At 45.1% G+C, this 72,089-nt stretch overlaps 1 protein-coding gene across 1 annotated transcript; it reads right to left on the bottom strand.

Annotated features, from left to right (window-relative positions):
• Positions 1-29,786: 29,786 nt before the first annotated feature.
• On the bottom strand, positions 29,787-57,043 carry LOC128688580 (uncharacterized). Its single transcript, XM_053776456.2, has 7 exons — positions 56,329-57,043; positions 44,928-45,156; positions 42,636-42,769; positions 34,816-34,986; positions 34,460-34,594; positions 31,708-31,896; positions 29,787-30,618 (listed from the first exon to the last, which is right to left on the bottom strand). Exons 1-7 carry the CDS (start codon positions 56,536-56,538, stop codon positions 30,325-30,327), a joined length of 1,362 nt encoding a protein of 453 aa, XP_053632431.1. The 5' UTR covers positions 56,539-57,043; the 3' UTR covers positions 29,787-30,324.
• Between the last annotated feature and the right edge of the window lie 15,046 nt (positions 57,044-72,089).

The raw sequence follows: 72,089 nt of genomic DNA, 5'->3' as shown, positions 1-72,089 counted from the left end.
GACTGAGTGACTGAATACCTTATACTCTTCCTCGTTTCCCACCGTTCTCTGCATTGGACTGAAGACACTGGGTGGTGAAACGTTTCCGGAAGATACCCAAATACTGCACCAGTCTCATTCATCAGTTACAACTTGTGTGACCTATCATACACGTATATCAGAAGTATTGTACATCGACAAGTGTGCAGAAAAGATAAATGGGTGAAAGTAAAGACACTTGTGCAACATCTGGTTATCTTTATTGTAGACGTTTCGCCATCCAGTGGCTTTATGGGTAATGACTTTTATTTACAAGGCATTTAGTACACCTGGGACTTTCGTCTCTGAAGGGCGAAATGTCGTCTAAATAAATACCATAAACCGTTTATACTACAACTTGCACAGCGAGCGTGAGAAAAACAACGCACTAAGGAACTACTATTTTGTAACCTCAGTTTTGCACACAGAAATCACTCCCTACGAAAGTAAAAGACTGGGCAGGCGATGCAAAATGCCCCCAATAAAAAGTAGGGGCGCCATTGGTACACTAAGAGAAAACACCATAAGTGTCCAGCCTCCCATCAAGCATTAGGGGAATTACCAATAAACCCCTGGCTGCCTTCAAGAGAGAGCTGGACAGATACCTAAAGTCAGTGCCGGATCAGCCGGGCTGTGGCTCGTACGTTGGACTGCGTGCGGCCAGCAGTAACAGCCTAGTTGATCAGGCCCTGATCCATCGGGAGGCCTGGTCATGGACCGGACCGCGGGGGCGTTGGTCCCCGGAATAACCTCCAGGTAACCAGCCAGACGTAAACCGCCCATTTCTTATAGGTAAATGGTTCAGACAATTGACAAGTTGAATTAGACAGATGTGTAACACACGGGTATCTTTATTGAGGGACTGATTACCTCAAACTCCCGTTCTTAATCATTCTTCTTCGTTTTGGACTGATGAAGCCACTGCGTGGCGAAACGTTTCCTTAATAAAGATACCCAAGTGTTTAGCTCATCATCCATTTCTTACTTTGCAATTGCCGGTTAAATCTACACAAATATATGGCAAGTTACATTACCTAACCTAGAAAATAAAATTTTTACTGAGAGGCCTAGAACAGGCAGAAGTAAAAGGACTAACGCGAGCAAAATTGCCCGTCCAGTTTAGAGGACTTTATCATGGAGACATTTATTTTGGAAGGGGACAGTGTGTGTGGAGGCATCAATGAGGGTGGTCTGCATTGTGATGCTCTCCTGGCTGCCTGCTTGTGTATGTAGCCGCTGTACTGAGGCGTACACTGCATCTACCATCACAAACACCTTAGCTACGGAAGAGGTCCTCTCAAGAAGCTTGCTTTTGGTACTGGCGAAGAGCTTTTGTTTCAGGGAATTGGAACTACCCTTCCCCTTCGTTGAACTGCACCTGATTTTCTAACATTGCCAATTAGGATCATACAGCATTTGGCAGGGTCCACAGCTCAATTAAATACAGTTAATAACGCAGTGACAGCTTTATGTAGTGACTGAGAATCCAGAGTACATGGGAGAAATATATTAACACAAAATTAGCACAACAGTTGTGCTGATATCATCACTGCACTCTCCCACGTGACACCTTGTTAGTTCCAGTGCAACAAGATACATCACTGTCGCTGTTTCACTGTTGTAATTCTGCACAACACATCACTACCTCTCACTGTCTCAATTCTAAGCCACTTCATGCTAGTTATTGCTTCACTGTATCCCACACCAACCATTGCTAATTATCACCGTCGCAGTTTCACGAAATTCATAAGTTATCACTGTCACAACATCACATCTCAAGTTATCACTGTCACAACATCACATCTCAAGTTATTACTGTCACAACATCACATCTCAAATTATCACTACTGCAATTTCACTACATGCTTCAATCTTGTTCCTAGGAGAAAGGAAAGTTACACAGGCTATTTGTGACCTGACGTGACTAGGTTGAGGCATTGGCTTATGCCGGTGGGAGACTTGGACTTGCCTCGCATGGGCCAGTAGGTTTGCTGCAGTGTTCCTTCTTTCTTATGTTCTTATTTTCTGGTAATTGAGCATTCCTAGCCACGCAGTTGACTGGGTACGTGACGCCGACGTACAGTACAGGACACACATCTTTGCACCAATCAACTGGCGCAAGGCAGACGTGGTGACGTGTACTTAGCTCTGTGAAGATCTGTTTGTGTGCTCTCTGTGAATCTGAACCAGGATGCCCTCTCTTGAGCAACTTTACCAGCAGCTGAAAGAAGAGCTCAGAGTTGCTAAGCTGGAGATACGGCGATTAACGGAGGAGAACAAGAGGATTCGTAGTAATCCTCCTGTTGTGAGTCCCCAGGTTAAGAGGGGAGCTTGGTCAGTGGCCGGGCAACATGGAACCAAGCTGAAGATCAAGAAAACGGTTGGAGAGGCAGAAACAACGAGAAACCAGAAGACTACCATGGAAACTTCCAACTCATTCTCGGTGCTACCTGACGAATGTGAGTGTTCTACTGGGAATGCCACAACGAGCACAAAGGAAGCATTGGCAGACGTGAGTGAGACATCCCTAGAAACCCCAACGAAGACCATCGAGAACATCTTGACGAATTCTACAAGTGGTGTAATGCTACCTGGCGAATGTGAGTCGACTACTCGGAGCATCACGACAGACGACGCCAAGGAAGGTAAAAACATTGTTGTTGTTGGGGATAGCCAGATTAGGTACATGGATAGGGCATTCTGCTTGAAGGATAGGAGTAGGAGGCAGAGAGTGTTTTTTCCTGGGGCTGGGATGAAGGATATTGTTAGCCGTCTGGATGACATCATGAGAGGTAATGGGAGCAATCCCATTATCTGTCTCAGTGCTGGAGGCAACGATGTTGGCAGACGTAGGAGTGAGGACCTGATTAGCAGGTATAGGTCAGCTATAGAGATAATTAGGAGGAAGGGTGGGAAACCTGTCATATGTGGCATTTTGCCAAGGAGAGAAGTTGGAAATGAATGGTTGTCCAGAGCAATTGGTGTCAATTGCTGGCTGGACAAATACTGTAAGGAAAATGCGGTAACATTCATTGACAACTGGGACCTCTTCTATGGCAGAAATGACATGTATGCCAGGGACGGGGTTCACTTATCTAGGTGTGGGGTGGGAGCACTGGCCAACGCAGTGGAGGGAGCTGTTAGGTCTTTAAACTAGGAATAGTTAGTGGTATGGGTTTTTGCGGGAAAACTGTGAAGTCGCAGGGTAGTAATATGAGTACTAGGAGAACTAGTAATAGGCAAAATGAGGTGGATATTGGAAAGCCAGTGGCACTAATTGACAAGGACAGTAATAGGTTTAGTGGAATAACAGAAAGGAGCAGGAAGGGTAAAGAGAGAGGAGGGTCTTTAAATATTTATTACACAAATAGTCGCAGTGCTAGGAATAAGATGGACGAGTTGAGACTAGTTGCTAGTGCAGGTAACATAGATGTATTTGCCATTACTGAGACGTGGTTTAATTCAAAAAGTCGGGACATGCCTGCAGAATGTCACATCCAGGGTTTTAAATTGTTCCAAGTAGATAGAAGTGTCGGAAAGGGGGGTGGGGTGGCATTGTATGTCAGAGATCGCTTGAACTGTTGCATAAAAACGGGTATTAAGTCTGAAGTAACACATACAGAGTCTGTTTGGATAGAATTTTCAGAGGGGCATGAAAAATTAATTTTAGGTGTGATATACCGTCCCCCAAATTTAGATAGGGACCAGGGGAGACTACTATGGGAGGAAATTGTTAGGGCCACAAGGCACGATAATGTAGTAATTCTAGGAGACTTTAACTTTAGTCATATTGATTGGAATTTCTTGACTGGGAATTTAGAATCATACGACTTCTTAGAAGTAGTTCAGGATTGTTTTTTGAAGCAGTTTGTGACAGAACCTACAAGGGGTAATAACCTGCTTGACCTAGTTCTGGCAAACAACGAATCCCTTGTTAATAATTTAGAAGTTTCAGAGGAACTGGGTGCTAGCGACCACAAATCAATTACATTTAGCATTGAATGGAAGTATGATAGTAGGGATAACTCAGTAACAGTCCCAGATTTTCGCTTAGCAGATTACGATGGGCTTAGAGAACACTTATCATCTGTTGACTGGGGTAACGAAGAGAGCTATCAATATGACAGTTTTCTGAACACAATACATGCTGCTCAAAGAACGTTTATCCCTTATAAAGAAATTAGATCAAATAGAAATGACCCAAAATGGATGAATAATAGGCTGAAATATCTACTAGGGCATAAGAAAGGAATTTATAGGCGTATCAAAAGAGGCGAGGGTCATCTTATGAATCAGTATATTGACATTAAGAGGGACATTAAAAAGGGGATAAGAAAAGCTAAAAGGGACTATGAAATTAAAGTTGCTAGGGATTCTAAAACTAACCAAAAAAGTTTTTTCCAGGTCTATAGAACAAAAGTTAGAGATAAGATAGGTCCCCTTAAAAATAACTATGGGCATCTTGTTAGGTAAGACACATATGCAACAGTTAGGTATCTTTATTATGAAACGTTTCGCCTACACAGTAGGCTTCTTCAGTCAAGTACAGAAAAATTGATAGAAGCAGAAGATACTTGAAGACGATGTAATCAGTCCATCACCCTTAAAGTTTTGAGGTGGTCAGTCCCTCAGTCTGGAGAAGAGCATTGTTCCATAGTATGAAACAATATGGAGAAGAAGTGACAGGATGGAGCTTTTATAGCGCCAGGAGGTGAGACGTAGGCCACTAGGAGAGGTAAGAACTCAGATGTTGAAAGGTTAGGTCCCTCTCAAACCCAGCCCCTCTCACTAGTGGAAGTTGTTGAAGTTGATTGCAGGTCTGTACCAAGATACCCTTGTGTTGCAGTGTATGACAGATTGAACATTAAAATGGTATAAAATACCTGTCGGTATTTTATGGGCATCTTACTGACAAAGAGAATGAAATGTGCTCCATTTTAAATAATTATTTTCTCTCGGTTTTTACACAGGAAGACACTAATAATATTCCGGTAATTAATTTTTATAGTGGGCCAGAAGAAGATAAATTATGTAACATCACAGTCACTAGTGAAATGGTTGTGAAGCAGATAGACCGACTGAAGCAAAATAAGTCACCGGGTCCTGATGAGGTTTTTTCAAGGGTTCTTAAGGAATGCAAAATGGAAGTCTGTGAACCATTAACTAATATTTTTAATTTATCTCTTCAAACAGGTGTAGTGTCTGATATGTGGAAGATGGCTAATGTAATTCCTATTTTTAAAACAGGGGACAAGTCGTTACCCTCAAATTACCGCCCAATAAGCCTGACCTCAATTGTAGGCAAATTACTAGAGTCAATTATAGCTGAGATTATAAGAAGCCATCTCGATAAGCATAGCTTGATTAATGATACTCAGCATGGATTCACAAGAGGCCGGTCTTGTCTAACTAATTTATTAACTTTCTTCAGTAAAGCTTTTGAGGCTGTTGACCACGATAAAGAATTTGATATTATTTACTTAGATTTTAGTAAGGCATTTGATAGAGTTCCGCACCAAAGACTGTTGAAGAAAGTAGCAGCTCATGGCATTGGGGGAAGGGTGCTCTCGTGGATCAAATCATGGCTCACAGACAGGAAGCAGAGAGTGTCCATAAATGGGGTTAAATCCGAGTGGGGATCAGTAACAAGTGGCGTTCCACAGGGATCAGTCTTGGGCCCGTTGTTGTTTATAATATATATCAATGATCTTGATGAAGGAATTACTAGTGATATGAGCAAATTCGCCGATGACACGAAGATAGGTAGGATAATTGATTCAAACGTAGATGTTAGGGAACTTCAGGAGGATTTAGACAAACTCTACTCTTGGTCAGAAAAGTGGCAGATGCAGTTCAATGTAGATAAATGCAAGGTTCTGAAGCTCGGGAGTGTCCATAACCCTAGCACTTATAGGATAAATAATACAGATTGCGAAAAGGACTTGGGGGTTATGGTAAGCAGCAACCTTAAACCAAGACAGCAATGCCTAAGCGTACGTAATAAGGCAAATAGATTACTGGGATTTATATCAAGAAGTGTAAGCAACAGAAATCCAGAGGTCATACTGCAGCTTTATACATCATTAGTAAGGCCTCACCTAGATTATGCAGCTCAATTCTGGTCTCCATATTACAGAATGGACATAAATTCGTTAGAAAACATTCAGCGTAGGATGACTAAATTAATACATAGCATTAGAAATCTTCCTTATGATGAAAGATTGAAGAGACTTAAGTTACATTCACTTGTTAGACGAAGAATGAGGGGAGACCTGATCGAAGTGTATAAGTGGAAGACAGGTATTAATAAAGGGGATATTAACAAGGTCTTGAGGATATCTCTCCAAGAGAGAACCCGCAGTAATGGATTTAAATTAGATAAGTTTAGATTTAGAAAGGACATAGGAAAGTATTGGTTTGGAAATAGGGTAGTTGATGAGTGGAACAGTCTACCTAGTTGGGTTATTGAGGCTAGGACTTTGAGTAGTTTCAAATTTAGGTTGGATAAGTACATGAGTGGGAGGGGTTGGATTTGAGTGGGATTGCACATCAGAGCTTATTTCATGGGTAGCATTGAAAATTGGGTTGGTCAAATGTTTGTTAGTGGGATGAATTGTAAAGGACCTGCCTAGTATGGGCCAACAGGCCTGCTGCAGTGTTCCTCCTTTCTTATGTTCTTATGAATATGGTGTTCTGCATGATGCATTGATACAGTATCGCTGGTGAGACCAGAACATACAGGAGGAGAATGAGGAGCCCGGTGCCAGGAAGAATCATGGCTTGTAACCAGGCTGCCTAGCGTTTTGAGGCCTCCATAACTAAGTGGTTTAAGGCGTGACGGCGGGAACTGAGCCACACTCGTGGACAACAGCAAATGTGGGTTCAAATCCTGCTGTAGTATGCCTGCATATCAAAAATATATCCAAACAAGTCATTCACGAAAACTTCCAATAAACATTTTCAACATGGTCTCTGTCTTCTTAATGCCTCCTACAATAGTTTCACGTTAGCATAAGACTGTGTGATACAGTACAGTAGCCGCAGTCTAAGTTCAGTGACAAAATGACACAATTCTGCAGGTAATTACTGAGTACCTTCACAGAACGAGACTAAAGATTCAACGCTAAGTTCATTATACAAATCGCAAATAACCCGCCCAGTTTATACAGTCACTACTGCTCCCACCTGAGTGTGACTGACAGGCTCTTGATTCAAGGAAATGGAGCTGCCTTCCCTTCCTTTTTTATTAAAGGCGTGTTTGCAATGTACCCACGAGTCTAATTATTTACATATTAGGGACACCACCTGTCAACACTGGTTAATACCACCTGTCAACACTGGTTGACACCACCTGTCACCACTAGTTAACACCACCTGTCGACACTGACACCACCTGTCAATGCCGGTAATGTATTTTCATCCCTTGTATTGATAAGTGTACCGTTAAGATATGTACGCAATAACAGAACTTGTAAAACAAGAAAAAGACCGAACAGGAACCGTCTGTTCTTCCACCGTCTCTCTGTTGACCCCACGATATGCCCAGCCCAAGGACACGACTCCTACGCTGACTGACACCTACACTGGCTGACACCTACACTGGCTGACACCTACACTGGCTGACACCTACACTGGCTGACACTCTTAATAGCACCCTCCTCCGCCATATGCCTATACTGCTACCACCAGCACCTGCCAGCACTGCGGCTATCAACACTTGCTAACACTGCCGCTGACAATACTAACGCTGACACACCTGATGACACCACCAAGACTGCCATCACCTCTCAGTACTGTCTTAATACTGGTCAGCATGTCACTGTGTCGTTACAAGGTGCCAACATTAATGCCGCCGCCGCCGTCGTCACCATCACTACCACCACAACATGCCAATACCACAGTCACCATCACCTACCAACATTACCACCCGAACCACCGGCTAGCACTGGCAATATTGCCCCCCCTTCACCTGCCAACATAGCCACCAGAACCATCTGCCAACATAGCCACCAGAACCACCTGCCAACACAGCCACCAGAACTACCTGCCAACACAGCCACCAGAACTACCTACCAACACAGCCACCAGAACTACCTGCCAACACAGCCACCAGAACTACCTGCCAACACAGCCACCAGAACCACCTGCCAGCACTACCACTAGAATCCCCTGCCAATACTGGCTGACAAAAGTGGAGCCGCTAAAGAGATCTGGTGACCAACCTCTGGCCAAGATCACAGAACGTCACGTGAAAGGAGGAAGGAGGGACCAGATTTATGAATGAAGGTTGAACGCCATTCATCACTGATCACATGAGAGCGCTGGAGCTTAGGTGAATTAGAGCGGAGAGCTCACTGAACCACACCACGGACGCTCTCTTCTAACCCACGAAAATTATTCCTTCAATGTTATTAGACTGTTTAAATCAACTTCCTTGTCCAGTAACTGGCCCGAGGAAGGAATATTGACATACGAATTTACCGAGAGTAAACAAAACAGGTCGTGACGTCACTAATGCTTCAACGTGCGTTTGTTCTTTGAGAGTAGAAATACTGCCTCCCTTCCCCTTCCCTTGATCGGCCTGCCTCCCTTCCCCTTCCCTTGATCGGTCTGCCTCCCTTCCCCTTCCCTTGATCGGTCTGCCTCCCTTCCCCTTCCCTTGATCGGACTGCCTCCCTTCCCCTTCCCTTGATCGGTCTGCCTCCCTTCCCCTTCCCTTGATCGGACTGCCTCCCTTCCCCTTCCCTTGATCGGTCTGCCTCCCTTCCCCTTCCCTTGATCGGACTGGCTCCCTTCCCCTTCCCTTGATCGGACTGGCTCCCTTCCCCTTCCCTTGATCGGACTGGCTCCCTTCCCCTTCCCTTGATCGGACTGGCTCCCTTCCCCCCTCCCTTGATCGGCCTGCCTCCCTTCCCCCCTCCCTTGATCGGCCTGCCTCCCTTCCCCTTCCCTTGATCGGCCTGCCTCCCTTCCCCTTCCCTTGATCGGCCTGCCTACCTCCCCCCCCCCCTCCCTTGATGGACCTGTCTCCCTTCCCCTTCCTTTGATCGGCCTGCCTACCTTCCCCTTCCCTTGATCGGCCTGCCTCCCTTCCCCTTTCCCTTGATGGACCTGTTTTCCTTCCCTTTCCTTTGATCGGCCTGCCTACCTTCCTCTTCCCTTGATGGACCTGCCTCCCAACCCCTTCCCTTGATCGGCCTGCCTCCCTTCCCCCCTCCCTTGATCTGCCTGCCTCCCTTCCCCCCTCCCTTGATCTGCCTGCCTCCCTTCCCCCCTCCCTTGATCTGCCTGCCTCCCTTCCCCTTCCCTTGATCGGTCTGCCTCCCTTCCCTTCCCTTGATCGGCCTGCCTCCCTTCACCCCTCCCTTGATCGGCCTGCCTCCCTTCCCCTTCCCTTGATTGGCCTGGCTCCCTTCCCCTTCCCTTGATCGGCCTGCCTCCCTTCCACTTTCCTTGATCGGCCTGCCTCCCTTCCCCTTCCCTTGATCGGCCTGCCTCCCTTCCCCTTCCCTTGATCGGCCTGCCTCCCTTCCCCTTCCCTTGATCGGCCTGCCTCCCTTCCCCTTCCATTGATAGGCCTCCCTCCCTTCCCTTGATCGGCCTGCCTCCCTTCCCTTGATCGGCCTGCCTCCCTTCCCCTTCCCTTGATAGGCCTGCCTCCCTTCCCCTTCCCTTGATCGGCCTGCCTCCCGTCCCCTTCCCTTGATCGGCCTGCCTCCCTTCCCCGTCCCTTGATCGGCCTGCCTCCCTTCCCCTTCCCTTGATCGGCCTGCCTCCCTTCCCCTTCCCTTGATCGGCCTGCCTCCCTCCCCCCCTCCCTTGATCGGCCTGCCTCCCTTCCCTTAATCGGGTGCCTCCCTTCCCTTGATCGGCCTGCCTCCCTTCCCTTGATCGGCCTGCCTCCCTTCCCTTTCCCTTGATCGGCCTGCCTCCCTTCCCTTGATCGGCCTGCCTCCCTTCCCCTTCCCTTGATCGGGCTGCCTCCCTTCCCCTTCCTTTGATTGGCCTGCCTCCCTTCCCCTTCCCTTGATCGGGTTGCTCCCCTTCCCCTTCCCTTGATCGGGTTGCCTCCCTTCCCCTTCCCTTGATCGGCCTGCCTCCCTTCCCCTTCCCTTGATCGGCCTGCCTCCCTTCCCCTTCCCTTGATCGGCCTGCCTCCCTTCCCCTTCCCTTGATCGGCCTGCCTCCCTTCCCCTTCCCTTGATCGGCCTGCCTCCCTTCCCCTTCCCTTGATCGGCCTGCCTCCCTTCCCCTTCCCTTGATGGGCCTGCCGCCCGTCCCCCCTCCCGTGATGGACCTGCCTCCCTTCCCCCCTCTCGTGATGGACCTGCCTCCCTTCCCCTCCTCCCGTGATGGACCTGCCTCCCTTCCCCCCCACCCGTGATGGACCTGCCTCCCTTTGCCCCCTCCCGTGATGGACCTGCCTCCCTTCACCACCCCCCTCCCGTGATGGACCTGCCTTCCTTCCCCCCCCCTCCCGTGATGGACCTGCCTCCCTTCCCCCCCTCCCGTGATGGACCTGCCTCCCTTTCCCTCCTCCCGTGATGGACCTGCCTCCCTTCTCTCCTCCCATGATGGACCTGCCTCCCTTCCCCTCCTCCCGTAATGGACCTGCCTCCCTTCCCCTCCTCCCGTAATGGACCTGCCTCCCTTCCCCTCCTTCCGTAATAGACCTTCCTCCCTTCCCCCCCTCCCGTGATGGACCTGCCTCCCTTCCCCCCCTCCCGTGATGGACCTGCCTCCCTTCTCCCCCTCCCGTGATGGACCTGCCTCCCTTCCCCCCTCCAGTGATCTACCTGCCTCCCTTTCCCCCTCCCGTGATGGACCTGCCTCCCTTTCCCCCCTCCCGTGATGGACCTGCCTCCCTTCCCCCCTCACGTGATGGATCTGCCTCCCTTCCCCCATCACGTGATGGACTTGCCTCCCTTCCCCCCTCCCGTGATCTACCTGCCTCCCTTCCCCCCTCCCGTGATAGACCTGCCTCCCTTCCCAACCTCCCTTGATCGGCCTGCCTCCCTTCCCCTTTCCCTTGATCGGCCTGCCTACCTTTCCCCCCCTCCCTTGATGGACCTGTCTCCCTTCCCCTTCCTTTGATCGGCCTGCCTGCCTTTCCCCCCCTCCCTTGATGGACCTGTCTCCCTTCCCTTGATCGGCCTGCCTACCTTGCCCCTCCTCCCTTGATGGACCTGTCTCCCTTCCCCTTCCCTTGATCGGCCTGCCTGCCTTTCCCCCCCTCCCTTGATGGACCTGTCTCCCTTCCCCTTCCCTTGATCGGCCTGCCTACCTTGCCCCTCCTCCCTTGATGGACCTGTCTTCCTTCCCTTTCCTTTGATCGGCCTGCCTACCTTCGCCTTCCTTTGATCGGCCTGCCTACCTTCCTCTTCCCTTGATGGACCTGCCTCCCTTCCCCCCTCACGTGATGGATCTGCCTCCCTTCCCCCATCACGTGATGGACCTGCCTCCCTTCCCCCCCCTCCCGTGATGGACTTGCCTCCCTTCCCCCCTCCCGTGATCTACCTGCCTCCCTTCCCCCCTCCCGTGATAAACCTGCCTCCCTTCCCAACCTCCCTTGATCGGCCTGCCTCCCTTCCCCTTTCCCTTGATCGGCCTGCCTACCTTTCCCCCCCTCCCTTGATGGACCTGTCTCCCTTCCCCTTCCTTTGATCGGCCTGCCTGCCTTTCCCCCCCTCCCTTGATGGACCTGTCTCCCTTCCCCTTCCCTTGATCGGCCTGCCTACCTTGCCCCTCCTCCCTTGATGGACCTGTCTCCCTTCCCCTTCCCTTGATCGGCCTGCCTACCTTGCCCCTCCTCCCTTGATGGACCTGTCTTCCTTCCCTTTCCTTTGATCGGCCTGCCTACCTTCGCCTTCCTTTGATCGGCCTGCCTGCCTTCCTCTTCCCGTGATGGACCTGCCTCCCTTCCCCCCTCCAGTGATGGACCTGCCTCCCTTCCCCCCGTCCCGTGATGGACCTGCCTCTCATCTTCCTCCCAAGACCAAAGGAACAGATTTTTTTCAAATTACAACATTTCCGCTTCTTTATTAAGCTCTTGGTACCTTTGAGGGTCAAACAGGTTTATTCAGAGCAATTCAGCCTGAGAACCTTTAAACCTGCGCTCTCTCTCTCTCTCTCTCTCTCTCTCTCTCTCTGTAACCTTGAGTCAAATTAAATATACTGATTCCAGAGTTCATTTATGGCTGAAAATCATAAATGAAATTAATAGAAATCCGAAATAATTCTCATATGCAAAATACAGGGAAAAAAATAATAAGTCTAGTAACAAGCCTTCGATCAGAGCAGCTGGAGTATACTGACGACGACAGAGAAATGAGCGAAATACTCCAGTTCCGTTAAGATTCAGTGTTCCGTCAGTTATTCGGGATAAAATTTGACGGTCTAAATGAGTTCTTTATGAACAAGACGCAAAACGCTACAGACATCTCCGTAATCTCCGATATAACACTTACCCCACTTTGAAGAACACATTGGCTGCATGCCCATGCACTCTCCTCCAGACCCTGAGTCGTAAAATTCCATATTCGTCAAGAATTGCAAGAGGCTCTTATGGCTTGTCTTAAATATTCTATGGATAAGGAGTCTGGACACGATTGTCTTCCCACAGTCAAGCCGATATATCCCCACTCCACAGTTTGCAGCAAAGTAATTGCAAAAGAACTATGGGCTGATAATTTTTTCACCGTCCCTGTTTGCTCCGTCCCTTCTCTCTTCGCCTACATTCGCTCTTGTCTTCCCTTCAGTTACCACCTTTCTATGTTCATGTAGCATCTCACTTTTCCCTACCCCCCTGGGAAGTTCCAGCTGTTCGGGTCTGTTCTTTCTCACTCCCTTGCTCGAAAGCCCAACTGCCTACGGTAGCTTCCCGCTCTCTTTTTCTTGACCACTTCCACTCTCATTCTCATGCCATCGCCGTATACATGGCTCTAAGTCTTCAGACGGCGTCGGATTCGCAGCAATGTTTCCGGACAGCATCATACGAGGGCATTTACTATCTTCGGCTAGCATTTTTACTGCTGAATTGTATGCCATTCTTGCAGCACTTATTCGCATCGCATCTATGCCTGTGTCATCATTTGTGGTTATCTCAGACTCCCTTAGTGCTCTACAGGCTATACGGAAATTTGATACACCTCACCCTCTAGTTCTCCGTATCCAACTTTGGCTATGTCGCATCTCTACCAAGCATAAAGATATTGTTTTTTGTTGGGTCCCTGGTCATGTCGACGTACAGGGCAATGAACAGGCAGACACTGCTGCACGGTCAGCAGTAAATGACCTACCAATTTCCTATCGAGGTGTTCCATTTCTGGACTATTTTGCTGCAATAGCTACCCACCTTCACACCCGTTGGCAACAACGTTGGTCAACTCTGCTCGGTAACAAACTTCATTCTATTAAACAGAGCATAGGTTACTGGCCGTCTTCTTGTCATCAGTGCCGAGGTTGGGAGACCACTCTCTCCCGCCTTCGCATTGGCCACACTCGTCTTACTCATGGGTATCTCATGGAGAGGCACCCTGTTCCTCTCTGTGAGCAGTGTCAAGTTCCAGTATCGATTAGCCACATTCTGTTAGACTGCCCTCTCTATCAACGAGCACGCAGAATTTACCTCCTTCGTCATCTCTGCTCTACTACTCTCTCTTTACCTTCCCTTCTTGCTGATGGACCCTCCTTTAATCCTGACTCTCTGATTGACTTCATGACAACGACTGATTTATTCCACAAACTCTGATAATGATACCTTTTGCACTCCCCTCAGCCCTTTCTACCTTAATCTCTTGCTGCCCTCTACCCTTTCACCATCCACTGCCCCGCTGTTCTCCGTAACCTGTTACTCATCCATCTCCCTTTTGCCACCTGATGCCCTCGCTTCCTTCCTGCCCTGCAGCGCTGTATAACCCTTGTGGTTTAGCGCTTCTTTATTATAATAATATGGACTGATAGCAGTGACATTCCACAATTAAGATTTCTGAAAGGGTTTTAAGAAGACTGTCTGCTGCCAGTCACAAAGAATCACCAGTGTTGCTAAACCCAGATTATCAGGGGTTCAGGAACCCAGATTATCAGGGGTTCAGGAACCCAGATTATCAGGGGTTCAGGAACCCAGATTATCAGGGGTTCAGGAACCCAGATTATCAGGGGTTCAAGGAACCCAGATTATCAGGGGTTCAAGGAACCCAGATTATCAGGGGTTCAAGGAACCCAGATTATCAGGGGTTCAAGGAACCCAGATTATCAGGGGTTCAAGGAACCCAGATTATCAGGGGTTCAAGGAACCCAGATTATCAGGGGTTCAAGGAACCCAGATTATCAGGGGTTCAAGGAACCCAGATCATCAGGGGTTCAAGGAACCCAGATCATCAGGGGTTCAAGGAACCCAGATCATCAGGGGTTCAAGGAACCCAGATCATCAGGGGTTCAAGGAACCCAGATCATCAGGGGTTCAAGGAACCCAGATCATCAGGGGTTCAAGGAACCCAGATCATCAGGGGTTCAAGGAACCCAGATCATCAGGGGTTCAAGGAACCCAGATTATCAAAGGATTCAGAATAAATGAATCTCGCCTCTTGCAGCTGCTGAATCATCACGATATGGTCTTGGATACACAGAAAGACACGCAAGATATAATGTACACTGACTCTGTAAAAGCTTTGACAATCACGACCATAGGGTAATTACACACTGAATGAGTGACTGGAAAGGTGGGCAGCTGGATATTAAACTTCAAAACTAATAAAACCAAGAGTAATAGCAAAGAGAGTAAAATCGGAAATGGATACAGTGAAGAGTTGTCCCCCAAGGCATAGTACTCTCCCCACTTCTCTTTCTCATTTCTCATTAACAGTAATACAAGTCGCCGGAATATTTCTGTGTTCTAACTGTCCCCTTCAAAGCAGAAGAAATTGCAGAACTGGAAAATATATAAAGAGCCTTTACAGCTTACGTAAACTCGAGCACCTAAATTACCGAGAGTGCCTGACGTCCCTCAAGAACATAAGATTCTGGAGGAATTGATCCCAAATCTGCACAGCGATATCGCTGCATATGAACACAAGAGAATTAGTAGACTTCAACATACATCCAATGAAAGCAAGGGAGTGATAACCTGAGAGAGAGTTCAGTAAGATCACGAGTCTTCAACACCATGTATGGGAGAATTGTCATCAGACCCCTGGCAGTCTTTAAATCAGTTCGGTATCAGTAGGGTTGAGGTGCATATGTTGGACTGCGGGCGGCAGGTACCAACAGCCTGATCTATTAGGCTATCAACCAGGAGGCCTTATGACTGGGCCGTCTACCTATCTACCTGGAGGTTATTCCGGGGATCAACGCCCCAGCGGCCCGGTCCACGACCAGACCTTCCGGTGGATCAGGGCCTGATCAACCAGGCTGTTATTGCTGGCCGCACGCAGTCCAACGTACGAACCACACCCCGGCTGATCCGGCACTGACTTTAGGTATCTGTCCAGCTCTCTCTTGAAGGCAGCCAGGGGTTTATTGGTAATTCCCCTAATGCTTGGTGGAAGGCTGTTGAACAGTCTTGGGCCCCGGACACTTATGGTGTTTTCTCTTAGTGTACCAGCGACGCCCCTACTTTTAATTCGGGGTATTTTGCATCGCCTGCCCAGTCTTTTGCTTTCGTAGGGAGTGATTTGTGTGTGCAGATTCTGGACCATTCCTTCCAGGATTTTCCAAGTGTAGATTATGATCTCTCTCTCCTTGAGGGCAATGACGTCAGAAACAGGCTACAGGTAACCTACACAAACGGGGAGGTAGTGTCAACCAGTCCCACAGCAGAGAGCCCAGTCCCACAGCAGAGAGCCCAGTCCCACAGCAGAGAGCCCAGTCCCACAGCAGAGCGCCCAGTCCCACAGCAGAGCGCCCAGTCCCACAGCAGAGCGCCCAGTTCCACAGCAGAGCGCCCAGTCCCACAGCAGAGAGCCCAGCTCCACAGCAGAGAGCCCAGCCCCACAGCAGAGAGCCCAGTCCCACAGCAGAGCGACCAGTCCCACAGCAGAGCGCCCAGTCCCACAGCAGAGCGCCCAGTCCCACAGCAGAGCGCCCAGTCCCACAGCAGAGCGCCCAGTCCCACAGCAGAGCGCCCAGTCCCACAGCAGAGCGCCCAGTCCCACAGCAGAGCGCCCAGTCCCACAGCAGAGCGCCCAATCCCACAGAGAGCAAAGTCCCACAGCAGAGCGCCCAGCCCCACAGAGCGCCCAGTCCCACAGCAGAGAGCCCAGTCCCACAGCAGAGAGCCCAGTCCCACAGCAGAGAGCCCAGTCCCACAGAGCGCCCAGTCCCACAGCAGAGCGCCCAGTCCCACAGCAGAGCGCCCAGTCCCACAGCAGAGCGCCCAGTCCCACAGCAGAGAGCAAAGTCCCATAGCAGAGCGCCCAGTCCCACAGCAGAGCGCCCAGTCCCACAGCAGAGAGCCCAGTCCCACAGCAGAGAGCCCAGTCCCACAGCAGAGAGCCCAGTCCCACAGCAGAGCGCCCAGTCCCACAGCAGAGAGCCCAGCCCCACAGCAGAGCGCCCAGTCCCACAACAGAGAGCCCAGTCCCACAGCAGAGAGCCCAGTCCCACAGCAGAGAGCCCAGCCCCACAGCAGAGAGCCCAGCCCCACAGCAGAGAGCCCAGCCCCACAGCAGAGAGCCCAGCCCCACAGCAGAGAGCCCAGTCCCACAGCAGAGAGCCCAGCAACACAGCAGAGAGCCCAGTCCCACAGCAGAGAGCCCAGTCCCACAGCAGAGAGCTCAGTCCCACAGCGGAGAGTCCAGTCCCATAGCAGAGAGCCCAGTCCCACAGCAGAGAGCCCAGTCCCACAGCATAGCGCCCAGTCCCACAGCAGAGAGCCCAGCCCCACAGCAGAGCTCCCAGTCCCACAGCAGAGAGCCCAGTCCCACAGCAGAGAGCCCAGTCCCACAGCAGAGAGCCCAGCAGCACAGCAGAGAGACCAGTCCCACAGCAGAGAGCCCAGTCCCACAGCAGAGAGCCCAGTCCCACAGCAGAGAGCCCAGTCCCACAGCAGAGAGCCCAGTCCCACAGCAGAGAGCCCAGCCCCACAGCAGAGAGCCCAGCAGCACAGCAGAGAGCCCAGTCCCACAACAGAGAGCCCAGCAGCACAGCATAGAGCCCAGTCCCACAGCAGAGAGCCCAGTCCCACAGCAGAGAGCCCAGTCCCACAGCTTAACCTTCGACGGCGCCTCTCACGGCTTTATCTATTTCACAAACAGGGTCGGAATCTTCCGAGTAATTAGATCACCCGTACCAAGAGGACCTAACCTCTCCTGTCCTACTCCTCCCCCACTCTCCTCGTCTCCCTGCTCTCCTTCTCTCGCTGCCCTTCCCATAAACTTTCCCTGCTCCTTCTGACAAGTCTAGTACCACTGGGGATTACGCTCGTTATCCCAATTGTCCCCCACTGTAACAACATCCGGGACCCACCAGATGTTTCCATCTCTGCCGTCATAGTAAGCTTTGTTCCCAATGCGTAACTATCATGTAGCATAAGGTAACAACACAGTGCCGGTGTATCCAATTTGTGTTTCATGAAAAAAGTCTACCGATTAGAGAGCTGCATAACTCCTACGAGTCTGTCGCTCTACTTTGAATGTAATTATAATCTAGTTGTTACAGACACGCAGGTACACACACACATACACATAGGCATACACACAGGCACACAAGTGCGATCATGGTGTAACAGAACAAAATGAGTGCTACAGGATTAACTGGATCTTCAGCTTTCTAACCAATCAAACACAAGTACGTACTGGTAAACAGTTTAGTCGGAGGCTGCCACAGTGAAAAGCTCTGTTCCACAAGGCACAATACTCTCCCCATCCTGTTTCTCATTCTCAAACCAGACAGAGATGTGAACCATAGCACCGTGTCATCCTTTGCAGACACTAGAATCTACATAAGACTGCCATCTATTGAGGACATGGTAAATACCTAAGCAGATATAAACAAAGTTTTATAACAGGCAACGGAAAACCATATGTTCAATGAGAACAAATTTCAACTTATCCGTTATGGAAAACTGGAGGAAATAGCTAGAACTAAGTTTATTACAAACTCTAATCAAACAGAGCTGAAAAGTAGTGTGAAGGACTTGGGAGTCTTAATATCAGAAGATCTAACCTTCAAGGATCACAACAGTCCCTATCAAATCTGCGAAGGGCATGATGGATAATGAGAAACTTGAAAACAAGAGATGCTAAGCCAATGATGATCCTTTTCAAATCATTTGTTCTCTCTAGGCTGGAATACTGCTGTATATTAACTGCTCCATTCAAGGCAGGTGAAATCACAGATCTAGAGAACCTTTACTGCTCATGTAAGTTCCTTCAAATACTTCAATTACTGGGAACACATGGAAGCACTTGACTTGTACTCGCTGGAGCGCAGGCGAGAGAGATACATCATAATCTACACCTGGAAAATCCTAAAGGGACTGGTCCTTAATCTACACGCAGAAATCACTCCCTATGAAAACAGAAGACTGTGCAGGCGGTGCAACATACCCCCAATGAAAAGTAGGGGCGCCATCAGTACACAAGAGAAAACACAAGTGTACGGGGCCCAAGACTGTTCAACAGTCTCCCACCAAGTATAAGGAGAATTACCAATAGACCCCTGGCTACCTTCAAGAGGGAGATACAGGTACTTAAAGTGAATACCAGATCAGCCGGGCTGTGGTTCGTAAGTTGAACAACGTGCAGCAAGCAGTAACAACCTGGCTGATCAGGCCCTGATCCACCGGGAGGCCTGGTCAAAGACCGGGCCGCGAGGGCGTTGACCCCCGGAACACCCTCCCGGTAGACTCCAGGTAGGTAGACACACAAAAGGGACAAGAGCTATGTCTGATCACACAGATGGGATGCTGGCTAACATGACCTGAAATAAGGTAGCCAGTCTTATTATGGCTCTCATAGAGGCTAGGCCAGGAGCTGTGAATCGACACCTGCAACCAAAGAGTTGAATACACACAGGAGGGAGGAGGTGCGTTATGCACTAGATAATAAGTTATGTTAAGTACTTCTTTATGTACTTACGTAGTTCAACGCAGTTGCATGGTTACGCTCTCTTCTCTGGTCAGAGGCGCCTAGGGATCACTTTCCTTGATATGTAACAGTACAAAAGCAAAAGACATGGCAGGTGATGCAACATACCCCCAGTGAAAAGTAGGGGCGCCACTGGTACACTAAGATAAAATGCAATGAGTGTCCAGTGCCCAAGACTGTTCAACAGCCTCCGATCAGCAATAAGGGGCATTACCGGTAGACCCCTAATTGTCTTCAAGAGGGAGCTGGACAGATACCAAAGTCGGTGCCGGATCAGTCGGGCTGTGGTTCATACGCTGAATTGCGTGCGGCCAACAGTAACAGCCTCGTTGATCAGGTTGTGATGCACTGGGATGCTAAGTCGTGGACCGGGCCGCGGGGGCGTTGATCCCCGGAATGCTCTCCAGGTAGGTAGACTCCAGGTAGATATAAAATACAAGAGAAGAAAATTGTGACGAGCCAGGAAGATTAGATCTGGCATTCACCTTAAACGAGACAGAAAACTGGGAATACCTGAAGTCCCTAGACCTGTACTCCTTAGAACACAGGTTACTGGCCGTCTTCTTATCACCAGTGTCGAGGTTGGGAGACTACTCTCTCCCATCTTCGCATTGGCCATACTTGTCTTACTCATGGATATCTCATGGAGAGGCGCCCTGCTCCTCTCTGTGAGAATTGCCAAGCTCCATTATCAGTCAGCCACATTCTGTTGGACTGCCCACTTTATCAACGAGCACGCAGAATTTACCTCCGTCGTCGTCTTCGCTCCGCTGCTCTCTCTTTACCTTCCCTTCTCGCTGATGGACCAACCTTTCATCCGGACTCTCTCATTGACTTTTTGACAACAACTGACTTACTTCACAAATTCTGATACCTTCAGCCCTTTCTACAATCTCTTGCTACCCTCTACCCCCGTACTATCCCCTGCCCCGCTGTTTTCTGTAACCTTCTGATCATCCCTCCTCCCTTCTGCCATCCAATACCCTCGCTTCCTTCCCTACCCTGCAGCGCTGTATAGCCCTTGTGGCTTAGCGCTTCTTTTTGATTATAATAATAATAATTAGAACGCAGGCGAGGAAGATACGTCGTAATCTGCACCTGGAGGATAGAAGGATCGGTACCAAACCTGCACACGAAAATAAGTTCATATGACCGCAATATTCCTCCGGAGAAAAGCAGGGAATTGATGAGTACACTGAGAGAGAATTTCGTAAGTGTAAAGGGACCATGACTCTTCAAAACTTTCCCTTCCTTGAACAAAATCATATTGTCAGTGGCCCACTGAAAGACTTAGTTTGTCAAATTAGAGGTTTGCTGTGTCTTCTGTGGATGCCGCTCTCATACTGATTCTAGTATGGTCTAGCACAGTCCAGCAGCGGCAGTGACGACGGCAGCAGCGGCAGAAGCAGGATAGCAGTCTGTGGCATGCTAGGGTTGGTGGTAGAGTACCGCTGATGAGACGCTAGACCCGACCCGCCTAACATTCCGTCATGGCTAGGCTTACGACCCACACGCCCACGCCACACCGTCACACCCACACCACACCGTCACACCCACACCACACCGTCACACCCACATCGGAGAACCTCCGGTCTCAGGATCTTGAGGTAGACTCAAAATATTCACTTTATCTGTGACATGTAAGATAGTAATCCACCACGTAACAGTAACTCCAGTCCTGCTGAAACCAAACATATAGATCAGGGTAGCAATATTATGTATTAGATTATACCTGGAGGTTACGTGGAATCGCTTCTGAAGGTCACTGCCCCGTCGGCCAGGTCCCAGACCAGGCCTTTCGGTTGCTGGCCTGATCAATCAGGTTCTTATCGCCCACTGACAGCAATCCAACATATGCACCACAACCCAGCTGATCGAGAACTTCTTTGATGAATTTGTCGGAGTTTGTCGTAATCTACCTTATGCATGAAAGGAAGGTGCTGAAGAGTCGTGGTCCCTTTACATTTACTGAGTACTCTCCCAGTGTACTTATGGCTCCTGTTTTTTACAGGAGGTATCCTACACTATCTGCCAAACCTCTCGTGTTCGTAAGTAGTAATTTCGGTGTGTAAATACCTCTAGAATCTTCCAGCTGTAAATTTTGATGCATCTTTCTCGCCTACGTTCTAAGGAGTACGGTTCTAGGGGCTTCAAGCACTCCTAGTAAAATATATCATTATTAACTCTCAGGAAATGTATCCCGAGAAATATGACGAAAGCGAGTGATGGTGTGTGTCATGTGGCGATGGTCAACTTGTTAATTTCACCTGAGGAGCGAGATCAGGTGGTCCTTGTATTAACTGCAGGCGCAGTTACAGCGGCTCTTCACACACCGCTGCTTAAATACCCAGACGCGCTGCGCTCTTTAGAGATAGTCTTTCAGCCATAAATAAGATCATTCTTTTACAGCACATAGATAATAGCTTCATTGGATTGGTTAACCTCTGGTGTACCGAGTGTCTGTGTAACTCAGGGTATGAATGTGGGGACTGTCAGAGAGGAGAGGTCACAGGCCGTCTACTGGCCGGGGGTTGGGTGTCCTAGAGGCCGCCCACGCCCAATAATATTAGGCAATAATACACGTAAGTACAATTATCATACATATTGTAAATTGCCTAACAATATTACAATGAGAACTAGAAAAGATCCCTTGATCCAACATTTACACTCGTGTGTTCTTTCAGTTTATATATTTTTATGGTACATTACCTGGAGTTTACCTGGAGAGAGTTCCGGGGGTCAACGCCCCCGCGGCCCGGTCTGTGACCAGGCCTCCTGGTGGATCAGAGCCTGATCAACCAGGCTGTTACTGCTGGCTGCACGCAAACCAACGTACGAGCCCGGCTGGTCAGGAACCGACTTTAGGTGCTTGTCCAGTGCCAGCTTGAAGACTGCCAGGGGTCTGTTGGTAATCCCCCTTATGTATGCTGGGAGGCAGTTGAACAGTCTCGGGCCCCTGACACTTACTGTATGGTCTCTTAACGTGCTAGTGACACCCCTGCTTTTCATTGGGGGGATGTTGCATCGTCTGCCAAGTCTTTTGCTTTCGTAGTGAGTGATTTTCGTTTGCAAGTTTGGTACTGGTCCCTCTAGGATTTTCCAGGTGTATATAATCATGTATCTCTCCCGCCTGCGTTCCAGGGAATACAAGTTTAGGAACCTCAAGCGCTCCCAGTAATTGAGGTGTTTTATCTCCGTTATGCGCGCCGTGAAGGTTCTTGGTACATTTTCTAGGTCAGCAATTTCACCTGCCTTGAAAGGTGCTGTTAGTGTGCAGCAATATTCCAACCTAGATAGAACAAGTGACCTGAAGAGTGTCATCATGGGTTTGGCCTCCCTAGTTTTGAAGGTTCTCATTATCCATCCTGTCATTTTTCTAGCAGATGCGATTGATACAATGTTATGGTCCTTGAAGGTGAGATCCTCCGACATGATCACTCCCAGGTCTTTGACGTTGGTGTTTCGCTCTATTTTGTGGCCAGAATTTGTTTTGTACTCTGATGAAGATTTAATTTCCTCGTGTTTACCATATATGAGTAATTGAAATTTCTCATCGTTGAACTTCATATTGTTTTCTGCAGCCCACTGAAAGATTTGGTTGATGTCCGCCTGGAGCCTTGCAGTATCTGCAATGGAAGACACTGTCATGCAGATTCGGGTGTCATCTGCAAAGGAAGACACGGTGCTGTGGCTGACATCCTTGTCTATGTCGGATATGAGGATGAGGAACAAGATGGGAGCGAGTACTGTGCCTTGTGGAACAGAGCTTTTCACCGCAGCTGCCTCGGACTTTACTCTGTTGACGACTACTCTCTGTGTTCTGTTAGTGAGGAAATTATAGATCCATCGACCGACTTTTCCTGTTATTCCTTTAGCACGCATTTTGTGCGCTATTACGCCATGGTCACACTTGTCGAAGGCTTTTGCAAAGTCTGTATATATTACATCTGCATTATTTTTGTCTTCTAGTGCATGTACTTGTACATGTACAAGGTATACAGACCATAGCTGACATCAATGACATACTACTATATATGAAGCCCCTTGTTATGCTGAACATTTCCCGCAAATTATTTCAGTTTTGTCCCAGGATGCAACCCACACCAGTCCACTAACACCCAGGAACCTATTATACTACTGGGTGAACATGGACAGCAGGTGTCTTATGGAAACTTCCTAATGTTTTCCAGCCGTACCGGGGATTCAAACTCCGGACCTCAGTGTGAGAGCTGAGTGCGCTAGCGATCGAGTCGTAACATGGGGTCTGAGGACTCAAGATGTGACGCAGTTTCAACACCAGGAGAGTCTAGTTCTCTGTTATACGTAAGTGGAAGTAACGACTGTTTAGAGGAATTTGGATGTCCTCTTTGTATCTTAAATCCTTGAAAGATTACTTTCTCTCATCCACATCGACTTATATCATATATTCTTAAGTTTAAAATAAGACACACATCCTTGCTGATTGTGACTAATTTTCTATGAAAAACATTAGTAGAAAACGTATTTTATATTTTTATGGGAAACTAATATAAATGACTCAAGAAATCGTAATGACACGATTGCAAACAAACCATACCACGGGTGGGGCTTGAACCCGCAGTCAAAGATATATATATATATATATATATATATATATATATATATATATATATATATATAAATTTTTTTTCCTTGCAAGAGTACATTGAGATTATGTAATTAAAATAATGAGTTGCAATCGACACCATGCCTAACCCTTCTAGGGTAGGGTAGGTGCCTGAGTCCGAGCAGCTCATAAGACTGTTTTTTGCTCCCTTGGGGCGGGGATGGCAGACCAGAGAGGCCTAGCTTGTGACTAGGCCTAGGGACAGTAAAGATGAGGAGGTACTTGTGCCTCCTCCCATGGGAGACTTCGGTCTCAGATCCCTAAAGAGGGAGCCAAGGCCGGGCCACCACTTGTACCGGCGAATCTTTAAAATAATGAGTTGCAGTTGAAAGAGCTACTATCGTGCCATGGCATAAGTAAGTAAGTAAGTAAATTTATTCAGGTATACACAATACAGTTACATAGAATTATCATACATAGCAGCATATGTGTAGAGAACCTGGGATAACCCAAAAAAGTCAGACAGAGTGACTTATTTCCATTGGGGTCCTTTTACCTTATTATTATAATATAAAGGTTATAATATTTTCTTATTATTCTATAATGAAGATTATAGATTATATGGGCAGACTACAGTTAATGGCTAACAGACTACTTGATACTAGAGAATTTGATCATAGTCTGTTAATTTATACGTCTGTTTTATTTATATCAGACAGTAAGTTTACTCAAATTAAAATCTGGTGATATTACATTGGGACAGGTTTAAAGTGTTACTACATAGAAAGCACTTTATGCAGAGCATTTCGGGCAAATTAGATAAATTTTGTCCTCAGGATGCGACCCACACCAGTCTATTAACACCCAGGTACTTATTTTACTACTAGGTGAAGAGGGACAACAAGTGTCTTAATGAAACACGTCCTAATGTTTTCAGCTGTACCGGGGATCGACCCCCGGGCCTCAGTGTGTGAGCTGAGTGCGCTACCAATCGAGCTACGGCACACCTAAGAGATTGCCTAACCTTTTCTTCTTATTCGTAACCTTAAATTATATTTCGCCCATAATTTAATCCAATCGGCATTACATTTTCAACGCATGTGTACGGTAACTAGGACCAAATTCTTGGAAGAATGGGCATGTTCGCGTGCCCCATGGCAAGAGTTGTTTAAACTTTTAGTGCTGATGTGTTTTCCTCTAACTTAATGTTCCTAATGTGCCTATAATGTGCTAAAAATTGGTATCTTATGTGCACTAAGTTTACATAAAACTTATTGTATTTAAAAGCTGGTCAATCTTAAAGATTATCTGGATTGATTTTGGTCTGTGTAGGTTCCAGGTTGCTGTTTCTTTGGTAGAAATTAGGAAAATTTAAATAAAGCTTTTCGTGCCATAATTTTTGAGTGTCACGTCTGATTAGCTTCAAGTCTTCCAAGTTAATAACTTGATAATGTGTTCGTGTCACTGAAAAGTTTGGATTAGGTTTGGGTTGTCATTTACTTTTTTTATTTGAGATATTTGATTATTAGTTTCCAAATGGCGATTCAGCACCTCTTCTTCTTATTCCTTTCAACTCTTCAACTCTGATATTTAACTCCATCATCAACTTATGCCGCACTCTGCACTATTCCAGTCGCGTGCATTGAGGCACAAGGGTTATGAAATAGATACCTCACTCGGATCGCATAGCAACCGAAATGCATTTAGCATTTACTGGGGTCCCTATGTAGTTTCCCAGGATGCGAACCACAACAGTTGGCTGATAGGTATCTTATGCTAGGTAACAGAGCAGCACCTGGGCCGGGTTCATCCAGTTCATTATTATCATAAGTGAAAAATATCACTGGGACACGTACAATTCTTGCAGAAATTTCAGAGGCCTTAAAGAGTGCAGGCAGCTTATCTGCACAAAAAGAGGCAATAGAGGGCTGGTAAAAAAAATTACAGACCAATAGTACTGACATCACATGGAAGTCTCTGAAAGGGTGATGAGACGAAAATTACAAACTTTATGGAATATAATGACCAACCCAAAACCAACGTGACTTTAAAATGGGAAGATCGTGTTCATTACATCTACTGGACCATTACGTAATTACGAAGGCATTGGAAGAAAATTAAAATGCCGATTTCGCGAAAGCTTTTGACAAAGCAGTCAGTGATTTCATATAAAATGAGGTCACTTTGTATAATAAAAAAAAAAGTACGCAAATGGATATTCAGTTTTTTGACGAACTGAATGTAGAGGTAATAACAAACAAACCAAAATTAAAATATAGTAAAGTAAAAGTGTTCAAGGAACGGTCCAGGCACCTTTGTTATTCCTCATCACAGGCACCTTTGTTATTCCTCATCACAGGCACCTTTGTTGTTGTTCCTCATCCCAGGCACCTTTGTTGTTGTTCCTCATCCCAGGCACCTTTGTTGTTGTTCCTCATTCTCACTGTGGATAAAGATAAAAGCACAAACCACAGCTCCATGTCATATGCGGATGATACGAAAGTAACCATGAAGGTCACCTCTGTAGACGACACCGAAGAATTATAGAAAGCTACTTAGCAAAGTCTTCCAGTGGACAGTAAACAATGTGGTGTTGAGGGATGACGAGCTGCAGCTGTTCAGACTGGAAATAATAAGGAAGACAAATGAGGACTGTATACAAAATACAGAAGGACCACTGAATAGAACGAAAGGAACATGTGATAGATATGAGTGTAATGATATTAGCTGATCTGTCGTTTAGAGAGCCAATAAAACAGGTGTTGCTGAAGGTAGAAAAATGATGGGATGGGTAATAAAACCTTTCAAAGCAAGAGAAATGTTAATGTGTAACGCATAGGTATCTTTATTAACGAATAGTTTGATCTGAGCTGTAGGCTTCAGCGGTCAATAATAAAAATGAATTAGTCTTGGAGACAGACGAAGTGGAAACGTAGTTTAAGGTAATCATTCGAATCTCATCAAACTATGACCAGAACCCTGGTAAGGAAGGGGAAGGAAGAAGACTAGAGAAGGTGGGAAATGGGTGAAGATGTTGTGGGGAAAGAAAGGAAGAGGAGTAAAAATAAGACATCCAACCACTTTTGTTATTTGGTAATGGCGAATGAGTTATCTGTTTTGTGATAATGAAATTTAAGCAGAGTGCCCACAGCACTTCCAACATTCATATACATGTATCCATGACAGAAGTGCAATTAGTCCTTCAGGACAAAGAATTCGTTAATGAGGATTGATAAGTTACAGGAGGGGCTTGAGGACGTATTAACAGAGTGACGGAACGATGTTTTAGTAGTTGATTGGTCCACCTCCTTCACATTAGACTGTAGATAAGTTCCCATTTGGGAACTATAAAGGACTCAAAATAGGAGCAGTGGTTTAATATTGAAATGAATCAAAAGTCCGATTTAAGGAAAACAGCAATGAAGTTTTTTTTTTTTTTTTTGGGGGGGGGGGCCGGGGGTATTTTCCTGCCGCTGAAGATTAGGACCAACAACCTGCCTGCGAAATATCCTAGATATGGTTCTGTATGAGCACGGGAAGTGGTCCAAATTAGAAGTCAGTGATGAGAATCTGCTGTTTATGGCAGCAGTCATAGTCACTGATCTGACTCAGTTTTCTAATGGGTCTTTTTCCACATTTCTGTCCGCTCTTCAAAAAATTTACTGTCTCGGTTTATTTTATACATCGTTTATCGGCATTGTGGTATCTCATAATTAGTTATTTTTTATTGGCCGGTGACCATCTCGTTTGACAAAACCTGACCTAAATAAAGCAAATAGAGAAATTTCTTGAAACCAGTAAATGAGAAATCGACATAGGATTTTCGAGTCTGAACTGGATGCATTATGATGCCGCTAAACATGAAATATTTCACTTACATTCTGAAATGCGGTAGTTTCCTTAAATATTTGGTTATCTTGCCAGTGATGACCCCCTAGCTATAACGAGTCTTGTGTTATAGTTACGAAGATAAATGCATACCGAACGTGAGCAGAAGTTAGCAAGAATAACCTCCAGGTAACCTCCAGGTAACCTGCTACATTACATTTTCATCAGTAACAAAATAAACCCTCATAAACCATGGGTGGGGTTAGAACCCGTGAGCAGAGTCTCAAAACTCCAGACCGACGCGTTCGCCACTGGGCCAGCGGGTTCTTACCCCAACCGTGCTAGGGTTTGCAATCGTGTCATTACGATTTCGTGAGTCATGTTAAACCCTTATTTCTGCTAAACATTTAAGAGTTTCACGCTTACAACGGCAGGGCGCCTCCTGGTGCAATATTCCTCACGAGAAGTATTTTAATTCACAGTAAACTTGTAAAGGATTGAACAATTACGAGAATGCTTTGTAAAATGCAATTATATTGCTGCTGCAATGAGTTTGTGTCTTTCACATAAGCATTACCTGCATCTCGTGTATATTTTACCCTAGTGAAGTTTATTAATTTACCGTAAACATGATCAGGTCGCTAAAAGTTAGGTTCACAGCCACACTGAGGTCGACGTCAGGGGGGCCCTGACGGTCACTAGGTCTTATACGCACCTAGTGACCGTCAGTGTCCTCAGCATCCTCAGAAAAAACGCCATTGTTATTATATATAATTATATATTCGTTTTCATCTAATATTAAAAAAGCTGTTGTTTTCGTCAATAGCTAAAATGAAAATATAATGATTTATATTGTCGCATATATTTAACTACGTACGTAGGTAGGATATAACTACACACTGTGCTCGTTAGAAAGGAGTTCTGCTACCCATGTTGCGAACTACCTGCTCACTTGTTTGATTACTGGGCGTGTGGTAAGCAGGTAGAAGTCAGAAGTTACCCGGCCTTGTATCTAGAGGGTCGTCCTCTGGAGTACTTTCACAGCTGCTCGTCGAGGCAACTCTCTGCTCTGCCTGGGAGAGCACTGTTCTCTGCAGCTCGTGTAATCTAGGAACTGTTTCTCACTTGCTGATTATTATTATTACAATCAAGGGGGAAGCGCTAAACCCAGAGGATTATACAGCGCCTGGGGGGGGATGTGGAAGGCATTCAGGCTTAATTCGGGGAACTGGAGCATAGATCCAATTCCCTAAATCAAGAGCCCCTCACCAACATCAAGGAACCTTCCTTGAGGGGTCTCACTTGCTGAGTCCATGCTACCGAGCACGCATGTACACCTATAATAATCTTGTACGTCTGAGTACACTCCATCACAGTCCAGTACCAGTGTACAGTATATTACCAGGGCTGGGTGCACCATTTAAATTTATGTATAGAATAAGTATGTTAAGTATAATGTACAAATATAATCTTCCACCAAAGTTGTGTAGGAGCATATCTCCGTAATTATTAAATTTACATGTAAATGTCTTCACCTAGATACCATTATTAAAGTTCTCAATTTTATTTGGTTTTGTATTTGTCCAGTCACTGTCAGAAAACCAGAAATATTCCAGATGACGGAGGGGAATCACTGACTTAATATTCTTTGAAGATATTTACACTAACAGATTGTTAGGTAAGACACATATGCAACAGTTAGACAACTTTATTCCGAAACGTTTCGCCTACACAGTAGGCTTCTTCAGTCGACTGAAGAAGCCTACTGTGTAGGCGAAACGTTTCGGAATAAAGTTGTCTAACTGTTGCATATGTGTCTTACCTAACAACCTGTCGGTATTGTATACCATTTTGATGTTCACACTAACAGATGTCCCTTTTTGTAACAGCATCTGCGAGACATTTCAAAAGTTAAATGTTTAAACGTTTTCAAAATATTCTTGTTATATATAAGCCTAAAGCGCGTCAAAAAAAATCAGAGCAATTCACCTTGGTGGAAATACTGGCGCTTCTACCTAACATTACAGAATACCTGGAGTTTACCTGGAGGGTTTCCGGGGGTCAACACCCCCTCGGCCCAGTCCTTGACCAGGCCTCGCGGTGGATAAGCGGCTTAATGCCGGCTGCACATAAAATTACGTATGAACCACAGCCCGGCTGGTCAGGTACTGACTTCAGGTGTCTGTCCAAATAACAAGCAGATTAATCACCTCCGTCACTATAACACCAGACTTGAGTCAAACATCCTGGTAGAATAATGATACACCTGAGGCCAAAGTATATTTATAGACGAGCTCTCTAAATACTACAAATGACATTTTCATCAGTAAATTCCCATTATTTAAAATATTCAGAAAATCAAGTCCATGGATCTAAGCAAGATGAATTTCGATTTTAGAATTTTTTTTTTTTACAATAGTTCTGCCTGCCAATACTGAGTCTGATTAGTAAGAAATTCATTTTTGAGTTGACTCTACAGGGGCGATAGGATCCTTTGCAGGAATCTGCTTTGCTTTAGTCAAGTATTATCCTCATATACCACAGATTCAGAATTACTTGTGCCCAATTTTCATGTCACTACATTCATACTTGATTCACAAACTAAGCACTTTCAGTACCTAATTATTTTTCTTGAGTCATCCGTGCAAAATCCTGAGTTACATGGGTTATTTTTTAATTTGTTGTTATTAATACCTGCGTTACCTGTGTTCTGTTTTAATACCTAGGCAGTGTTTTCAGTTAGCTTGGTTCTAAGCAGTGTTCAGGTTTAGTAGAGTTTTGTTTCGATCATTTAAGCACTGTTCTGAATTAGCTCTCTTCGTTTGTGTACAGGGTATTAGTTATCCCTTCTTCAGTAGCTTCTTGGGCAGGCACGTTGATCTCGGCGTTGTTTGGGAGGTTCTCCTGGGAAGATTTCCGCCCGTTGAGAATAATGGGGAATCTGCCGCGGTTGTAGTAGCGGGTGATGCCTTCCTGCGACCTCCAGATGTACATACTTAAGGTAGCTAAGAGGAGGATGATCAGTAGCGCCGCCAGCACCCAGGTAGAGACTGTGGTTACCTGCACCGCCAGAGGATGTGATGGAGTGATCACCAGAAAGATCTGTGGAGAGCAGAGTTAGTAACCATAGAGGCGGATATTGTTTGATAATTACTCTAACATCAATAGCTGTAATGTGAAATTTTGAATGATAATAGCAGGAAATAGTCCGAAAAATCTTAAATTATTAGAAGTTTTGATTAAGTGTGATATTCAAATCATTTTTGCCAAAAACTGAATATGGTCAGAAAATGTATCGATCTACTTTCAGAAATCGAAAATATTTTCCTCGTTCCACTTATAAGCTTCTTCAAACACCCAGTGTTACGGAGACGATATATTTTAGGCAGCTTAAAAGAGAGAGATTACACTGGTACACAGAGGAAAATTGAGGGTTAGAGTAACACCCTCATAATGTGGGACAATAGGCCTATGACAACGCTTCGTCTTTTGCTCATTATCAAAGAGAAGATTAATCTGGTTTAAAAAAAAACTTAATATGGATTTATCTGACGTTTTATTACTGGTTGTTCCTGCAACTCTTGCATCAGTTTCTGTTGCAGTCATTGCATCAACGTTACGAGCATGAGCGTGGAAGTACTTACCTGGAGTTTACCTGGAGAGGGTTTTGGGGGTCAACGCCCCCGCGGCTCGGTCTGAGACCAGGCCTCATGGTGGATCAGGGTCTGATCAACCAGGCTGTTACTGCTGGCCGCTTGAACATAAAATTTAAACAGTTAATAAAAATCTACACAAGTCACAGAAATTAACACTGGGCCAGAATATACAAATCTGTGTAGCTCATTCTCAGTCAGTCAGATGAGAGAGTGTGTATAGCTCATTCTCAACACTATACTCAGAGGACCAAATATACGGATCTAGGTTTACCTGTTAGAATTTCCTGTCAAAGTGGTTTCTTATTTTTCACCGATCGGTGTTTTATATCATCCTGGTATCAGGAAGTGTGATGAGTTATGTTGCAGACCTTGTAGCTCTGGTCCATGCTAGATGGGGCATGCTAGCTCGTTCTAGAAAGTTGCCAGTGTGGTGGTGGTGGGTTACCTGTGGGTTGTGGTGGTGGTAGTGGGTTACCTGTGGGTTGTGGTGGTGGTAGTGGGTTACCTGTGGGTTGTGGTGATGGTAGTGAGTTACCTGTGGGTTGCCGCAGGAGGTGTGGAAGGGGGTTGAAGACTCGTTAAGGGCCACCTGGTGTGGAGTGTCAACACGGACAGTGTTCCTCTCCAGAGTGGTCCGGTTATGACACATCAGTCCTTCAAGAGCGTCAGGCGCCCACGAGGCGATCACATTCTCATCAAACTTCACCTCACCCGTCACATCCACCTGTTGGCATACACACAGGTGGTAATCACATTAAACGTGAAGTATGTGGTCAATCTTACGGTCACATTCTCGACCACTTTCCTTTATTGTCTACTTCGGCTATCACACTGTAATTCTCTATATCACTGTGATATATGCCGATATCTTCACAATAAAAAATAAGATACCAAACATATTAGTAAATATCCCAAGTTTGTTTGCAACAGATAAGACGTAAAGTGTATCACGAAGTACCTCTGCTGACTTTTTTGGGGGGGCCTAGTTTCTAGACCTTTTGTTTATCCATAGAGAGGACATAAATATTCCTCTTTAAATGTTAAAAAACTCCTATTGTGACTGTTATAACGACCCTCAACTATGCAATTTAATTCTTGTAGCTAGGACTAGCAAAATATATCATGCTCGTAGAACCCCAGGTTTTCCTAACAAATACAAGGAACAGAAAATATGAACTTAGGCAAGAGGAATGGGAATAATTAAAGGGATGAACGGATCTAGTACCTCTCTAACTTGGGAAGGTGTTAATAAATTAGACAAAAAAGTGATTGTTATTCAGCCTTACCCTCTTGAAAAAACTAATCTTCTCAAAAATAACTGGGCCAAAACACCCAGGCATGAAAATCTTCATATGAGAAGCCTAGAAAGTATCCCTGGAGAAAATGGTATAACTTACTACATCGTCAGAACTTGTAGGCAAGTTCCTCGTAACTCAACCTATCTGCATCTGAGATTCAGAAATTAAAGCAGACGACATATCCCACTTATACGTTCGTAAGGAAACTCATCAGCTATGTTCAATTTTACGGATATCCTGGTGTAGACATACCATTTGGTAAATACGCCATACCGTAACTAAAACTAAATAAATGCAAAGATAAACTAATTGTTCTCTGAGCTGCTGCTAGTTATAACCCCAGTTATGGTGGTAATGTAAGAATAGTGAGAATGATGTACAAAGCCTAGATTAGATGTTTAATTCGGCAATACCTATGTTATCTAGAGAAAAAATCTCCGGTCTTTGTGGCTAATGCAAGACGAAGCCCTCAGAATTATTCTTAGTTGTCCTAAAGCACCAAGATCTTTAACATTGTAATTGGTATCTTAATATGTTGAACTGTAGCACTGTCACCATTACTGTCTAAATATTTAAAAGTAAATAAACAAATCTCAACGGATTGTGAAAACATACATCGTGTAACCTGCATGATATAGATCGTTGTAGACTACATAAGCTATCCATCCTTCCCTCGCAGCTCTCTCCACTTAATATTATATGTTGTAAAGCTCTTCCCAAGAATTTTAGTCTCGCAGAACTCTTAGCGAACCAACAAGAATTATATACACTGATTTAAACAAGAGTCTACTAGCAGGGCTGCATCTGCTCTTGTTGCCACCTCCCTACATAAATTTTTATCAACCATATTGATTTAGTCATAAGAATTAACATGTGGGTTTCCATGTTATAAACTTTTTTTTACCATCCTAATGACACGAAAGTTAACTTGCGACAATAAAGTTGACTCCTTGATTTTATAATGACTCTCAATAATATGCTCATTGGAGAAACTAATTATTCAGTAGATATTAAAATATCGGAGAGAAATTAATGTACAATTCTCATGGATTCCATCACACATTAAATTACCCTACATCACAAAGCTGATAAATTAGCGAAAGTACCTTGGTATGCCCTGTGTCTAGCATTAAAAATAACACTAAGAAGTAAATAATAAGTCTGAAAGTCATGGGAATACAATTAGAAGCCTTACTAATCTATAAGTTACTATGAAAATAAGAACGTGGATAAGCACCTTCACGGAGTAACTTGCAGTGTAAACTGATGACGTAGCAGCCAGGCTTATGGTTGGTAATAAGTAGACGGGTAAGCGAATACATAGACGATCAAATTAAATGCAAAGTATATGGTCAGCCTTAAGGTCACTTTCTTAATCACTGTGATTAATTGTCCACTTATTCAGTAATACTAAAATAGTACAGTACCCTATGTCGAGGTATCTTATTAACGTAAATAAGACATTTTAAGGAAATATTCTAAATTTGCTTATTAAAAATGAAATATAAACTAAATATGTATATTGACCTTGAGGCCTGGTTCCTAAGTCATTTGTATGCCATAAATAATCTTACCCTTCCGCTGAAGTGATGGATATCTGGTGCGTAATAAGGTAATCACGACTCACGAAATCGTAATGACACGATTGTAAACAAACCATACCACGGGTGGGGTTTGATCTCGCGGTCTGGAGTTTTGAGACTCTGACCGCGAGATCAAACCCCATCCGTGGTATGGTTTGTAAGCTAATCACGTCTGAGGTGAAATCTAAAGAGCTGTTCAACAATGAGATACCATAAATTAATGTGATACCAGAGACTGTAAAAAAAAAAAAAAAAAAGCCAGGCACCTCACGTGGAAGCGTAATTTCAAATACTTTTTTTAGGACGACATTTCGCCTTTGTCGGTGAAACGTTGTGTACCAGTGATTTCCATGCTAAAAGTGTCTTTGAAATTGCCCCTGACCGTCTTGCATAACTGTCTACTCGCCTGGAAAGCCGCCTTCTCTAGTCTTTGGAAGTAGTTGCCCTTGATGGTGACGGATATGTCACCTGCCGCGATGAGTGCCCCAGTCTCCACCGTCCCCAGGTAGCTGTTGGTCACCTCTGCTGTCTCCATGTCAGACTGACGCAAGATGGTTAAGAAATTAAGTTGATTCATACAAATAAAATACTGAAAAGGCTCCAGTAATGCAAGTCACTGGTTATGCAGTACAAGAATTTCTTTGCCTCTGAGGGAGAGAATGGGTGACAATGGTTTCCTGACGAGTGACAGAGTTTACAATAGAAATAGGATAGATAACATTGGGTACCTGATGGGTGAGACAACAGGTATGTGACGGATACCTGATGAGTGAGGTTGAAGGCCCCTTCTCCCACTCTGTGGATGGTGACGTTGGAGAGAATTAGACCAGTCCAGCTGTGAACCTCTCGTCTGCTGAGCGTGACGAAGCCTTCAGTTGCCACTGATCCGTCCACGGCCTCCACCACAGTGTCCTCCAGTACTAGGTATCTCATCTGTTAATATGAACACCTGTTTAGTGCCTGTTACCAACTCACCACCGAGTACCCAAAAACAGGCACCCCATCTATTGATATGAGGTCCTGTTTAGTGCCTGACACCAATTCATTGCTGCGTTCTATGATTCCAGGACATCTGTAGTGTCGGCTACCTTTTCCCAATGTTACTTTCGAGAAATAAATATCTTTATCAAGTTGGTAGGTAAGACACATAGGCAACAGTTAGGCAACTTCATTCCGAAACGTTTCGCCTACACAGTAGGCTTCTTCAGTCGAATACAGAAAGTAGGCAGGAACATTAGAGATGTGAAGACGATGTAATCAGTCCATTACCCTTAAAGTCGTAGATTTGAGGTTTTCAGTCCCTCAGCCTGGAGAAGTTCAGTTCCATAGTCAGGAACTATCTGAAGATCAATCAATCAATCAAGGACTCACAGGTAAGGACCCACGAGGGGCGAGGGGCAAGTGGGGACAGTGCGAAGAATAGACGGTGAGAGGAATGTCTTGAGTCGAAGAGAGAAGAGTCAGGGCTAGACCCAACTCCTAAGCCTGGATAAACAATAACGAAGACGACATAGAAGACAGCAGGAACTCTGCGGGTGCTGACTGCAGCTCGCTGGATGGAAGATTGCTGCATCTTGATGTTGTATGTAAAGTAAAAGGACACAAGTGCAACTAATGTGACATTTATTGTGGCAACGTTTCGCTCTCCAGGAGCTTTATCAAGCCATTACAAACAATACATGGACACAGAAGGTATATAAAGGCTCAGAGTGAGGTGAATACTAGTGAGGTACCATTTCGATGTTCACTAGTGGTAGTAGTAGTAGTAGTAGTGGTAGTGACAAAATTAATACAATATGGTAGAGCAATTAATTCGTACATGAGTAAAAGGATATAAAAGCTATTACTTGGGTAACATAAAAATAAGTTGGACAAATATAAATTGGAATGACGCAGCTTGTTTCAGTGTTCACTCTCTGTGCTTTGTGTAGTATAACAGGAGAGACTATGTGATGGCAGGGTTTACTGTTTTCAGGAGGATTCTTGCTAAGACTTCGGAGATGGTGAAGCTGCCGTTGTTTTGTTTAATTGTATTCGAAACAGCGATCAGTGCTGATTCAAGGCACTTGCGTGTGCGGAAATTATTTTCTTTTATCACTAATTGGGCGTCTCTGAATTTCATAAGATGATTGGTGGAATTTCGGTGTTGTACACAGGCGTTGTTTAAGTTGTCGTTCCTACATGCGTATATGTGTTCATTGAGGCGGGTGTCGAGGTTTCTTGCTGTTTCACCTACGTAGATCTTGTCACAGCCTCCACAGGGTATAGTGTAAACTCCTGCATTGACTGGTTCGTGGTGCTTGGGTTTTGTCCTGGTTAGATCCTTTATTGAAGTGGTAGAAGCGATGGCGACTCTGGTGTTAGCTTGTGAAAGTACTTTTGAGACGTTTAGTGCAACCTGGCTGTTGGGAAGAATTATAACTTTGTTGGGAGCGGTGTTGATGCGTGGAGAATTGATGATCTGAAGAGCTCTTTTCTTGCAGTCTTTGATGAAAAAAGAAGGAAATTGTAACTCAGTGAATGTTTGGTGAATGTAAGTACATTCCTCGTCAAGAAACTCAGGACTACAAATTCGGTATGCTCTTAGGAAAAACCCGATGATGATGCCTCTTTTGGTCTTGGTATCTTGACTGGAATAGAAGTGTTTGAGATCATTTTTATTGGTGGGTTTCCGATAAACTTGAAATCTTAGGTTGTTGTCTACTTTGTGAATGAGGAAATTCAAGTTTATCGGAAACCCACCAATAAAAATGATCTCACACACTTCTATTCCAGTCAAGATACCAAGACCAAAAGAGGCATCATCATCGGGTTTTTCCTAAGAGCATACCGAATTTGTAGTCCTGAGTTTCTTGACGAGGAATGTACTTACATTCACCAAACATTCACTGAGTTACAATTTCCTTCTTTTTTCATCAAAGACTGCAAGAAAAGAGCTCTTCAGATCATCAATTCTCCACGCATCAACACCGCTCCCAACAAAGTTATAATTCTTCCCAACAGCCAGGTTGCACTAAACGTCTCAAAAGTACTTTCACAAGCTAACACCAGAGTCGCCATCGCTTCTACCACTTCAATAAAGGATCTAACCAGGACAAAACCCAAGCACCACGAACCAGTCAATGCAGGAGTTTACACTATACCCTGTGGAGGCTGTGACAAGATCTACGTAGGTGAAACAGCAAGAAACCTCGACACCCGCCTCAATGAACACATATACGCATGTAGGAACGACAACTTAAACAACGCCTGTGTACAACACCGAAATTCCACCAATCATCTTATGAAATTCAGAGACGCCCAATTAGTGATAAAAGAAAATAATTTCCGCACACGCAAGTGCCTTGAATCAGCACTGATCGCTGTTTCGAATACAATTAAACAAAACAACGGCAGCTTCACCATCTCCGAAGTCTTAGCAAGAATCCTCCTGAAAACAGTAAACCCTGCCATCACATAGTCTCTCCTGTTATACTACACAAAGCACAGAGAGTGAACACTGAAACAAGCTGCGTCATTCCAATTTATATTTGTCCAACTTATTTTTATGTTACCCAAGTAATAGCTTTTATATCCTTTTACTCATGTACGAATTAATTGCTCTACCATATTGTATTACTTTTGTCACTACCACTACTACTACTACTACTACCACTAGTGAACATCGAAATGGTACCTCACTAGTATTCACCTCACTCTGAGCCTTTATATACCTTCTGTGTCCATGTATTGTTTGTAATGGCTTGATAAAGCTCCTGGAGAGCGAAACGTTGCCACAATAAATGTCACATTAGTTGCACTTGTGTCCTTTTACTTTACATATTGTCGGTAATTCTACCAACTTTATTACAATCTTGATGTTGATTGGCGGCTGGCAGAAGCTGGAGGCGTGGTCAAGGGAGGCTAGCTTCTTGATTGGTCAGGTGTCGTTAAATTGTGAGTCAGGAGTTACTCCATTTCTTCAGTGTTGGAGGCATTCCTTATGTTGTGCAGTTGGAAGGAAACGATGAGTAATCTTGTAATCTTAGGTCGAAATGCTGGGTCGGCTTGTAACTGGTCAAGGGTCATCTTGAGTGTAGTGAAGGAGCAGTGGGATCCTTTACGATTTGTAAACTTGACTGTTCTGTCGTGTATTTTCTCGTACAAAGTGTCGACATTCATGGTGGGTTCTTGGTCAGGAGTCGTATAAAAAGTTATATCTTTCCAGTGCAGGTATTGATCTCGATGTTGGTCTTCTGTATTAATACGTCGAGTGATGGCTGGAGAGGTTTTTGTTGGTGGTTGCAGCATTGAAGGTTCTTTCAATGTTGGTGTCTCTGCTAGAGAGTGTGTAGAAGACTGTGGTAGAATCGTGGCTTCTGATTGGTCCATATGAGTAGTGGTGAGTGGAGGTGAAGGAGGTACGCTGCCACGACGAGATAATCGACGAGTAGGAGGCGATCGACGAATAGGAGGCGTAGTGCTGACTTGGATGTTAGCAGGTGAACGTTCATTGGAGGATTCAAAAAAGATGCATCGTCATTGTCAATTATTAATTCCTTCAAGTCATCTGGCGCTTCAAAACTGACGATCTTCGGGATTATTTTCAAAATTTCAGCTGATGGTGGACTTGCAGGGAAGTTAAATGATGGCATGTTGTTGAGTGCAAGAAGTTCATTGATAGTCGTGTTGAAAGAGCCAGGTTTTGCAGCATTTTGCATGTGGGCAAACATCATGCAGTAATAGAATTTGGTGGAAATATCATCAGGTGGAGGTTGGGTAGTGAGAGGTAGTGGAGACGACTGTTGAGTAGCTTGTAGAATCTTGGATGTTGTAGATTGAATCTTGGCAATTGCAGCGTATGTAGGAGAGGTTCCAGATGACCTCTTTGTTTCTTCCTTCAGTTTTTTAGAAAGGATATCCTTTCGCACTGGACACTTGGCTGCAAGAGTATGGTGATCACTCTTACAGTTGATGCAAGTGGGAGCAGCAGTGGAAGTGCAAGAACGAAAATCGTGTCCTGCAGACCCACAGGTGGAACATATCTTCTTATTCTTCACGTGGCAGTCGGCAGTAGAGTGACTGTACGAGTAACATGTCCAGCAAGGTGTTATGTACGTGAAGCGTTCAGGTTCAATCTGTCGAGGGTTGATATAGTAGTAAGAGATGGCCAGGCCATCAGACAGTGCTCTGGTCGCCATGGTAACGTCCAGGAATGTGACCTTGAGCATTGAGGAAGCGTTTGGAATCTTCACTACAGTGTCAATCTTGGCCCAGGTGTTGAGGTCTTCAAGTGATGTAGTAATTTCCTGGATGGTCATGTTCGTGATCAGCTTGTCAAGACGTTTCATAAACACTGAACGTTTTGCAAGCATGTATGGTGACGTAGAGATGGTAAGGCCTCGGTCTTCTAAGGTCTTCATGGCAGTAGGTGTAAGCACCTTGTCAGCTTCAGTATCATCGAGAAAAGTGACGATGAAAGCTTCCTTCAGTGACGTGATCTTGGAGAACTTTGCGTGCAGACAAGTGTTGAGAGAAGCTGCAAGCTCAAGCTTCGTGGCGTCGTCGACGACAGCAGACTTGGGCTTAATTCTCACACGATGAGACATCGTGGAGATGGTAGAGGTTCCCCTCTCCAACGGGGATCGTAGGGATATTGTGCAAGTAAGGAGAGCTGCTATGACCTGCCAGGGCGAGAGTCAACAGCAGATCAAGCGACAGTGCGGAGACTGTCGGAAGGAGAGGTGCAGAGTAGTAGTAGTAGTAGTGAGAAAGCAGCCACTGAGAGGACACGTCCCTCTCAGATCAAACATTTCTCACTTGAAAAAGTTGTCCAAGGTGTTTTCTGTTTTCACTACTACTACTACTACTCTGCACCTCTCCTTCCAACAGTATTTAAGTCTCCGCACTGTCGCTTGATCTTCAGATAGTTCCTGACGATGGAACTGAACTTCTCCAGGCTGAGGGACTAACAACCTCAAATCTACGACTTTAAGGGTGATGGACTGATTACATCGTCTTCACATCTCTAATGTTCCTGCCTACTTTCTGTATTCGACTGAAGAAGCCTACTGTGCAGGCGAAACGTTTCGGAATAAAGTTGCCTAACTGTTGCCTATGTGTCTTACCTACCAACCTGTCGGTATTGTATACCATTTTGATATTTATCTTTATCAAGTGTTATTAACTGCGCTGATCAGAAGATTTTGCAGTTATGCAGGAAGTTTGTAATTAGAACAGTTTGCCCACTTAATGTTATGTTTTTTTTTTTTTGAAATGCTTGAAAAGTGCCGAACACTCTTGTTCTAACAAACATCTTTTGTTCAGTTATAGTGATTATATTTATACTAGTTTGTCCTGTGTTTGGCTGTAGTCTTTACGAGGAATTTCATAAACATTGGATTCATCCAGGGTGACTAGCTTCGTGAATATTGAAAAAGTGAAAACATAATTACTTATAATAAAGTACACTTATGTAGCGAGTATATATGGCATTTTCCATGTTTTTTACGTCTTTCGTGGTAAGGAATAAACAATTTCTTATTCCCTTATAACGCTTTTATTTTTCATGTTATCCCTGTATCAATTATTATTGACTCTTTCTTCTCCTCTTTGTATTTACCGTTCAAGATAGAAGTGTGTTATGATTATGCAGTGTTGGAGCTACGGGTGTTGGACGTAACAAACACCTGCTGACTGAGCTGTCGAATGACTGAATAATCATTTTACTTATGTTCCGAGTCCCTTTTTGCGCCATCTTCCGAGACTATAATGCACCAGTTGGTAGGGAGATCATGAAGTTGAAGTCGAATACCTGGATTGGCCCCCCACAATCGCCGGATCTAAATATTGTAGAACATCTGTGGGGTCAATTGGAACAGGAAGTCGAGAACAGATTTCCTTCACCGTCGTCTTTTGGAAGAATTAGATCAGTGTTTTGCTTGAGGAATGGCTCAAAATTCCCCTGGATGTTGCTTAAATGCTATATGAATCAATTCCTCGACGAATTCGTGCTGTTTTAGCTACAAATGGAGGATCAACTCCATATTAAAAATATAAAATGCTATAGAACAAGACGTTTATATTCTGTCCAACCCTGTATTTTCAAGTTAAACGTAACTGAATTGTATATTCTGACTGCTTCCATAAGTCGTTTCGACACTACACTTCTTATTGTAAAAATGGTAACAATGTGTGTAAATAGTTGGTGAATGTGAAAGTCGACGTGAATTCTAATGATTAGATTCCTCTGATTTATAAATGTATCCAGAAAAGAAAAACCCGTCTTTCTCCCGCTGTTTATGCTGGGAACCAGATTATTTTAGTTTTCCCAAGAAAGTATCAAATGGTCTATCTTCTTTTTATGCTGTAAAACTCGCATCCACATAACTCCTCAGTCTAGTCCTAAGACTTAGATCCATAATAAGGAAAGCCTGATCGACACCATGCCTAACCCTTCTAGGGTAGGGTAGGTGCCTGAGCCCGAGCCTTTAGCTCATAAGACTGTCATTCCCATTAGCCCCCTTGGGGCGGGGATGGCAGACCAGAGAGGCCTAGCTTGTGGCTAGGTCTGGGGACAGTTGGTCCCAAAGATGAGGAGGTACTTGTGCCTCCTCCCATGGGAGACTTAGGTCTCAGACACTCCCTAAAGAGGGAGCCAAGGCCGGGCCACCACTTGGACAAGGCCCGGGCCGGGAGAATACCGGCGAATAAAAAAAAATCTATTACTTTGAATCCCCACGAGCCCCTATTCAGACGAGTGCTTCTCCCTACGAGACTGGACTAAAAAAGATGAGGGGGTACTGTTATGTTGTCTCATAGAATAACTACTTGGAAAAGACCCGGGCCGGGAGAATACCGGCGAATTTTTACTTTGAGTAAAATATTCTCATCTTTTTTATAGTAAAATATTCATCTTTGGAAGAAACACGTTGATACAAATACATAATACAACAGTACGAACACACAATACTCTAAGAACGCGTGTCAAACCGGATGAGTTTATTTTGGGGAGTTGACGTGTTGGTGTGAGCAAGGTAATACTTATCTAAGAATTAGGTAAATCAGCAAACCGCGTTTCAGTTCTAGAGGTGGAAAGTATAGTGACTGTACTCTGAAAAGGTACCTGGGTGTTAGTCGATTAGTGTGGGTCGCATCCTGGGGACAAAACCTAATCTGCCTGAAATCCTCTGCATAACAAGGGTTTTTTTCTGTGTAATATGTCATTGATGTCCGCTAGGTGTGTACACCTTGAACATATACTTGTAAAAATAGATTATTATTATTATTATTATCATTATTATTATTATTATTATTATCATTATTATTATTTATTATTATTTATTATTATTTATTATTATTATTAAGGATGGGTGGAGGTAGGTAGAGGATGTGGGTGTGTTTGTGGGGAGGATGGATAGGATGGTAATTTACCCTGGTGTTCCACATCTGACCTGCAAGGTGACGGCCTGACCAACCTTGTGATTTGCTAATTATGGTATTCCTCGAGCTTTTTTCCTTTCATAACTTGTGATACACCCACCCTGCGACCCAACAACCCACCTGCGACCCACCCTGGCTCACCCACCCTGCGACCCACCCACCTGCTTCATGTTATGCAAGACGCCCTTACGGAAGGAACCCACTGTGCTGGTCTTGATCCTGAACCCACCTCGAGTTCGGTCTCTCAGAAACATGGTGGGCACTTCAGGCACGTTGCAGCTCACGATACCCACACCTGAAATACCGTAAATTAAGTTAGTATAGGTAGATGGAACAATGAACAGATTTAAAACACAGCCGAGCCCTGAATTGGGCGACACAGTCGTTTATCAGTGTTTCTACTGTATTGCACATTGCTTTGACAAAATTCAATAAGCACTACATAACCAAGGTTTGTTGCAGTTGTCTACCCAACCTCTCTCGGTTTTTTTTTTTGCAATAACTACATAACTACCCAAGAACTTAGTGGCAGAAATTCAACAGCTGCGTAGTTGACGCCAGTCAGTTCTGAAGGTACAGATTTTTTGCTATTTGGCTATGTGCGTTTATTTGCATCCTTGTATCTACTGCACGTTATATATTTATATATATTATTATATGCGCATTCCAGTATAGGCGCTCCCTGTGATCATATTTTCTTGGACCACCATCACTTTTTCTACAACAATAAGAACATAAGTAAGAAACACTGCAGCAGGCCTACTGGCCCATGCGAGGCACGTCCAAGTCTCCTACCGGCTTAAACCAATGATCCAACCTTGTCAGGTCAGGTCATATTCACTTAAGGAAGGAGAACGGCATCAGACCTAATAGCACAAGCTAGTCAGGTCCAACTCGCACCCACCCGCACCCACTTATGCATTAATCTAACCTATTTTTAAAACTACACAACGTCTTAGCTTCTATAACTGTACTCGGGAGTTTGTTCCACTCATCCACAACTCTATTACCAAACCAGTGCTTTCCTATATCCTTCCTGAATCTGATTTTTTCCAACTTAAAACCATTGCTGCGAGTCCTGTCTAGGCTAGATATTTTCAGCACGCTGTTTACATCCTTTTATTCCTGTTTCCCATTTATACACCTCAATCATTTCTCCCTAATTCTACGCCTTTCTAGAGAGTGCAGATTCAGGGCCTCAGTCTATCCTCATCGGGAAGATTTCTGATACATGGGATCAACTTTGTCATCCTCCTTTGTATGTTTTCCAGAGCATTTATATCCATTCTGTAATACGGTGACCAGAACTGTGCAGCATAATCTAAATGAGGCCTAATCAAAGATATATAGAGTTGAAGAACAACCTGAGGACTCCTATTATTTATGTTTCTTGATATGAAGCCAAGGATTCTGTTAGCTTTATTGCAAACATTTATGCACTGTTGTCTTGGTTTCAGATTACTGCTAACCAGGACTCCTAAATATTTTTCGCAATCCGTAATGTTAAGATCGACATTATTTAGTTTATATGTGGCATGGCTATTTTCCTGTCCAACATTTAGAACTTTGCATTTGTCTATATTAAACTGCATCTGCCACTTCTCCGACCACTGCATCAGTCTATTCAAATCTTCCTGGAGTGCTCTAATGTCCTCGTCAGAATGAATTCGACGGCCTATTTTGGTGACATCAGCAAACTTGCTTATGTCGCCATTCATTCCCTCATCTATGTCGTTTGTGTAGATTGTGAACAACAGGGGGCTCAACACTGACCCCTGTGGAACACCGCTCGTGACGCTTCCCCATTCTGATTTCTCCCCATTTATGCAAACTCTCTGCTGCCTATCCGTCAACCACGCCTCTAGCCAGGAAAAACTTTCTCCTATTCCGTGTGCCTTAATTTTTCTCAGTAGTCGCTGATGTGGGACTGTCAAAAACCTCACTGAAGTCCATATACACAATATCATATTCATTACCATGATCATCTTCCTCTAATATCAGTGAAAAAAATTAACAAGTTCGTAAGGCAGGAACGCCTTACGTGCCGAATAGGTAAAACCTGCAATTTTAGCTTAAATAGCAACGGTCTTTCTGTATAAGGCAAAGCGAAAATTTGTGTGTGCAATAATTTCGCAAAAATCATTCTGAACCTAACGAAAAAAATATATGTATTTCATTGTATTTGGAAATTAAATTATTGTAAACTTATCTAAAATATATTTAGTTGGATTAGGCTAAATTAAATTGCGCTTATTATAATAAGGTTAGGAAAGTTTTCTAGGGTTCTTTTGGTACAAAATTATTAATTTTTACATTAGCATTAATGAAAAATATCTTTAAACGTATAAGAGAAAATTTTAGAAAGGACTTAATTTTAAACGAGTTCTTGCTAATTGACCAATTTTACCTATTCGGCACGATATATATACACACGCACGCACGCGTTTTCTCACCAGCGAAGGTTCTATAGGATGCGTGTTTATCGTAGCTGTCAAGAGGCGGCATCGACTCCAGAGTGAGGTTACCACCTCTCCAGATATCCAGGGCTGCTGAGGGCGCCTGCATCCACTCCTGCAGGAACTCTTTCGTCACATGAACGCTGGTGGCGTTCACCATCCTGACGTAGGCGCTCACCAAGCTGGAGTTGCGGAAGTTGAAGAGTTCCTTGTTGAGAACCACTGCCTGAGAGGACAATGATAAACAGACATCACACTTGCATAACTCGTCTAGCAACACATCACAGGTTTGCACCGCATCTGGAATTTACAAGACTCGTCCAGCAACACACAGGGAATTAAAGATCACCCAACCACGGCTGGAACAATTTGCAAATAATCTATGATTAGGGACAGGAACCTTGTGACGACATTTCGCTCAGTTTTGAATCATTATCGAGTCACAACTGAGGCGATAAAAGGAGATGCCAGAAGACAGTAGCAATGGCGGTGGTAGAATTAGCATAAGTATTGGTAATAGTACTATTAGAAGCAATAGTGTGGCAATAATACTACTGAAAGAATTGGTAATAATGGTGGTGATAGTACATAACATGAAAAAAACAGAAGAGCACTGCAGGAGACCTACTGGCCCCAGCTGGGCAGGATATACAACAGAGCACTGAAAGCAAATCTCGTCACGGCTCTGTGACGGTCTTTACCCTTTCTGTCTGTGACCTGTGAACACCTGTGACCTGTGAAAAACGTGGTCTGTGAAGTGTGAACACCTGGCGTATGACTTGTGAGCAAGTGACCTGTGACTTGTGAACACCTGCTAATGACCTGTGAACACGTGGGCCTGACCTGTGAACACGTGTCCACGTACTGCTGACCTGTGGCCACGTGTCTACTGGGTGTCTAGATTGTCAGTCAACAATGTCTTCTCTCAGTCGAGAACAGCTGTGCTCAATTGATGACGGAGATGCAATATATGCAGCTGAAAAGCTCTTGATCCTAGGACTTGGAGTGCGATAACTTCTGAGGGAGGAAAAGTGCTATCCAGTGTTACCAAGTGCTACCTAATGCTTCCTAGTGCTACCTAGAGTTTCCTAGTGCTACCTAATGTTACTCAGTGCATCCAGAGTGGACCGCTGGGAGACGCACTCTTTTTTACAAGTTAGTTGTGCAAAGTATAGGGTGTATATTTCTAGACTGGGAGTCGAGGGGACGCTCAGTGGTCTGTCTTGCGTTTTTGACAGAGCTCTGGTAAGACAGCCAATTAGAAAGTGGACGGAACCAGCACACTTGCAGTTTTTAGACATAGGAGGATGTAGGTTGAGGGTGTGTTAGGGGAGGAAGTGATGTAGGTTAAGGGTGTGTTAGGGAAGGAAGTGATGTAGGTTGAGGGTGTGTTAGGGAAGGAAGTGATGTAGGTTGAGGGTGTGTTAGGGAAGGAAGTGATGTAGGTTGAGGGTGTGTTAGGGGAGGAAATGATGTAGGTTGAGGGTGTGTTAGGGGAGGAAGTGATGTAGGTTAAGGGTGTGTTAGGGAAGGAAGTGATGTAGGTTGAGGGTGTGTTAGGGGAGGAAATGATGTAGGTGTAGGGGAGGAAGTGATGTAGGTTAAGGGTGTGTTAGGGAAGGAAGTGATGTAGGTTGAGGGTGTGTTAGGGAAGGAAGTGATGTAGGTTGAGGGTGTGTTAGGGGAGGAAGTGATGTAGGTTGAGGGTGTGTTAGGGGAGGAAGTGATGTAGGTTAAGGGTGTGTTAGGGAAGGAAGTGATGTAGGTTAAGGGTGTGTTAGGGAAGGAAGTGATGTAGGTTGAGGGTGTGGGTGTGTTAGGGAAGGAAGTGATGTAGGTAGAGGGTGTGTTAGGGGAGGAAGTGATGTAGGTTGAGGGTGTGTTAGGGGAGGAAGTGATGTAGGTTAAGGGTGTGTTAGGGGAGGAAGTGATGTAGGTTGAGGGTGTGTTAGGGGAGGAAGTGATGTAGGTTAAGGGTGTGTTAGGGAAGGAAGTGATGTAGGTTAAGGGTGTGTTAGGGAAGGAAGTGATGTAGGTTGAGGGTGTGGGTGTGTTAGGGAAGGAAGTGATGTAGGTTGAGGGTGTGGGTGTGTTAGGGAAGGAAGTGATGTAGGTTGAGGGTGTGGGTGTGTTAGGGAAGGAAGTGATGTAGGTTGAGGGTGTGGGTGTGTTAGGGAAGGAAGTGATGTAGGTTGAGGGTGTGAGTGCGTTAGAGAAGGAAGTGATGTAGGTTGTGGGTGTATTAGGGAAGGAAGTGATGTAGGTTGTGGGTGTGTGTTAGGGAAGGAAGTGATGTAGGGTGTGGGTGTGTTAGAGAAGGAAATGATGTAGGTTGTGGGTGTGTTAGGGAAGGAAGTGATGTAGGTTGAGGATGTGTGTTAGGGAAAGAAGTGATGTAGGTTGTGGGTGTGTTAGGGAAGGAAGTGATGTAGGTTGAGGGTGTGTGTTAGGGAAGGAAGTGATGTAGGTTGAGGGTGTGGGTGTGTTAGGGAAGGAAGTGATGTAGGTTGAGGGTGTGGGTGTGTTAGGGAAGGAAGTGATGTAGGTTGAGGGTGTGAGTGCGTTAGAGAAGGAAGTGATGTAGGTTGTGGGTGTATTAGGGAAGGAAGTGATGTAGGTTGTGGGTGAGTTAGGGAAGGAAGTGATGTAGGTTGTGGGTGCGTTAGGGAAGGAAGTGATGTAGGTTGAGGGTGTGGGTGTTTTAGGGAAGGAAGTGATGTAGGTTGAGGGTGTGGGTGTGTTAGGAAAGGAAGTGATGTAGGTTGTGGGTGTGTTAGGGAAGGAAGTGATGTAGGTTGAGGGTGTGTGTGTGTTAGGAAAGGAAGTGATGTAGGTTGTGAGTGTGTTAGGGAAGGAAGTGATGTAGGTTGAGGGTGTGGGTGTGTTAGGGATGGAAGTGATGTAGGTTGTGGGTGTGTTAGGGAAGGAAGTGATGTAGGTTGTGGGTGTGTTAGGGAAGGAAGTGATGTAGGTTGAGGGTGTGGGTGTGTTAGGGAAGGAAGTGATGTAGGTTGAGGGTGTGGGTGTGTTAGGGAAGGAAGTGATGTAGGTTGTGGGTGCGTTAGGGAAGGAAGTGATGTAGGTTGTGGGTGTGTTAGGGAAGGAAGTGATGTAGGTTGTGGGTGTGGGTGTGTGTTAGGGGAGGAAGTGATGTAGGTTGAGGGTGTGTGTGTGTGTGTGTGTGTGTGTTAGGAAAGGAAGTGATGTAGGTTGAGGGTGTGTGTGTGTTAAGAAAGGAAGTGATGTAGGTTGTGGGTGTGTTAGGGAAGGAAGTGATGTAGGTTGAGGGTGTGTGTGTGTGTGTGTGTGTGTTAGGAAAGGAAGTGATGTAGGTTGAGGGTGTGGGTGTGTTAGGGAAGGAAGACGATGTAGGTTGTGGGTGTGTTAGGGAAGGAAGTGATGTAGGTTGAGGGTGTGTGTGTGTGTGTGTTAGGAAAGGAAGTGATGTAGGTTGAGGGTGTGTGTGTGTTAGGAAAGGAAGTGATGTAGGTTGTGGGTGTGTTAGGGAAGGAAGTGATGTAGGTTGAGGGTGTGTGTGTGTGTTAGGGGAGGAAGTGATGTAAGTTGAGGGTGTGGGTGTGTTAGGGAAGGAAGTGATGTAGGTTAAGGGTGTGGGTGTGTTAGGGAAGGAAGTGATGTAGGTTAAGGGTGTGGGTGTGTTAGGGTAGGAAGTGATGTAGGTTGTGGGTGCGTTAGGGAAGGAAGTGATGTAGGTTGTGGGTGTGTTAGGGAAGGAAGTGATGTAGGTTGAGGGTGTGTGTGTGTTAGGAAAGGAAGTGATGTAGGTTGAGGGTGTGGGTGTGTTAGGGAAGGAAGTGATGTAAGTTGAGGGTGTGGGTGTGTTAGGGAAGGAAGTGATGTAGGTTAAGGGTGTGGGTGTGTTAGGGAAGGAAGTGATGTAGGTTGTGGGGTGTGTTAGGGAAGGAAGTGATGTAGGTTGTGGGTGTGGGTGTGTTAGGGAAGGAAGTGATGTAGGTTGTGGGTGTATTAGGGAAGGAAGTGATGTAGGTTGAGGGTGTGTTAGGGAAGGAAGTGATGTAGGTTGAGGCTGTGGGTGTGTTAGGAAAGGAAGTGATGTAGGTTGTGGGTGTGTTAGGGAAGGAAGTGATGTAGGTTGAGGGTGTGTGTGTGTGTGTGTGTGTGTGTTAGGAAAGGAAGTGATGTAGGTTGAGGGTGTGGGTGTGTTAGGGAAGGAAGACGATGTAGGTTGTGGGTGTGTTAGGGAAGGAAGTGATGTAGGTTGAGGGTGTGTGTGTGTGTGTGTGTGTGTTAGGAAAGGAAGTGATGTAGGTTGAGGGTGTGTGTGTGTTAGGAAAGGAAGTGATGTAGGTTGTGGGTGTGTTAGGGAAGGAAGTGATGTAGGTTGAGGGTGTGTGAGTGTGTTAGGGGAGGAAGTGATGTAGGTTGAGGGTGTGGGTGTGTTAGGGAAGGAAGACGATGTAGGTTGTGGGTGTGTTAGGGAAGGAAGTGATGTAGGTTGAGGGTGTGTGTGTGTTAGGAAAGGAAGTGATGTAGGTTGAGGGTGTGGGTGTGTTAGGGAAGGAAGTGATGTAAGTTGAGGGTGTGGGTGTGTTAGGGAAGGAAGTGATGTAGGTTAAGGGTGTGGGTGTGTTAGGGAAGGAAGTGATGTAGGTTAAGGGTGTGGGTGTGTTAGGGAAGGAAGTGATGTAGGTTGTGGGTGTGGGTGTGTTAGGGAAGGAAGTGATGTAGGTTGTGGGTGTGTTAGGGAAGGAAGTGATGTAGGTTGAGGGTGTGTTAGGGAAGGAAGTGATGTAGGTTGAGGCTGTGGGTGTGTTAGGAAAGGAAGTGATGTAGGTTGAGGGTGTGGGTGTGTTAGGGAAGGAAGTGATGTAGGTTGAGGGTGTGAGTGCGTTAGAGAAGGAAGTGATGTAGGTTGTGGGTGTGTTAGGGAAGGAAGTGATGTAGATTGTGGGTGTGGGTGTGTTAGGGAAGGAAGTGATGTAGGTTGAGGGTGTGGGTGTGTTAGGGAAGGAAGTGATGTAGGTTGAGGGTGTGGGTGTGTTAGGGAAGGAAGTGATGTAGGTTGTGGGTGTTACGGAAGGAAGTGATGTAGGTTGTGGGTGTGTTAGGGAAGGAAGTGATGTAGGTTGTGGGTGTGTTAGGGAAGGAAGTGATGTAGGTTGTGGGTGCGTTAGCGAAGGAAGTGATGTAGGTTGAGGGTGTGGGTGGGTTAGGGAAGGAAGTGATGTAGGTTGAGGGTGTGGGTGTGTTAGGGAAGCAAGTGATGTAGGTTGAGGGTGTGGGTGTGTTAGGGAAGGAAGTGATGTAGGTTGAGGGTGTGGGTGTGTTAGGGAAGGAAGTGATGTAGGTTGTGGGTGTGTTAGGGAAGGAAGTGATGTAGGTTGAGGGTGTGGGTGTGTTAGGGAAGGAAGTGATGTAGGTTGAGGGTGTGGGTGTGTTAGAGAAGGAAGTGATGTAGGTTGTGGGTGTGGGTGTGTTAGGGAAGGAAGTGATGTAGGTTGAGGGTGTGTGTGTGTGTTACGAAAGGAAGTGATGTAGGTTGTGGGTGTGTTAGGGAAGGAAGTGATGTAGGTTGAGGGTGTGTGTGTGTGTGTTAGGGAAGGAAGTGATGTAGGTTGAGGGTGTGGGTGTGTTAGGGAAGGAAGTGATGTAGGTTGTGGGTGTGTTAGGGAAGGAAGTGATGTAGGTTGTGGGTGTGTTAGGGAAGGAATGTAGGTTGTGGGTGTGTTAGGGAAGGACGTGATGTAGGTTGAGGGTGTGTGTGTGTGTTACGAAAGGAAGTGATGTAGGTTGTGGGTGTGTTAGGGAAGGAAGTGATGTAGGTTGTAGGTGCGTTAGGGAAGGAAATGATGTAGGTTGTGGGTGTGTTAGGGAAGGAAGTGATGTAGGTTTTGGGTGTGGGTGTGTTAGGGAAGGAAGTGATGTAGGTTGAGGGTGTGTGTGTGTTCGGAAAGGAAGTGATGTAGGTTGAGGGTGTGTGTGTGTTAGGAAAGGAAGTGATGTAGGTTGTGGGTGTGTTAGGGAAGGAAGTGATGTAGGTTGAGGGTGTGTGTGTGTGTGTTAGGGAAGGAAGTGATGTAGGTTGAGGGTGTGGGTTTGTTAGGGAAGGAAGTGATGTAGGTTGTGGGTGTGTTAGGGAAGGAAGTGATGTAGGTTGAGGGTGTGGGTGTGTTAGGGAAGGAAGTGATGTAGGTTGTGGGTGTGTTAGGGAAGGAAGTGATGTAGGTTGTGGGTGTGTTAGGGAAGGAAGTGATGTAGGTTGTGGGTGTGTTAGGGAAGGAAGTGATGTAGGTTGAGGGTGTGTTAGGGAAGGAAGTGATGTAGGTTAAGGGTGTGTTAGGGAAGGAAGTGATGTAGGGAAGGAAGTGATGTAGGTTGAGGGTGTGTGTGTTAGTGATGGAAGTGATGTAGGTTGTGGGTGTGTTAGGGAAGGAAGTGATGTAGGTTGTGGGTGCGTTAGGGAAGGAAGTGATGTAGGTTGTGGGTGCGTTAGGGAAGGAAGTGATGTAGGTTGTGGGTGTGTTAGGGAAGGAAGTGATGTAGGTTGTGGGTGTGTTAGGGAAGGAAGTGATGTAGGTTGTGGGTGTGTTAGGGAAGGAAGTGATGTAGGTTGTGGGTGCGTTAGGGAAGGAAGTGATGTAGTTTGTGGGTGCGTTAGGGAAGGAAGTGATGTAGGTTGTGGGTGTGTTAGGGAAGGAAGTGATGTAGGTTGTGGGTGTGTTAGGGAAGGAAGTGATGTAGGTTGTGGGTGTGTTAGGGAAGGAAGTGATGTAGGTTGTGGGTGTGTTAGGGAAGGAAGTGATGTAGGTTGTGGGTGTGTTAGGGAAGGAAGTGATGTAGGTTGTGGGTGTGTTAGGGAAGGAAGTGATGTAGGTTGAGGGTGTGTTAGGGAAGGAAGTGATGTAGGTTGAGGGTGTGGGTGTGTTAGGGAAGGAAGTGATGTAGGTTGAGGGTGTGGGTGTGTTAGGGAAGGAAGTGATGTAGGTTGTGGGTGTGTTAGGGAAGGAAGTGATGTAGGTTGAGGGTGCGTTAGGGAAGGAAGTGATGTAGGTTGAGGGTGTGTTAGGGAAGGAAGTGATGTAGGTTGAGGGTGTGGGTGTGTTAGGGAAGGAAGTGATGTAGGTTGAGGGTGTGTTAGGGAAGGAAGTGATGTAGGTTGAGGGTGTGGGTGTGTTAGGGAAGGAAGTGATGTAGGTTGAGGGTGTGGGTGTGTTAGGGAAGGAAGTGATGTAGGTTGAGGGTGTGTTAGGGAAGGAAGTGATGTAGGTTGTGGGTGTGTTAGGGAAGGAAGTGATGTAGGTTGTGGGTGTGTTAGGGAAGGAAGTGATGTAGGTTGTGGGTGTGTTAGGGAAGGAAGTGATGTAGGTTGTGGGTGCGTTAGGGAAGGAAGTGATGTAGGTTGTGGGTGTGTTAGGGAAGGAAGTGATGTAGGTTGTGGGTGTGTTAGGGAAGGAAGTGATGTAGGTTGAGGGTGTGTGTGTGTGTTACGAAAGGAAGTGATGTAGGTTGAGGGTGTGGGTGTGTTAGGGAAGGAAGTGATGTAGGTTGAGGGTGTGGGTGTGTTAGGGAAGGAAGTGATGTAGGTTGAGGGTGTGGGTGTGTTAGGGAAGGAAGTGATGTAGGTTGAGGGTGTGTTAGGGAAGGAAGTGATGTAGGTTGAGGGTGTGGGTGTGTTAGGGAAGGAAGTGATGTAGGTTGAGGGTGTGTTAGGGAAGGAAGTGATGTAGGTTGTGGGTGTGTTAGGGAAGGAAGTGATGTAGGTTGTGGGTGTGTTAGGGAAGGAAGTGATGTAGGTTGTGGGTGCGTTAGGGAAGGAAGTGATGTAGGTTGTGGGTGCGTTAGGGAAGGAAGTGATGTAGGTTGTGGGTGTGTTAGGGAAGGAAGTGATGTAGGTTGTGGGTGCGTTAGGGAAGGAAGTGATGTAGGTTGAGGGTGTGTTAGGGAAGGAAGTGATGTAGGTTGAGGGTGTGTTAGGGAAGGAAGTGATGTAGGTTGTGGGTGTGTTAGGGAAGGAAGTGATGTAGGTTGAGGGTGTGTGTGTGTGTGTTAGGGAAGGAAGTGATGTAGGTTGTGGGTGTGTTAGGGAAGGAAGTGATGTAGGTTGAGGGTGTGGGTGTGTTAGGGAAGGAAGTGATGTAGGTTGTGGGTGTGTTAGGGAAGGAAGTGATGTAGGTTGTGGGTGTGTTAGGGAAGGAAGTGATGTAGGTTGTGGGTGTGTTAGGGAAGGAAGTGATGTAGGTTGTGGGTGTGTTAGGGAAGGAAGTGATGTAGGTTGAGGGTGTGTTAGGGAAGGAAGTGATGTAGGTTGAGGGTGTGGGTGTGTTAGGGAAGGAAGTGATGTAGGTTGAGGGTGTGTTAGGGAAGGAAGTGATGTAGGTTGAGGGTGTGTTAGGGAAGGAAGTGATGTAGGTTGTGGGTGTGTTAGGGAAGGAAGTGATGTAGGTTGTGGGTGTGTTAGGGAAGGAAGTGATGTAGGTTGTGGGTGCGTTAGGGAAGGAAGTGATGTAGGTTGTGGGTGCGTTAGGGAAGGAAGTGATGTAGGTTGTGGGTGTGTTAGGGAAGGAAGTGATGTAGGTTGAGGGTGTGTTAGGGAAGGAAGTGATGTAGGTTGAGGGTGTGTTAGGGAAGGAAGTGATGTAGGTTGAGGGTGTGTTAGGGAAGGAAGTGATGTAGGTTGTGGGTGTGTTAGGGAAGGAAGTGATGTAGGTTGTGGGTGCGTTAGGGAAGGAAGTGATGTAGGTTGTGGGTGTGTTAGGGAAGGAAGTGATGTAGGTTGAGGGTGTGTTAGGGAAGGAAGTGATGTAGGTTGAGGCTGTGGGTGTGTTAGGAAAGGAAGTGATGTAGGTTAAGGGTGTGTTAGAGAAGGAAGTGATGTAGGTTGTGGGTGTGTTAGGGAAGGAAGTGATGTAGGTTGTGGGTGTGTTAGGGAAGGAAGTGATGTAGGTTGAGGGTGTGTTAGGGAAGGAAGTGATGTAGGTTAAGGGTGTGTTAGGGAAGGAAGTGATGTAGGTTGTGGGTGTGTTAGGGAAGGAAGTGATGTAGGTTGAGGGTGTGTTAGGGAAGGAAGTGATGTAGGTTGTGGGTGTGTTAGGGAAGGAAGTGATGTAGGTTGTGGGTGTGTTAGGGAAGGAAGTGATGTAGGTTGAGGGTGTGTTAGGGAAGGAAGTGATGTAGGTTGAGGGTGTGTTAGGGAAGGAAGTGATGTAGGTTGAGGGTGTGGGTGTGTTAGGGAAGGAAGTGATGTAGGTTAAGGGTGTGTTAGGGAAGGAAGTGATGTAGGTTAAGGGTGTGTTAGGGAAGGAAGTGATGTAGGTTAAGGGTGTGGGTGTGTTAGGGAAGGAAGTGATGTAGGTTGAGGGTGTGTTAGGGAAGGAAGTGATGTAGGTTGAGGGTGTGGGTGTGTTAGGGAAGGAAGTGATGTAGGTTGAGGGTGTGTTAGGGAAGGAAGTGATGTAGGTTGAGGGTGTGGGTGTGTTAGGGAAGGAAGTGATGTAGGTTGAGGGTGTGGGTGTGTTAGGGAAGGAAGTGATGTAGGTTGAGGGTGTGTTAGGGAAGGAAGTGATGTAGGTTGTGGGTGTGTTAGGGAAGGAAGTGATGTAGGTTGAGGGTGTGTTAGGGAAGGAAGTGATGTAGGTTGAGGGTGTGTTAGGGAAGGAAGTGATGTAGGTTGGAAGTGTGGGTGTGTTAGGGAAGGAAGTGATGTAGGTTGAGGGTGTGTTAGGGAAGGAAGTGATGTAGGTTAAGGGTGTGTTAGGGAAGGAAGTGATGTAGGTTGAGGGTGTGTTAGGGAAGGAAGTGATGTAGGTTGAGGGTGTGGGTGTGTTAGGGAAGGAAGTGATGTAGGTTGAGGGTGTGGGTGTGTTAGGGAAGGAAGTGATGTAGGTTGAGGGTGTGTTAGGGAAGGAAGTGATGTAGGTTAAGGGTGTGGGTGTGTTAGGGAAGGAAGTGATGTAAGTTGAGGGTGTGTTAGGGAAGGAAGTGAAGTGATGTGTAGGTTGTGGGTGTGTTAGGGAAGGAAGTGATGTAGTTGAGGGTGTGTTAGGGAAGGAAGTGATGTAGGTTGAGGGTGTGTTAGGGAAGGAAGTGATGTAGGTTGTGGGTGCGTTAGGGTGATGTAAGTTGTGGGTGTGTTAGGGAAGGAAGTGATGTAGGTTGAGGGTGTGTTAGGGAAGGAAGTGATGTAGGTTAAGGGTGTGGGTGTGTTAGGGAAGGAAGTGATGTAGGTTGAGGGTGTGGGTGTGTTAGGGAAGGAAGTGATGTAGGTTGTGGGTGTGTTAGGGAAGGAAGTGATGTAGGTTGAGGGTGTGGGTGTGTTAGGGAAGGAAGTGATGTAGGTTAAGGGTGTGTTAGGGAAGGAAGTGTCAAGTGGAACTTTAATAGTAAGAGGAAACATTGGTAAACTGCTAAATAAGTTCACGAAAAGAAAGTGTAAGGAAAGCAAACATGAGAGAGACGAGAGAAAGTAGAAAACCTCCCAAACATTTCTTTTTATTTAGTAAAATTATTCCATGTACAGGACTACAGATATTACTACAGTAACCGAGAGCTGTTATAACTTGAAGTGTGTGAACGTAGATACTGAGTGAGACTTTCTTGGGTGTAATCTATTTCACACTGACGGGAGAGACGGGAGAGGCTGAGGTAAAGTTGCATCAAAACTATTCTAAGGCTGAAGCAGGTAAGGAATATAGTTCCAGTTCTTTGAAGGACATCAAAAGGTTGGCTCTATGGTGTATTGTATCGACCCTTCAACATAGAAAGCGCACAGTGATTTTTTTTTTTTTGTGGGGACGGAATTGAAAAATCTTCAAGACAAGGAAATGCAGTGGTCCTCGATTTTGTTGTAAGTGAAAAATGACCAGAGGAATTTCACCGAGATTGTCGAAACCTACGACTTCTGGAAAGTGTTTAGTACTGAGACTTGAGTATTGTGATTTGAGACAACTAGACGAAATAAGCCTCCTTGATCCTATGGCAAATAATGAATCCCTTTTAAATTGTCTAAAGATCACAGAAGAGCATATTTACATTAAGGTTATGAACTAGAGACAAAATGATGAATAAAATACTAGTAACACCTGAGTATCTTTAACGAGGGAGACTTTCGTAAAGTGACTTTTTTTCAGTCCCATGCAAAATACATTATGTCTTCACTTCTACCATCTGAAATATTCATTGTCTGTATTGGATTGAAAAGCCACTGACTTACGAAACTTCTCCAGGTGTAAGATATGTCTTATTCGTGAGTCTCATTGCAGGAAGAGAATGTAGGTCTGAAATTCACATTTCCCATTGACATCATCACATTCTAACCATAGGGTTTGTTGGCAATCTTGTCATTACGATTTCGTGAATCATCACATTCACTTCTACCAGAGATAGCATCACATTTACCTCCATAACTGCCGAGTCTTACCTCCTTATTTTCGAAGTCACACTTGATGGAGACTGTGTTGCCCCCTCGTGGGGACTTGGTGACACACTGGCAGTAAACCTCTGAGTCTCCGGGATTACACTTGGCCACCAGGGGTTCACAGGAAGCAGCTCTCAACACTCCTACCAACACCACCAGGTACGCAGCGCTCCTTGGAGATACTCTTAACCGCTGCGGTAGCTGCTGCTTCATGGCGTACCGGTGGACTGACCTGACCTGACGGACTGACCTGACTGAATAAACGGACTAAATAGACTGGCGTTGAGAAAACTGTCTTGAGACAATGACCGCCTTCACTCACCCACTCACATACTCACCAGTTGTGCCAGAACTGATAGTATTCTCACATTACTGTTTGTATATTATATATTTGCCAACGTCCAGCCAGAAATTTTAGCTTGATTTGATTTTCATGTAGACGTATTATTTCGTTGTCCTATGCTAGGCAAAGTGCCAAATGAGAACTGAGAGAAAAGTGATCACAAATACAATGACGAAAAACATTCTGGTGTAGGTCAAATCGCTTTATGCCAAGTAATCAGTGAATGAGATCAGTATCTGCTGTAGTGTCGTGGGTGATTGCACGAGGGGGGGCGGCGGCTGCAGAACCAGAGGTGACGGAAGGGGAGAGAACGGCGGAGAATCCCACACAAAGCTTCAAGTTGTGACACTGCCCGTTCAGCCTCACTGGTGCTCCTGTCCTCACCCGCCCGACACTGTCGATACACCACTATGATTATTATTATTATTGCTTACACACACACACACACACACACACACACACACACACACACACACACACACACACACACACACACACACACACACACACACACACACACATCGGAATCACAAGCCGAAGCCGCAGAAGCCAGGATACGGGCTGTAGAATATGAGGCAAATAGGCAGAAGTGAGTTACAGTGCTGTTGCCTAGAGGAGACATAGCATCTGAAGCAGGTACACCCCTACTGAAGTAGGAGCCCAACGGAAAGGAAGGAGATATGACTTACGCTAAGACCCTATCAGTCCACCAAGCAGGGCAGAGGAATGAAGGGGTAGAGCAGCTGGGAGCATGGATAGCAGTAAGGGAGAGGGGAGAATGTGGAGAGGGGGATAGGTCCCTTGCAGAGGCATGGCCATGCCATCAAGAGTTGCAGGAAAAAAATTAAGGGAGACAATGGCCATGTATCGACGGGCCCCAGACACACACACAAAGTCGATGGGAGGAGGAGAGGGAGAAGTCAGTGTTTATTCATGGGCTTCAGAAGAGCGAAGGGAGGACACACAATGAAAGATGGCAGGAAGAAAAACAGATTGAAAACGTCAAAGAAATAGGCGAGGAGGACATGACTGAGATAGTAAATTTTCAGAGAATAGGGGGGGTACTTGAAGGGGAGAAATCGGCTGGTGAAACTGATTTTCAAGACAGAAACGGTGTGGAACAGGATCCTATAGGAGAAACCACAACTGCAGGAATCGTCAGCCTACAAGAGGGTGTTCCTAGACCGAGGCAGAACAAGAACAGAATGACAGCAGCTGAGGGAGAGGACACAGAAGCGAAAGGGGCTAAGAGGAGAGACGAGGACAGAGTCAGCAGAGGACAAGCAGGGCAGAGCAACAAGTACAAGCACACACAGAATCATCCCCAGAACCCCACAACCAAACACGCTATCCCAACACAAACCACAATCCACACTTACAGCCCCCGCCCCACACTATGCTGTAGAATCCCACAGCACACTGCCAGGTCCCCCACCCTCACAAACCCCCCTAGAACACAGTGTTGGAGAGGAAACTGAAGGCATGGGACACCAACACTGATGAAATAACAAGTGGGAGGAGTGGCACGAAAGAGTCAGAGGCATCACCAGACATCATAGCTCTCAGAGAAACCAAGCTCACAGGAATGAAAACAGATGCCATCTTTCCAAAGGGATATCAGATCCTGAGGAAAGACAGAGGCGGTGGAGGAGTGGCACTGCTCATCAAAAACTGATGGGATTTTGATGAGCTGGAGAGAGGAGACAGAGGAGAAGCAAGAGACTACATAATAAGAACACTTCAGTCTTGAGGTCCCATGGTGGTAATTGCAGTGATGTATAATAGAGTAATAGAGCGATGGGTGACAAATTGGCTGAAGTGGCCAGAAGTGTTCATACGAGCAGGTCAAAGCTGTTGATTATGGGTGACTTCAATCTCAAAGAAATAGACTGGGAGAACCTGGAGCCACATGGGGGCCCAGAAACCTGGAGGGCTAAGATGATAGAGGTGGTACTGGAAAGCCTCATGTACCAACACGTAAAGGACACTACCAGAGAGAGAGAGTAGAGGAAACAGCAAGACTGGACCTAGTACTTACCTTGAGTAGTGCAGATATTGAGGACATCACATATGAAAGACCCCTCGGGGCCAGTGATCACTTGGTTCTGAGCTTCGAATATATAGTAGAGTTACAAGTGGAGAAGGAAGCAGGAAGGGCAGGAAGAATGAAACCAAACTACAAGAGAGGGGACTACACGGGCATGAAGAATTTCCTGCACGGGGTTCAGTGGAACAGAGAACTGGCAGGGAAGTCAGTAAACGAGATGATGGAATATGTGACAACAATATGCAAGGAAGCTGAGAGGTTTGTACCCAAGGGTAACAGAAACAATTAGAAAGCCAGGATGAGCCCTTGGTTCACCCAAAGGTGTAGACAGGCCAAAACCAAGTGTGCTTGAGAATGGAAGAGGTATAGAAGGCAAAGGACCCAGGAGAATAAGAAGAGGCTGCTAAGCGAGCAAGATATATCAAAGGCGATGGGGCTGGATAGCATCTCTCCATGGGTACTGAGAGATGGAGCAGAGGCGTTGTGTACCACTAGGAATAATCTTCAACACATTTATCAAAACAGAGCGACTACCTTAGGTGTGGAAGACAGCAATGTAGTCCCAATTTTTAAAAAAAGGAGACAGACATGAAACATTAAACTACAGACCAGTGTCACTGACATGTATAATATGCAAAGTCATGGAGATGATGATCAGAAGAGTGGTGGAGCACCTAGAAAAGAATGAGCTTTTCAACGACAGCCAGCACGATTTCAGGGACAGGAAATCCTGTGTCACATACATACTGGAGTTCTACGACAGGGTGACAGCAGTAAAGCAAGCGAGAGAAGGGTGGGTAGATTGCATTTTCTTGGACTGTAAGGAGTTTGACACACTTCCACACAAGAGATTAGTACAAAAGCTGGAGGACCAGGCATGGGTAACAGGGAAGGCACTGCAGTGGATCAGGGAATACCTGTGAGGAAGACAACAGCGAGTCGTGGTACGTGGCGAGGTGTCAGAGTGGGCACCTGTGACGAGCAGGGTTCCACAGGGGTCAGTCCTAGGATCAGTGCTGTTTCTGGTAGGAAGGAATAGACTCAGAAGTGTCCCTGTTTGCAGATGATGGGAAATAGATTAGAAGAATTCAGTCGGACGAGGACGAGTCAGAACTACAAAGGAATCTGGACAGGCTGCAGGTCTGGTCCAGCAAATGGCTTGTGGAGTTCAATCCCACCACGTGCAAAGTCATGAAGATTGCATAAGGGCAAAAAAGACCACAGACGGAATACATTCTAGGGGGCCAGAGGCTACAAACCTCAATCAAGGAAAATGATTTTTGGGTGAGTATAACACCAGGCACATCTAAGGCGCACATCAACCAAATAACTGTTGCAGCATAAGGGCGCCTAGCAAACCTAAGAACAAGCATTTCGACATCTTAATAAGGAATCTTTCAGGACCCTGTACACCGTGTATGTTAGGCTCATATTGGAGTATGCAGCACCAGTTTGGAGCCCACACCTAGCCAAGCACGTAAGAAAACTAGAGAAGGTGCAAAGGTTTGCAACAAGACTAGTCCCAGAGCTAAAGGGTATGTCCGACGAGGAGAGGTTAAAGGAAATCAACCTGACGACACTGGAGGACAGGAGAAAGATAGGGAGGATATGATAACGACATATAAAATACCGAGAGCAATTGGCAGTGTGGACAGACAGGATGTTCCAAAGATGGGACACAGCAACAAGGGGTCACAGTTGGAAGTTGAAGACCCAGATGAATCACAGGGATGTTAGGAAATATTTCTTCAATCAGAGTTGTCAGGAAGTGGAATAGTCTGGGAAATGATGTAGTAGAGGCAGGATGCATACATAGCTTTAAGAAGAGGTATGATAAAGCTCATGGAGGAGGAAGAGTGATCTAGTAGCGACCAGTTAAGATGCGGGTCCAGAAGCTGTGAATCGACCCCTGCAACCACAAGCAGGTGACAACTAGGTGAGTACAGCGACCACTGAAGGCGGGGCCAGGAACTATGAATCGACCCCTGCAACCACAACTGAGTACAATTGGGTGAGTACACTCTGTCTCCCGGTGTCTCTCCCCGTCTTTCACACGCTCTCCATCCTCTCTCGCGCACTCTGCCTTTCACGCACTTTCCCTTTCTCACGCACTCTCCCCCTTCTCACGCACTTTCCCTTTCTCACGCACTCTCCCCCCTCTCACGCACTCCCCCCCTCTCACGCACTCTCCCCCCCCTCACGCACTCTCCCCCCTCTCACGCACTCTCCCCCTTCTCACGCACTTTCCCTTTCTCACGCACTTTCCCTTTCTCACGCACTCTCCCCCCTCTCACGCACTCCCCCCCTCTCACGCACTCTCCCCCCTCTCACGCACTCTCCACCCTCTCACGCACTCTCCCCCTCTCACGCACTCTCCCCCTCTCACGCACTCTCCCCCCTCTCACGCACTCTCCTCCCTCTCACGCACTCTCCCCCCTCTCACGCACTCTCCCCCCTCTCACGCACTCCCCTCTCTTTCACGCCCTCTTCCACCACTCTCTCCCTGGCCGTCTCCTGTCACGGCAGGTTAACCCAAAGAAGAAAATACATTCACTAACATTCACTCAATCGCCGTCTTTCCAGAAGTGTGTTGCCATTACATTCATATTACTTCTCCAGCTGAAGCATCCCCACTCCTCCTTCAGAGTGCAGGCACTGCCATTACCACCTCCAGGACTCTAGACCGACTAACCAATTTCTCTGAATCTCTTCATAAAAGTTACTTTGCTCACACTCCAACAGCACGTCCATTAAAAACCCTGTCTCTCTATCCACTCCTAACACGCTTACACAAGCCTGCTGGATGCTGAAGCCTAAGACTCCAAACCTCTTGTACCCCTTTTCTCCAACCATTCCTGGAACATCCTCTCCTCCTACCTTCCACACACACAAATGTATATATGTATATACACTGAAATGCGTATTTTTGTGTGTATATCACATATATCCGTACATACAAAAAGTTCAATACCCGTTTTAGGAAGTTGGCTATTTTTTTGTTAGTACAGGTGAAATGCAGACATGGAGAGAGCTGAGGTCGACAGGCTTCAAACCTAACTAAGTGTAACTTTTCTGACCTGCAAATGGGAGGAGGGAGCCCTTGAAGCTAGTGAAGAGTTCTTGATTCAGGCAATTCGAGCTCTTCTTCCTCGTATCAAACCTGCTTGCTTCCTATTTCACAGAATGCATAATTAGATGGCTGTGCAGGCCTGTGGGTCGGTGGCACCAATAGTTTGCTTGACTAAGAAGTCAATAGGAAAACCCGGCTACAGGTATGAACATTATCAATGATTATAATAATCATGATTATAATAATCATAATGACTCTTCTGTATGTTATATTATCACTGTTGTTTTTTTTACACACAGATACGCTGATTGTGTTACGAGGTCACCGGGGAAGGTCACTAGATGTCACTAGGTCACCAGAGGTGGTCACTACAGTGGGTAACATGGTGTCAGTAGGTCGCTGATAGGCTCCATATTAGTGTCATAACTTGAGGCACTCTGCAAGGGAAGGACCTTGATGCTAGTATTGGGCTCTTGATCAAAATAATAGGAGTTATCCTACCACTTATAGGCTCAAACATATTTTCCCCATCTCCTGGGAGCCGGGAAAAAACACAGTAGTCACAATAATACTTTTAAGCCGTTAATGCAATTGATATAAGCAAAATTATTCGAGTCTGTAAAACCCAATTTGCCAATTTTAATATGAAAATTAGGATATTGGGCTCCATGTGCATGGAAAATACCTCGTCTGATTTTCAGAATTTTTGATGTTTTGAAAATTAAACCTGAGAAGGTTGAGAAAGAATTCAGTGTGACATGGAAGGTACCCGGGCAGGTGGGAAGTGTTCTTCAAGCGACTATAACTCATATTACACATTCTATTCATTATAAATGAGTGTAATTAATGCCCTCTTGCCCTATATTCATATTGCAATCACTTTTTATGAATCTCGCGGCTCTTGTTTGTCGGTCAACCATGGATCTGCATGATGCTATTTTGTTTAAATCAACAGAGTGGTTAAAATCGCTCGCATGAATAGGCAGAGCATTAGATTCTTGTCTAGTTCTAATGCCATGTTTAGATTCTTGTCTAGCTCTAATACCAAGTTTAGATTCTTGTCTAGTTTTAATACCAAGTTTAGATTCTTGTCTAGTTTTAATACCAAGTTTAGATTCTTGTCTAGTTTTAATACCAAGTTTAGATTCTTGTCTAGTTTTAATACCAAGTTTACATTTTTGTCTAGTTTTAATACCAAGTTTAGATTCTTGTCTAGTTTTAATACCAAGTTTAGATTCTTGTCTAGTTCTAATACCAAGTTTAGATTCTTGTCTAGTTTTAATACCAAGTTTAGATTCTTGTCTAGTTTTAATACAAAGTTTAGATTCTTGTCTAGTTTTAATACAAAGTTTAGATTCTTGTCTAGTTTTAATACCAAGTTTAGATTCTTGTCTAGTTTTAATACCAAGTTTAGATTCTTGTCTAGTTTTAATACCAAGTTTAGATTCTTGTCTAGTTTTAATACCAAGTTTAGATTCTTGTCTAGTTTTAATACCAAGTTTAGATTCTTGTCTAGTTTTAATACCAAGTTTAGACTTTTGTCTAGTTTTAATACCAAGTTTAGATTCTTGTCTAGTTTTAATACCAAGTTTAGATTCTTGTCTAGTTTTAATACCAAGTTTAGATTCTTGTCTAGCTCTAATACCAAGTTTAGATTCTTGTCTAGCTCTAACACCAAGTTTAGACTCTTGTCTAGCTCTAATACCAAGTTTAGATTCTTGTCTAGCTCTAATACCAAGTTTAGATTCTTGTCTAGCTCTAACACCAAGTTTAGATTCTTGTCTAGCTCTAATACCAAGTTTAGATTCTTGTCTAGCTCTAACACCAAGTTTAGACTCTTGTCTAGCTCTAACACCAAGTTTAGATTCTTGTCTAGCTCTAACACCAAGTTTAGACTCTTGTCTAGCTCTAATACCAAGTTTAGATTCTTGTCTAGCTCTAATACCAAGTTTAGATTCTTGTCTAGCTCTAATACCAAGTTTAGATTCTTGTCTAGCTCTAACACCAAGTTTAGACTCTTGTCTAGCTCTAATACCAAGTTTAGATTCTTGTCTAGCTCTAATACCAAGTTTAGATTCTTGTCTAGCTCTAACACCAAGTTTAGATTCTTGTCTAGTTTTAATACCAAGTTTAGACTCTTGTCTAGCTCTAATACCAAGTTTAGATTCTTGTCTAGTTTTAATACCAAGTTTAGATTCTTGTCTAGTTTTAATACCAAGTTTAGATTCTTGTCTAGCTCTAATACCAAGTTTAGATTCTTGTCTAGTTTTAATACCAAGTTTAGACTCTTGTCTAGCTCTAATACCAAGTTTAGATTCTTGTCTAGTTTTAATACCAAGTTTAGATTCTTGTCTAGTTTTAATACCAAGTTTAGATTCTTGTCTAGTTTTAATACCAAGTTTAGATTCTTGTCTAGCTCTAATACCAAGTTTAGATTCTTGTCTAGTTTTAATACCAAGTTTAGATTCTTGTCTAGCTCTAATACCAAGTTTAGATTCTTGTCTAGTTTTAATACCAAGTTTACGTTGGTTTAATCTTAGGTCAAGACATTTCCATTTTAACCAAAATAAAATTAATTGCAATTTTTACAATGACTCAGCATTTTACAGGGATAATCAGATTTTTTTATTATTCGTGTATAAAGATTTTTAAAATACAACTTGGATTTTGAATTTCTGAAGCACTGAAGGTATATACAAAAAACAAATTCCATAAGGTTGAATATTTTTTTTTTTTATTGTGAAATGTATTTTTGGCATGTTATTAAAAATTTTTTTTTCAGTAACTTTTTGTTATTATAGATCTCATTCTATTTCGTAAATTTAAGTCACGTGTGAGGTCATATGCGAAGTCACGTGTGAAGTCATGTGTGAGGTCATATATGAAGTCACGTGTGAGGTCATGTGTGAAGTCACGTGTGAGGTCATGTGTGAAGTCATGTGTGAAGTCACGTGTGAGGTCATGTGTGAAGTCACGTGTGAGGTCATGTGTGAAGTCACGTGAGGTCATATGTGAAGTCACGTGAGGTCATATGTGAAGTCACGTGAGGTCATATCTGACGTGAGAAATCGCAAAAATGATTTTAATATTATATTTCACTGTAGTTATATTGTATGTTAAGACACCAACTGTGTCTTGTGATTTTCTTGCCAAATTGTGTGTGTGTGTGTGTGTGTGTGTGTGTGTGTGTGTGTGTGTGTGTGTGTGTGTGTGTGTGTGTGTGTGTATGTACTCACCTAATTGTGGTTGCAGGGGTCGAGACTCAGCTCCTGGCCCCGCCTCTTCACTGATCGCTACAAGGTCCTCTCCCTCTCTGCTTCCTGAGCTTTGTCATACCTCTTCTTAAAACTATGTATGGTTCCTGCCTCCACTACTTCACTTGCTACGCTATTCCACTTCCTGACAACTCTATGACTGAAGAAATACTTCCTAACGTCCCTCTGACTCGTCTGAGTCTTCAGCTTCCAGTTGTGACCCCTTGTTCCTGTGTCCCCTCTCTGGAACATCCTATCTCTGTCCACCTTTTCTATTCCCCGCAGTATCTTGTATGTCGTTATCATGTCTTCCCTGATCCTTCTGTCCTCCAGTGTCGTCAATCCGATTTCCCTCAACCTTTCCTCGTACGACATTCCCCTGAGCTCTGGGACTAGCCTTGTTGCAAACCTTTGTACTTTCTCTAACTTCTTGACGTGCTTGACCAGGTGTGGGTTCCAGACTGGTGCTGCATACTCCAGTATGGGCCTAACATACACAGTGTACAGTGTCTTGAACGATTCCTTATTAACGTATCGGAACGCTATTCTCAGGTTTGCCAGGCGCCCGTATGCTGCAGCAGTTATTTGGTTGATGTGTGCCTCCGGTGACGTGCTCGGTGTTATGGTCACCCCAAAGTCTTTCTCCCTGAGTGAGGTCTGTAGTCTTTGTCCACCTAGCCTATACTCTGTCTACGGTCTTCTTTGCCCCTCCCCAGTCTTCATGACTGCATTTGGCTGGATTGAATTCGAGAAGCCAGTTTCTGGACCACATGTCCAGCTTGTCCAGGTCTCTTTGCAGTCCTGCCTCATCCTCATCCGATTGAATTCTTCTCATCAACTTCACATCATCTGCGAATAGGGACACTTCAGAGTCTATTCCTTCCATCATGTCGTTCGCATAAATCAAAAATAGCACTGGTCCTAGAACTGACCCCTGTGGGACCCCGCTCGTCACAGGCGCCCACTCTGATACCTCTTCACGTACCATGACTCGTTGCTGCCTCCCTGTCAGGTATTCCCTGATCCATTGCAGTGCCCTCCCTGTTATATGCGCCTGATCCTCCAGCTTCTGCACTAATCTCTTGTGGGGAACTGTGTCAAAGGCCTTCCTGCAGTCTAGGAAAACGCAATCTACCCACCCCTCTCTCTCGTGTCTTCTGTTACCTTGTCATAAAACTCCAGAAGGTTTGTGATACAAGATTTGCCTTCCATGAACCCATGCTGGTTTTCATTTATAATCTTGTTCCGTTCCAGGTGTTCCACCACTCTCCTCCTGATAATCTTCTCCATGACTTTGCACACAATACATGTCAGAGACACAGGTCTGTAGTTTAGTGCCTCATTTCTGTTTCCTTTCTTAAATATGGGGACTATGTGTGTGTATGCGTATGTGTGTATGTGTGTGTGTGTATGTGTGTGTATGTATGTGTGTGTATGTATGTGTGTGTATGTGTACTCACCTAATTGTACTCACCTAATTGTGGTTGCAGGGGTCGAGACTCGGCTCCTGGCCCCGCCTCTTCACTGATCGCTACTAGGTCCTCTCCCTCTCTGCTTCCTCTGTGTGTGTGTGTGTGTGTGTGTGTGTGTGTGTGTGTGTGTGTGTGTTGCTCGTTAATTTCAATAGCTGACATAAATTGCTTAAAATTAAAGGCCATGAATTTTCACCTATAACGGGTACTAAATATAGAGTATGTTAAGGTTTAGTAATATATTCCAGATTAGTTAAGTTTTCTTGGAAATACCATTATTTCGTTTACAGAAAAAAATATTTTAGTCATGATGTATATTTTATTATACATTACCCAGTATTTTAGTGATTCAATGAATACATAAAATGCTTTTGATAGAAATATTGAGTTTGTGATTCTTGGTGATAAAGATTGTGTAGATTGTGTGGCGTTATCTATGACTTACTGCTTTTCCTGTGTTTACGAAGGAAAAGGGGGGAAGGAGGGAGTGGAGAAAGGACAGGAAGGAATGACTTTTGATAAACAATAGTACGAAACGTAGTCAAAGATAGTTGAAGAATTGAGACACTTATGCAACACACGTGAATCTTTATTGAAGAAACGTTTCGCCACACAGTGGCTTCATCAGTCCAGTACAAAGTAGAAATGGGTAAGGAGAGTAGAAGTATGAGGTAATCAGTCCCTCAACCTGGAATCGATGTGTTCAGTCCATCACTCTTGTAGGAAGTGCAGCATAGGGCCAGAGAGTTGGCTTATATATTGCGGTGAGATGAGTTGAAGCAGGAAGAGGCGGGATCACAGTGGGACCTGCCACTAGTGTAAGTAGGTCGTCGTCCAAAGGTTGGGCAAGCGTTGAAGTCTTTGTACCAAGATCCCATGATGTTGCAGTGTCTGACAGATGTGATGAATGGTTTAGAAAACCGACCTACTTACACTAGTGGCAGGTCCCACTGTGATCCCGCCTCCTCCTGCTTCAACTCATCTCACCGCAGTATATAAGCCACCTCTCTGGCCCTATGCTGCACTTCCTACAAGAGTGATGGACTGAACACATCGACTCCAGGTTGAGGGACTGATTACCTCATACTTCTACTCTCCTTACCCCTTTCTACTTTGTATTGGACTGATGAAGCCACTGTGTGGCGAAACGTTTCTTCAGTAAAGATTCCCATGTGTTGCATAAGTGTCTCAATTCTTCAACTTGTCGGTTTTCTAAACCATTCAAAGATAGTGCCATCTTGAAGCTTTTGGGTGCTGCTTTAAAGCCTAATAATGTCCTTCCTGGCAGTTAATAATGTCCTTCCTGGCAGTTAATAATGTCCTTCCTGGCAGTTAATAATGTCCTTCCTGGCAGTTAATAATGTCCTTGTGATGAATGGTTTGAAAAACCGACAAGTTGAAGATTGAGACACTTATGCAGCATATGGGAGAGAGGTGGGTCTTAAGTCACAGTAGATCGCCGAACTGTAACTCCCTCGATGCCCACTTCACCACTCGCAAAAAGTGAGACCTGACAGTAAATTAATTACAGTGTTAAACATTAATACAAATAATGGTAAATTATAAAATAATGTGGACTGTATATGATAAGACTTGCTGGGTACACAAGAAATTGGTATTAACACTTGCCATTTAATTACTGGAAGAAAATGCTGATGGAGCATATTAACCTAGCAGCTAGAGTTTAAGATGGCCAATGCAAAAACTACTGTACGTTATGGGTAAGCGTCACTTAACTGAGGTGTGCTCCTGGAAGAATTGGTGTCTATTTTTCCGTCCTGGTTGCCGAATTGTAAAGGTTTTTTACACTATCCCAATTCTTCAGCAGGGGACGTTAACACAGGTTCCTATTACAAATTCAGGCCAAAAAAAACCAATTGACCTTAGGAAACGCCTGATTACACTGCACAATTCAGTTCAGTGTTCACATTTTATATTCAATATGGCGTCTCCTCGGCGTCACTACTCGGCTGTTCTGCCTCCCCCCCCCTCACTGGAAATTTCTCGAAGGGTCCAAATAGCATCACATTTTAATACTCAAATATTATATGTTCTACATATAGGAAATTATGTAAAAAAAAATCTCAAACTGCCAGAAGTACTTGTAACCAAGCCTAAGCCTGGCTACTACAACATCAGTCAGTACTTGTAACCAAGCCTAAACCTGGCCACTACAACATCAGTCAGTACTTGTAACCAAGCCTAAACCTGGCCACTACAACATCAGTCAGTACTTGTAACCAAGCCTAAGCCTGGCCACTACAACATCAGTCAGTACTTGTAACCAAGCCTAAACCTGGCCACTACAACATCAGTCAGTACTTGTAACCAAGCCTAAGCCTGGCCACTACAACATCAGTCAGTACTTGTAACCAAGCCTAAACCTGGCCACTACAACATCAGTCAGTACTTGTAACCAAGCCTAAACCTGGCCACTACAACATCAGTCAGTACTTGTAACCAAGCCTAAGCCTGGCCACTACAACATCAGTCAGTACTTGTAACCAAGCCTAAGCCTGGCCACTACAACATCAGTCAGTACTTGTAACCAAGCCTAAGCCTGGCCACTACAACATCAGTCAGTACTTGTAACCAAGCCTAAGCCTGGCCACTATAACATCAGTCAGTACTTGTAACCAAGCCTAAACCTGGCCACTACAACATCAGTCAGTACTTGTAACCAAGCCTAAACCTGGCCACTACAACATCAGTCAGTACTTGTAACCAAGCCTAAACCTGGCCACTACAACATCAGTCAGTACTTGTAACCAAGCCTAAGCCTGGCCACTATAACATCAGTCAGTACTTGTAACCAAGCCTAAACCTGGCCACTAAAACATCAGTCAGTACTTGTAACCAAGCCTAAGCCTGGCCACTATAACATCAGTCAGTACTTGTAACCAAGCCTAAGTCTGGCCACTACAACATCAGTCAGTACTTGTAACCAAGCCTAAGCCTGGCCACTACAACATCAGTCAGTACTTGTAACCAAGCCTAAGTCTGGCCACTACAACATCAGTCAGTACTTGTAACCAAGCCTAAGCCTGGCCACTACAACATCAGTCAGTACTTGTAACCAAGCCTAAGCCTGGCCACTACAACATCAGTCAGTACTTGTAACCAAGCCTAAGCCTGGCCACTACAACATCAGTCAGTACTTGTAACCAAGCCTAAGCCTGGCCACTACAACATCAGTCAGTACTTGTAACCAAGCCTAAGCCTGGCCACTACAACATCAGTCAGTACTTGTAACCAAGCCTAAGCCTGGCTACTACAACATCAGTCAGTACTTGTAACCAAGACTAAGCCTGGCTACTACAACATCAGTCAGTACTTGTAACCAAGCCTAAGCCTGGCCACTATAACATCAGTCAGTACTTGTAACCAAGCCTAAGCCTGGCCACTACAACATCAGTCAGTACTTGTAACCAAGCCTAAGCCTGGCCACTATAACATCAGTCAGTACTTGTAACCAAGCCTAAGCCTGGCCACTACAACATCAGTCAGTACTTGTAACCAAGCCTAAGCCTGGCCACTACAACATCAGTCAGTACTTGTAACCAAGCCTAAGCCTGGCCACTATAACATCAGTCAGTACTTGTAACCAAGCCTAAGCCTGGCTACTACAACATCAGTCAGTACTTGTAACCAAGCCTAAGCCTGGCCACTACAACATCAGTCAGTACTTGTAACCAAGCCTAAACCTGGCCACTACAACATCAGTCAGTACTTGTAACCAAGCCTAAACCTGGCCACTATAACATCAGTCAGTACTTGTAACCAAGCCTAAGCCTGGCTACTACAACATCAGTCAGTACTTGTAACCAAGCCTAAGCCTGGCCACTACAACATCAGTCAGTACTTGTAACCAAGCCTAAGTCTGGCCACTACAACATCAGTCAGTACTTGTAACCAAGCCTAAACCTGGCCACTACAACATCAGTCAGTACTTGTAACCAAGCCTAAGCCTGGCCACTACAACATCTGTCAGTACTTGTAACCAAGCCTAAGTCTGGCCACTACAACATCAGTCAGTACTTGTAACCAAGCCTAAGCCTGGCCACTACAACATCAGTCAGTACTTGTAACCAAGCCTAAGCCTGGCCACTACAACATCAGTCAGTACTTGTAACCAAGCCTAAGCCTGGCCACTACAACATCAGTCAGTACTTGTAACCAAGCCTAAGCCTGGCCACTACAACATCAGTCAGTACTTGTAACCAAGCCTAAGCCTGGCCACTACAACATCAGTCAGTACTTGTAACCAAGCCTAAGCCTGGCCACTACAACATCAGTCAGTACTTGTAACCAAGCCTAAGCCTGGCCACTACAACATCAGCCAGTACTTGTAACCAAGCCTAAGCCTGGCCACTACAACATCAGTCAGTACTTGTAACCAAGCCTAAGCCTGGCCACTACAACATCAGTCAGTACTTGTAACCAAGCCTAAGCCTGGCCACTACAACATCAGTCAGTACTTGTAACCAAGCCTAAGCCTGGCCACTACAACATCAGTCAGTACTTGTAACCAAGCCTAAGCCTGGCCACTACAACATCAGTCAGTACTTGTAACCAAGCCTAAGCCTGGCCACTACAACATCAGTCAGTACTTGTAACCAAGCCTAAGCCTGGCCACTACTACATCAGTCGGTACTTGTAACCAAGCCTAAGCCTGGCCACTATAACATCAGTCAGTACTTGTAACCAAGCCTAAGCCTGGCCACTACAACATCAGTCAGTACTTGTAACCAAGCCTAAGCCTGGCCACTACAACATCAGTCAGTACTTGTAACCAAGCCTAAGCCTGGCTACTACAACATCAGTCAGTACTTGTAACCAAGCCTAAGCCTGGCCACTACAACATCAGTCAGTACTTGTAACCAAGCCTAAGCCTGGCCACTACAACATCAGTCAGTACTTGTAACCAAGCCTAAGCCTGGCCACTACAACATCAGTCAGTACTTGTAACCAAGCCTAAACCTGGCCACTATAACATCAGTCAGTACTTGTAACCAAGCCTAAGCCTGGCCACTACAACATCAGTCAGTCTGTTCACATTACAAGTTGCTCCATAAACATATTTATCTACGTTCATGTTATAGTGGGTTATAGATCTACTCGGGCTTCTAACTGCATTCCTATAACACTCATTTTCATTATTTCTCTCATAATATTATTCCTAATGATAGACAAAGATATACCAAAGCTATATTCTACATTCTCCTTCAGGGTGCTTTTCTTGGCTAACATATTAACTTTATCACGAAGGAGTAATCCAATGTGTGATGGGATCCATAGCAATTGTACATTAATTCCTTTTTTTCCGGATTTTTTAGTATCTATACCTGGCTTCTCCAATGAGCATGTTAGTCATACGAGACAAAAGCCTTCATTGATGACATAGAATCAATAATGATAGTCAAGCTTAATGCCATAGGTTAGCTTTAGCACCATTAAGATTGCAAAAAATTAATTTTGCAGTGTAGACGCCCAGTTGTTAATTCTAATGCTGAGGGAAAGGAGACTCGTACTTTTTCCAGGAATTTCTTTTATTTTTTTTTGAAGAAAGAGGTTCATT

The sequence above is a fragment of the Cherax quadricarinatus genome, chromosome 13, assembly GCF_038502225.1.
Source record: "Cherax quadricarinatus isolate ZL_2023a chromosome 13, ASM3850222v1, whole genome shotgun sequence".
In the NCBI taxonomy this organism is placed as follows: Eukaryota; Metazoa; Arthropoda; class Malacostraca; order Decapoda; family Parastacidae; genus Cherax; species Cherax quadricarinatus.
Note: the sequence above shows the minus strand (reverse complement) of the source record. Positions and strands in the feature narration are given on the sequence as shown.

What these genes read in the sequence shown, in the direction of transcription:
- LOC128688580 (XM_053776456.2), bottom strand. Translation starts at nt 56,538, where the DNA reads ATGAAGCAGCAGCTACCGCAGCGGTTAAGAGTATCTCCAAGGAGCGCT. An exon ending in ATCCTATAGAACCTTCGCTG is followed by an intron (nt 42,770 to 44,927) that starts GTGAGAAAACGC and finishes ACGGTATTTCAG; the next exon opens with GTGTGGGTATCGTGAGCTGC. An exon ending in TAGAGAAGGCGGCTTTCCAG is followed by an intron (nt 31,897 to 34,459) that starts GCGAGTAGACAG and finishes GTATGCCAACAG; the next exon opens with GTGGATGTGACGGGTGAGGT.